Below are 72,089 nucleotides of genomic sequence, written 5' to 3'. Positions count from 1 at the left end.
AGCAGTGGCTTCTTCCTTGCTGAGCGACCTTTCAGGTTATGTCGATATAGGACTCGTTTTACTGTGGATATAGATACTTTTGTACATGTTTTCTCCAGCATCTTCACAAGGTCCTTTGCTGCTCTTCTGGGATTGATTTGCACTTTTCACACCAAAGTACAGTACGTTCATCTGTAAGAGACAGCACGCGTCTCCTTCCTGAGCGGTATCATGGCGGCGCTGTTCCATGGTGTTTATACTTGCATACTATTGTTTGTACAGATGAACGTGGTACCTTCAGGCGTTTTGGAAATTGCTCCCAAGGATGAACCAGACTTCTGGGGGTCTACATTTTTTTTCTGAGGTCTTGGCTGATTTCTTTTGATTTTCCCATGATGTCAAGCAAAGAGGTACTGAGTTTAAAGGTAGGCTTTGAAACATAATCACAGGTACACCTCCAATTGACTCAAATGATGCCAAATTATGTCAATTAGCTTATCAGAAGCTTCTAAAGCCATGACATAATTTTCTGGAGCTCTGGCCCACTGGAATTGTGATACAGTGAATTATAAGTGAAATAATCTGTCTGTAAACAATTGTTGGAAAAATTACTTGTGTGATTTTGCACAAAGTAGCTGTTCTAACCGACCTGCCAAAACTATAGTTTGTTAACAAGAAATTTGTGAAGTGGTTGAAAACGAGTTTTAATGACTCCAACCTAGTGTATGGAAATTTACGACACCATTCTATATACTTCCGGCCCGTCCTTGGACACTGTGCTATCTAACCTCCAAACGAGCTTCAATGCCATACAACAACACTCCTTCCGTGGCCTCCAACTGCTAACTAGTAAACTAGTAAAACCAAATGCATGCTTTTCAACCGTTCGCTGCCTGACCAGCATCACCACCCTGGATGGTTCCGACCTTGAATATGTGGACATCTATAAGTACCTAGGTGTCTGGCTAGACTGTAAACTATCCTTCCAGACTCATATCAAACATCTCCAATCGAAAATCAAATCAAGAGTCGGCTTTCTATTCCGCAACAAAGCCTCCTTCACTCACGCCGCCAAACTTACCCTAGTAAAACTGACTATCCTACCGATCCTCGACTTCGGCGATGTCATCTACAAAATTGCTTCCAACACTCTACTCAGCAAACTGGATGCAGTTTATCACAGTGCCATCCGTTTTGTCACTAAAGCACCTTATGCCACCCACCACTGCGACTTATATGCTCTAGTTGGCTGGCCCTCGCTACATATTCATCGCCAGACCCACTGGCTCCAGGTCATCTACAAGTCCATGCTAGGTAAAGCTCCGCCTTATCTCAGTTCACTGGTCACGATGGCAACACCCATCCATAGCACGCGCTCCAGCAGGTGTATCTCACTGATCATCCCTAAAGCCAACACCTCATTTGGCCGCCTTTCGTTCCAGTTCTCTGCTGCCTGTGACTGGAACGAATTGCAAAAAATCGCTGAAGTTGGAGACTTTTATCTCCCTCACCAACTTCAAACATCTGCTATCTGAGCAGCTAACCGATCGCTGCAGCTGTACATATTGGTAAATAGCCCACCCATTTTTACCTACCTCATCCCCATACTGTTTTTATTTATTTACTTTTCTGCTCTTTTGCACACCAATATCTCTACCTGTACATGACCATCTGATCATTTATCACTCTAGTGTTAATCTGCAAAATTGTAATTATTCGCCTACCTCCTCATGCCTTTTGCACACAATGTATATAGACTCCCCTTTGTTCCTTTTTTTTCTACTGTGTTATTGACTTGTTAATTGTTTACTCCATGTGTAACTCTGTTGTCTGTTCACACTGCTATGCTTTATCTTGTCCAGGTCGCAGTTGCAAATGAGAACTTGTTCTCAACTAGCCTACCTGGTTAAATAAAGGTGAAATAAAAAATTAAAAAATACAATTGTAGGTATTTGCAGTTGTCCACATATTCTAAGTCAGAACCGCCCTTAGTAGTGACGCGGAAGGAGTGTTGTGTGGCATTGAAACTCGTTTGGAGGTTTGTTAGCACAGTGTCCAAAAAAGGGCCAGATGTCTACAGAATGGTGTCGTCTGCATCGAGTTGGATCAGAGAATCACCAACAGCAAGAGAGACATCATTGATATATACAGAGAAAAGAGTTGGCCCGAGAATTGAACACTGTGGCACCCCCATAGAGACTGCAAGAGGTCCGGACAACAGGCCCTTCAATTTGACACACTGATCTCTATCTGAGAAGTAGTTGGTGAGTAAGGTGAGGCAGTCATTTGAGAAGCCAAGGCTATTGAGTCTGCCGATAAGAATGCTGTGATTGACAGAGTCGAAAGCCTTGGCCAGGTCGATGAAGATGGCTGCACAGTACTGTCTTTTATCGATGGCGGTTATGATATCGTTTAGGACCTTGAGCGTGGCTGTGACCAGCTCGGAAACCAGATTGCAAAGTGGAGAAGGTACGGTGGGATTCGAAATGGTCGGTGATCTATTTGTTCACTTGACTTTCAAAGATTTTAGAAAGGCAGGGCAGGATGGATATAGGTCTATAACAGTTTGGGTCTAGAGTGTCTCCTCCTTTGAAGAGGAGGATGACCGCGGCATCTTTCCAATCTTTGGGTATCTCAGACGATTCGAAAGAGAGGTTGAATAAGCTAGTAATATGGGTTGCAACAATTTCGGCGGATAATTTTAGAAAGAGAGGGTCCAGAATGTCTAGCCCAGCTGATTTGTAGCGATCCAGATTTTGCAGCTCTTTCAGAACATCAGCTGTCTGGATTTGGGTGAAGGAGAAGCGGTGGGGGGGCTTGGTCAAGTTGCTACAGGGGTTGCTGAGATGTTGGACAGGGTAGTGGTAGCCAGGTGAAAAGCATGGCCAGCCTTAGAAAAATGCTTTTTGAAATGATTGATTATCGTAGATTTATCAGCGGTGACAATGTTTCCTATCCTGCAGTGGTCAGCTGGAAGGAGGTGCTCTTATTCTCCATGGACTTTATAGTGTCCCAAAACTTTTTGGAATTAGTGCTACAGGATGCAAATTTCTGTTGAAATGCTAGCCTTATCTTTCCTAACTGACTGAGTATATTGGTTCCTGACTTCCCTGAAAATTCATAAAGGATGTTTGTGAGAAAAAAAATATTTGACACTTCTGTTTTCTCAATGACATTCAAATCAGCATTGAAAAAAGGTGCAAGTTTAAGTTTGTTCCACCTGAGCAAGTCTGACCACAAGTCAGAGACCACTATGATGACACGCAAAATGTGTTTGATGGATCACGGGAAAAGAGCAGGAATAGGCTTTTGTGGGCTATTATTTGTAAACATTTCAACTGGCAATCAAATGGCTACTTTTTTTCAATTCCACCAAAAATGTACACCCATCAACATAAAGTTATCTTTCTTATCTTTCTTGTGATGTAAATGTCCAGATGATGTGTTTAATCCCAGATGCAGCTTTAGCATTCTTATAGATGCAGCGCAAAGACAATGTATTCAATTGAGCCAATTTCAGTCATTACCGGGTGTGTTTGATAGGGCATTACAACCATTTCCACCGTCCTATTCGTTAACAGGAAAAACGGCAGGCACTAGCAAGAGTATGATAGAGTCACAGGAGTCAAATGAAACCATCAATCTAGTGAGATGTAAGTGACAAGTGGATTTTGCATCCCTCAAACACAGGAAATAGATTTCTGAAAATGACAGATCCTCAGGTGGGAGGGGAATGCAGGTTGCATGTACAATACATACAATATATTAACTGACAGACAAACCCTTTGATTACTGATCCAGGTAATTATGCAGGAAGGCGTATTGTAAAGACGGCCAGACATGCTCGCAGTTTGTCCTTTGCGAGGCGTAGTCTCTACCAAAGGCCAAACAAATGGATGATTGGATTGACTTCTTGTTTACATTACCCAAAGCCATCGATCAATGTTTTTTTAATTAGCCGCACATATAGAGACCAATCAGACAATTTTACTACTTCAAGCAGCGAAGGTGAATCAAGATGGCAATTATGTTTTTGGTAACACTTCATTTGGATAGTCCGGATAGTCCATCTGTAGATGCTCTGCAGATGGTCTGTTGATAAGCAACTGCTTGCTAAGGTTACGGTTAAGGTTAAGTTTAGAATAAGGGTAAGGGGTATAGTTAGAACCAAATAAGCATCTTGAGAGCGATGCCATAGGGGAAACATTTTAGGGTCTCTGAAGACCAATTAATGGAATGGTTCTTTGAAGAACCACACAAAAATCCTAAACCAGAAAAATGTTGGCCCTCCAGGACCAGAATTCCAATCAAATCAAATTATATGGTCGAATACACATATTTAGCAGATGTTACTGCGGGTGTAGCGAAATGCTTCCTAGTGCCAACAGTGCAGTAGTATCTAACAATTCACAACAACACACAATCTAAAAGGAAAATAAATATATAAATATTTGGATGAGCATTGACTAGAATACAGTATAATACAGTATAGACATATGGAATGAATTGAGTAAAACAGTATGCAAACATTGTTAAAGTGACCAGTGATTCCATGTCTATGTACATAGGGCAGCAGCCTCTAAGGTGCAGGTTTAAGTGGCCGGGTGGTAGCTGGCTAGTGAGAGTGAATAAGTTCAGGGCAGGGTACTGGGTGAAAGCCGGCAAGTGAATTGAATAGTCCTGCTGTAGGGTGTGGAGCCTTATTAGCATATTATTCCGGGTTCCTTTCGAGTGATTTTTAGAGTTACCAGTACCACCCATGACTGTTTGCTAGTGACAGAGACAAGGTTGTTGCATTCATTTTCAATCGTGTGGTCTTCCCCATTAGATTCTAAGTGAATGTGTTGTCATAAAATGTTTCATCTTTAACACAATACATATTTCACAAGGCCTTATTTTGAGGACCTAGTTTTATCCTAATACAGTGGACTAAAACTCGTAGTTTACAGGCCACATCAGGCCTGCAAATCACATAATGCTGGCTTGCAAAGTGATGCGTATTTCCAATTGGAATCTGGCCAAAGTGAGGATATCCAACATTTGGAATTTCTATTCAACAGCAACTTGCATTCAGAATGAAAGCCAGGGTTGGGAAGACTAAGAAATGAGACTACCTAAACCGTCTAAACCAGAACAACCATTTCAGTAATGGGTGCAATAAGTCCAAGAAACATATTGTAATAGTTTAGAAAAATGTATGTTATTTATATTTGAGCAGCATAATATTAATCAATCAATGTACATGCAAAAAATAAATATTGAAACAAACAATTATAAACATTAACCTGCAATAAAGCATGCTGGAAAATATGAAAATGATGGGCTTGGTTTTGGTGTCATACTGGGGTTCTTGTACACCACTGAATATTAATTTCACTATTTACAGTGTTAATTTAACTCCTGAATAAACAATAGATATGTTACGCTAAAAATCAACACTCGTTAACACTGGCCAATTTGCTGTGTACTATGAAAGGGACACATCTGCAGGCTTCCATACTGTACATTTCAAGAACCTTTTCGAATTCGCAAGAACTGTAGACGCCACATTAAGAACCCCTCACTTAATTCAAAGGTTCTTTATCGGGGAAGAGCCAAGGAAGAACCAGTTAAAAACTGCATTTTTTTTCCCCGTGTAGGGTTGTAAAGGAGGTGGTGGGGGTGTCATAGCAACCACTGTCACTATTTCTAATTACTGTATGCCATGGCCTGTGAGTAATCCTCAAATGAGATGCAAAAGCAACACAAAAGCAACATAGAAGTGGAATGATAAACCACATACAGTATAATGTACTCTAATGTAATGGTTGCAAATACAACAAAATGTCATGGTTATTATGCATGCACAAAACGTTCTGAATTCAAGTTAATTATTTCACACCTTTTCTACTGATTTTATCAAACCTATATCCTCACAACTGTATTTTTAGTCACCATGAAGTTGGCAAAATGAGGATTTATACAGAAGTTCAGCATACATATTATGCTTACAGAGGGTAATGCTTACACTGGGTAATCCAGAAGTTTGCTTTCCAGTGTGGATTCTAATACAAAAAAAATGATATGAACCTATTAAATCTGATGATGCCTCTTCTTTTAAACCACTGAGGGTCATTTCCCTCAATGCCATATCCAGTTTATCCAATATTATTTAATAATTATTGCCTCAATGGACAAATCAATGGAGACACTGCACTACGTTAATTGTTATTTAGCCTAGCTAAAATAACCTTGGTATTAGAGTTGCAATACAGGCGGTAAGGTTCTCTTCTATCAACTACATGACCTTAATATCAAAAGAACTGTGTGGTGATGTTTTCAGCACACAAGCGAGACACAGAAGAGAGAAAATAAAATAGATGAGGAAAAGAGAGAAAGAGGCTATGTCCCAATTATCTCTCCTTCCTCCCAAAGTGTGCACATGTTTACTTCCCTCCACCAATGCAATGCTTTTAGATTTGTGGGAGGTAGTGAACGAGTATAGGAGAAAGGAGCTATTATTGGAACACACCCAGAGAACAAGGTGAGCGAGACAGACAGGGACGCTAACCCACTTTTGACACTTTGGAAAACACCATATCAAAGGGCAACACGCCTCACTGGAAAATGGCAGAGATAAGAAGGGTGTCAGGTAATCGATAGTGTGTTTTGGGGGAGAGCAACATGGAGGCTCTGAGGTCTTGAGTCCATTACTATCATGTCAAGAAGACAGTGTTTAATAAGATGTGGTCCCCTCTCATCCCTTTCACCATCATCAAGTGCACTCTTAGAAAAAAAGATGCTCTCTAGAACCAAAAAGTGTTCTTCGGCTGTCCCCATAGGAGAACCCTTTGAAAATTCCTTTTGGAACCAAAAAGGGTTCTCCTATGGGGACAGCCGCAGAACCCTTTTGGAACCCTTTTTTCTAAGAGTTTGAGTTATTCCAGAAAGCAGGATTATTAAGTTAGCCAGCTAACTTTGATAAACAGATACATGTACCGTAACTCTTGATTTTGTGGTTGATTAAGACTTAGATTCAATCAGATCAAGCGTTGACTGTCAAAACGGTGAGCAGCTGCTTGATAATTGTCACAACGCCACACCCGTCCCACTTGCGTTAGAAGTTCAGTGTTCGAATTTGTAAACAAGGCTGCACAGGATTTCTCGTAGTACGACTCTATGCAGCTAATGGCAATGTCCACTTTATGTCTAATGCCAGGAACCGCCTTTGGATTTGACAACTCTAACACAGTTCCACCTCCGACACCGCCAAAACAACTGCTATGCGGATGTCGGCTAAAGTGGATCTTATTGAATAAATGTATAAAATGTTGGCATTTCCCTGGTATACTTGATCATGTAGCTTCCTCCTATGGGGAGGTGTGGGGTGGAGGGGTGTGTGAGTTGTACTAAGATTTTCCACTTGTAGGACAAAAAAAGTCCACAAGACACTATCCACTTTATATTGTAAACCGCACATTCATCATTTATAATGTATATCCTATTTCTTACATATCAGTTTTATTAATATGTAAACGACTTCTCTTCTACTTACTTATTTTTGTTTTATTTGACTTTTAATGATTATTGATATGGATATTTGTACTGCATTGTGCTATACTCCTGAAAGGGGGAAATGTAGAAATAAATCACACGGAGATATAGCTACGGCTTCAAGTCACTTGATTTTCATATACAATCATCAACCATTTACAGTACCAGTTAAAAGTTTGGACACACCTACTCATTCCAGGGTTTTTCTTTATTTGTACTATTTTCTACACTGTTGAATAATAGTGAAGACATCAAAACTATGAAATAACACATATGGAATCATGTAGTAACCAAAAAAGTGTTAAACAAATCAAAATATATTTTATGTTTGAGATTCTTTAAAGTAGCCACCCTTTGCCTTGATGACAGCTTTGCACACTCTTGACATTCTCTCAACCAGCTTCATGAGGTAGTCACCTGGAATGCATTTAAATTAAAAGGTGTGCCTTCTTAAAAGTTAATGTGTGGAATTTCTTTCCTTCTTAATGCATTTGAGGAAATCAGTTGTTTTATGACAAGGTAGTACAGAAGATAGGATTATTTGGTAAAATACCAAGTCCATAATATGGCAAGAAAAGCTCAAATATGCAAAGAGAAACAACAGTCCATCATTACTTTAAGTCAGTCTGAACATTTTAAGAACTTTGAAAGTTTCTTCAAATGCAGTCACAAAAACCATCAAGCGCTGTGATGAAACTGGCTCTCATGAGGACCGCCACAGGAAAGGAAGACCCAGAGTTACCTCTGCTGCAGAGGATAAGTTAATTAGAGTTACCAGCTTCAGAAATTGCAGCCCAAATAAAAGCTTCACAGACACATCTCAACATCAACTATTCAGAGGAGATTGTGTTAATCAGGCCTTCATGGCTGAATTGCTGCAAAGAAACCACTACTAAAGGACACCAATAAGAAGAAGAGACTTGCTTGGGCCAAGAAACACGAGCAATGGACATTAGACCAGTGGAAATCTGTTCTTTGGTCTGATGAGTCCAAATTTGAGATTTTTGGTTCCAACCGTCGTGTCTATATGAGACGCAGAGTAGGTGAACAGGTGATCTCCGCATGTGTGGTTGCCACCATGAAGCATGGAAGAGGAGGTGTGATGGTGTGGGGGTGCTTTCTGGTGACAATGCCTGTGATTTATTTAGAATTCAAGGCACACTTAACCAACACTGCTACCAAAGTTTCTGCAGCAATATGTCATCCCATCTGGTTGCGCTTAGTGGGACAATTGGATTTTTTATGAATTTATTTGCAAATTATGGTGGAAAATAAGTATTTGGTCAACAACAAAAGTTTATCTCAATACTTTGTTATATACCCGTTGTTGGCAATGACAGAGGTCAAACGTTTTCTGTAAGTCTTCACAAGGTATTCACACACTGTTGCTGGTATTTTGTCCCATTCCTCCATGCAGATCTCCTCTAGAGCAGTGATGTTTTGGGGCTGTTGCTGGGCAACACGGACTTTAAACTCCCTCCAAAGATGTTCTATGGGGTTGAGATCTGGAGACTGGCTAGGCCACTCCAGGACCTTGAAATGCTTCTTACAAAGCCACTCCTTCGTTGCCCGGGCGGTGTGTTTGGGATCATTGTCATGCTGAAAGACCCACGTTTCATCTTCAATGCCCTTGCTGATGGAAGGAGGTTTGCACTCAAAATCTCACGATACATGGCCCCATTCATTCTTTCCTTTACACGGATCAGTCGTCCTGGTCCCTTTGCAGAAAAACAGCCCCAAAGCATGATGTTTCCACCCCCATGCTTCACAGTAGGTATGGTGTTCTTTGGATGCAACTCAGCATTCTTTGTCCTCCAAACACGACGAGTTGAGTTTTTACCAAAAAGTTATATTTTGGTTTCATCTGACCATATGACATTCTCCCAATCTTCTTTTGGATCATCCAAATGCTCTCTAGCAAACTTCAGACGGGCCTGGACATGTACTGGCTTAAGCAGGGGGACACGTCTGGCACTGCAGGATTTGAGTCCCTGGCGGCGTAGTGTGTTACTGATGGTAGGCTTTGTTACATTGGTCCCAGTTCTCTGCAGGTCATTCACTAGGTCCCCCTGTGTGGTTCTGGGATTTTTGCTCACCGTTCTTGTGATCATTTTGACCCCACAAGGTGAGATCTTGAGTGGAGCCCCAGATCGAGGGAGATTATCAGTGGTCTTATATGTCTTCCATTTCCTAATAATTGCTCCCACAGTTGATTTCTTCAAACCAAGCTGCTTACCTATAGCAGATTCAGTCTTCCCAGCCTGGTGCAGGTCTACAATTGTGTTTCTGGTGTCCAAGGACAGCTCTTTGGTCTTGGCCATAGTGGAGTTTGGAGTGTGACTGTTTGAGGTTGTGGACAGGTGTCTTTTATACTGATAACCAGTTCAAATAGGTGCCATTAATACAGGTAACGAGTGGAGGACAGAGGAGCCTCTTAAAGAAGAAGTTACAGGTCTGTGAGAGCCAGAAATCTTGCTTGTTTGTAGGTGACCAAATACTTATTTTCCACCATAATTTGCAAATAAATTCATTAAAAATCCTACAATGTGATTTTCTGGATTTCTTTTCTAATTTTGTCTGTCATAGTTGAAGTGTACCTATGATGAAAATTACAGGCCTCTCTCATCTTTTTAAGTGGGAGAACTTGCACAATTGGTGGCTGACTAAATGCTTTTTTGCCCCACTGTATCACAAATATATTTTAGTTTATCAAATTCATTTTAATCTTTTTTTAAATATATATTTTTTCTTCCATTTTGACATTACAGAGTATTTTGAGTAGATTACTTTGTAACACAATGAAATGTGAAGAAATCCAAGGGGTATGAGTTTCATGGCAACGCCCTGTATTTGTCTTCCATCTCCCTCTTATATATAGAATATCTGAGATCTGAAAGTGAAACTCAAAGTTAATAAAAGATGTAATGCTACATTATATTCATTACCCCTCCTTATTATTTCCCTATCATTAGGGTGCAATCATTTTTTTAAGGTGCTTGAGAATTGCGGCCGGAGGATATTACTTTGGTTGCGTACTGCTTTTTACAGTCTCTGCTGGTAAAGCATTGAGTCTTCTTTACTAACCTAGTCAGAGAAAGAATCCCTGAAACCTGAGGGGATGTTTGCTGTTGTCATGTATTTCTACATACCTTTGATGTTTTTGCCCCTTCTCTTTTTATTCCCTTTTCCCTTTGAGAAGTGCTGGAGAGCAATGAATCTAACAAGCAAACCACAGCAGTGGTCCAATTACCCTCAAGATACCTGTCTGAGTTATTTTTGCTCCAAATGTAGGAAGAGAAGAGGGAAAAGGAGAATGGGAAAAAAACGAAGTGTCTAAAATGGCTGTCCATTTTGACAGTGCACCGCCAACTCATCACAGCAGGCCGAGCATCCCAAGGGTTGCCGCCCTTGACTGAGAGCCCAGTCCCGTTCATTACGGAGAGATGAGGAAGAACCTGGAACTCGGCGCTACTCATCTTCAGTCCTGAGAGGGCCTTCATCAGCTGGTTTCTCTGACTGCCCCCGATCCTTCCCTCCCCTCCCTCCCAAGCCACCATTTAGACTGTCTCTTAAGAGCTGAGATAGGAAGCCAAATTGGTTCAATCATGACAGATAATTTGCCGGAATCAGCCAGTGTCCCTGCCTGCAGAGTCACTTAGATCAAGGTTTCAGAAGCTCCCCTTCAGCTCTCTTCAGTCATCAGGAAACGTGGAAGTTCCCATGCGCTAGTCTTCTATGGAGAGTGCTATAATGGGAGAGTATATATAAGTTATACCCAGCGCGTGAAATTGGACAAAACTGGGTAAATTGGCACAGGTAGAGTTCTTGCAATAGCATCAATACAACTGCCCCCTTTCATTGAAGCATACAGTGCCTTGCGAAAGTATTCGGCCCCCTTGAACTTTGCGACCTTTTGCCATATTTCAGGCTTCAAACATAAAGATATAAAACTGTATTTTTTTGTGAAGAATCAACAACAAGTGGGACACAATCATGAAGTGGAACGACATTTATTGGATATTTCTAACTTTTTTAACAAATCAAAAACTGAAAAATTGGGCGTGCAAAATTATTCAGCCCCCTTAAGTCAATACTTTGTAGCGCCACCTTTTGCTGTGATTACAGCTGTAAGTCGCTTGGGGTATGTCTCTATCAGTTTTGCACATCGAGAGACTGACATTTTTTCCCATTCCTCCTTGCAAAACAGCTCGAGCTCAGTGAGGTTGGATGGAGAGCATTTGTGAACAGCAGTTTTCAGTTCTTTCCACAGATTCTCGATTGGATTCAGGTCTGGACTTTGACTTGGCCATTCTAACACCCGGATATGTTTATTTTTGAACCATTCCATTGTAGATTTTGCTTTATGTTTTGGATCATTGTCTTGTTGGAAGACAAATCTCCGTCCCAGTCTCAGGTCTTTTGCAGACTCCATCATTCTTCCAGAATGGTCCTGTATTTGGCTCCATCCATCTTCCCATCCCTGCTGAAGAAAAGCAGGCCCAAACCATGATGCTGCCACCACCATGTTTGACAGTGGGGATGGTGTGTTCAGGGTGATGAGCTGTGTTGCTTTTACGCCAAAAAGTTCAATTTTGGTTTCATCTGACCAGAGCACCTTCTTCCACATGTTTGGTGTGTCTCCCAGGTGGCTTGTGGCAAACTTTAAATGACACTTTTTATGGATATCTTTAAGAAATGGCTTTCTTCTTGCCACTCTTCCATAAAGGCCAGATTTGTGCAATATACGACTGATTGTTGTCCTATGGACAGAGTCTCCCACCTCAGCTGTAGATCTCTGCAGTTCATCCAGAGTGATCATGGGCCTCTTGGCTGCATCTCTGATCAGTCTTCTCCTTGTATGAGCTGAAAGGGACGGCCAGGTCTTGGTAGATTTGCAGTGGTCTGATACTCCTTCCATTTCAATATTATCGCTTGCACAGTGCTCCTTGGGATGTTTAAAGCTTGGGAAATCTTTTTGTATCCAAATCCGGCTTTGAACTTCTTCACAACAGTATCTCGGACCTGCCTGGTGTGTTCCTTGTTCTTCATGATGCTCTCTGCGCTTTTAACGGACCTCTGAGACTATCACAGTGCAGGTGCATTTATACGGAGACTTGATTACACACAGGTGGATTGTATTTATCATCATTAGTCATTTAGGTCAACATTGGATCATTCAGAGATCCTCACTGAACTTCTGGAGAGAGTTTGCTGCACTGAAAGTAAAGGGGCTGAATAATTTTGCACGCCCAACTTTTCAGTTTTTGATTTGTTAAAAAAGTTTGAAATATCCAATAAATGTCGTTCCACTTCATGATTGTGTCCCACTTGTTGTTCATTCTTCACAAAAAAATACAGTTTTATATCTTTATGTTTGAAGCCTGAAATATGGCAAAAGGTCGCAAAGTTCAAGGGGGCCGAATACTTTCGCAAGGCACTGTACCAATAACTGCTTCTATTACACCAAATGTACACTACCGTTCCAAAGGTTGGGGTCACTTAGAAATGTCCTTGTTTTTGAAAGAAAAGCTAATTGTTTGTCCATTAAAATAACATCAAATTGATCAGAAATACAGTGTAGACATTGTTAATGTTGTAAATGACTATTGTAGCTGGAAATTAGTTTTTTAAAGGAATATCTACACAGGCCTACAGTGGCCCATTATCAGCAACCATCACTCCTGTGTTCCAATGGCACATTGTGTTAACTAATCCAAGTTAATTGATCATTAGAAAAAAAACATTTTCCAATTACGTTAGCACAACTGAAAACTGTTGTTCTGATTAAAGAAGCAATGAAACTGGTTTTCTTTAGGCTAGTTGAGTATCTAGAGCATCAGCATTTGTGGGTACGATTACAGGCTCAAAATGGCCAGAAACAAAGCACTTTCTTCTGAAACTCGTCAGTCTATTCTTGTTCTGAGAAATTAAGGCTATTCCATGCGAGAAATTGTCAAGAAACTGAAGATCTCGAACAACACTGTGTACTAACAGAACAGCGCAAACTGGCTCTAACCAGAATAGAAAGAGGAGTGGGAGGCCCCGGTGCACAACTGAGCAAGAGGACAAGTACATTAGTGTGTCTAGTTTGAGAAACAGATGCCTCACAAGTCCTGATGCCTCACAACTGGCAGCTTCGTTAAATAGTATCTGCAAAACACCAGTCTCAACGTCAACAGTGAAGAGGCGACTCCGGGATGCTGGCCAGACATAGCGTTTTCCTTGATGGGCAAAAAGCTACATTTTAGTCTCATCTGACCAGAGTACCTTCTTCCATATGTTTGGGGAGTCTCCCACATGCCTTTTGGCGAACACCAAACATGCTTGCTTATTGTTTTCTTTAAGCAATGGCTTTTTTTCTGGCCTCTCTTCTGCAAAGCCCAGCTCTGTAGAGTGTACAGCTTAAAGTGATCCTATGAACAGATACTCCAATCTCCGCTGTGGAGCTTTGCAGCACCTTCAGGGTTATTTTTGGTCTCTTTGTTGCCTCTCTGATTAATGCCCTCGTTGCGTTTTGGTGGGTGTCCCTCTCTTGGCAGGTTTGTTGTGGTGCCATATTCTTTTTTTTTTATTAAAAGGAATTTAATTGTGGTCCATGGGATGTTCAAAGTTAATGATATTTTTTTTAGAACCCAAACCTGATATGTACTTCTCCACAACTTTGTCCCTGACCTGTTTGGAGAGCTCCTTGGTCTTCATGGTGCTGCTTGCTTGGTGGTGCCCCTTGCTTAGTGGTGTTGCAGACTCTGGGGCCTTTCAGAACAGGCCTATATATACTGAGATCATGTGACAGATCATGTAACACTTAGATTGCACACAGGTGGACATTATTTAACTAATTATGTGACTTCTGAAGGTAATTAGTAGCACCAGATCTTCTTTAGGGGCTTCATAGCAAAGGGGGTGAATACATATGCACGCACCGCTTTACCGTTTAAAAGGTATTTGTTTCATTTCACTACACCAATTTGGACTGTTTTGTGTATGTCCATTACATGAAATCCAAATAAAAATCCATTTAAATTACAGGTTGTAAATCAACAAAATAGAAAAACGCCAAGGGGGGTGAATACTTTTGCAAGGCATTCTATTAGGCATTTATTCAGTCATCTTTCTTCTTTATCTAATACATGTGTTTATTCATTCACAGTTAGGATGTTGCTGGGCCTAGCACAGGCAGCGTGGTCCCCTGGTCATCTGGTACCAGTGCTGTGGGAAAGGATGCTAGGCCTAGCAGAGACAGCTCAGAGGTGAGTGCAGTGAAGGTAGGAAGAAAACAGAGACACAGATGTACTGACAGTTCCTTAATATATTGGCTCTATACTGTATGTAATAGCAATTTACACAATTTACAGGAGTGACAGACAGAGTGACAGACCAACAGAGGAGCACAAGGAGAAGCAAAGACAGATTGACAATGGAGGAGAACAAAGAGAATCACAGACAGAAAGACAAACCGAGTGACAGGCGGAGAGACGAACAGACAGACCGAGACAGAGTGACAGCAGAGAAGATACAGAGACAGACTGTTCAACAGGGAGGCAACAGAAACACAGTTATAGTGGTAAGTTGTATCTCCAGTGGTGCTTTTACATGTTGGATGTAGTCCGCCCCTGGACAAGAAACTCATTGAATATCACTAGCTATCACTAGCTATCATAAGTCAAAGGTAAACGTGAACAACGACGAGAAAATTAGAATTAAGTTGGTGCCGTCTGGCACCGACGAGGATGACGTTTTGCGACTGGGGGCCAGTCGAACAGGCATAAACACCCATCTTGGGAGCTCGGAGGGAAGAGTCAAGCGACTTGAATGAGGGGAAAGGAGGAGGAGAAGGAGGGGTGAGCTTGGCTGCGCGGCTTGATGATGAAACGCTTTGTTTATTAGAGGAAACAGACATGAATCACTCCCAGCAACGGCCCAGGGGCCAATAATGCGAGGCGGCAACACAGGAGATTAGGAGGTGTGCGTATGTGGGGGGGAGGTGGGGATAGGATTCCTGTAAATGATTAGCATGCCGAAATTCTTATCAGCTAATTTAGAGGAATGACATGCGAGTGTCGAGTGACTTCCTCCTCAGAGACGGATTAGAGCATGTAGCTCATGGTAGAAGTAGACAACATCACACAAGGGGAAGATGAGTGGAGACGAGGGTGTTGATGTCACTTCCTGTGCCATGTCCCTCATGCGCGGGACACAGTTTCCCCTCTCTGAAGGTGTAGCCTATCTGGCTTGCTTAACTTACCACATTCTTCTGTTCTGTTATCATCTGCAAGGTTAAAGGAGGTAATTGAAATTTGGCCCCCTGGTAGGGAACGCTCTCAGAGATGCTGTGTTACGCTGGCTTAGAATAGAGGCCTGGATGTATCGACAAATTATCAAGAGACAAATCCCTAAACACCTGTATAGGAAGTAAAAAGTGACACTTTTATGATAAGAGCCCAGACATTTTTAATAACGCCCCAGGTGGGGGATTTATCAAAGTCCTGAGGCAATCGAGACGTGTCTTCATGAACAGCGAGAGAAATGGAGTGGATTTTCCAACACAAGCATCTCTATCCACTCCAAATCAAAAGGTGTGATCTGGCCCGAAAACTTGATGTTAGCCGTTTTAGCGGTATCATGCCAACCCTCAGACGGCTTAGATCAAGACACAGCTTTTCTTACTGAAAGGTTGGCTTCGGACCAAAGGTGAGAGGGAAATCAGAGGGAGGAGATGTTTGCTATCTCAGCACGACAGACTCTTTGATGTGAACCACAAGGTGTCTGTCTCTTACCAGAGACAGTAATGACGTTCCTTCTTCTTCTGTTGTTGTTGGTTTGTTCTGTGTTGCACAGGCCCACTGTGGCAAGCCATCGATGTAATGAGTACTCTGATTCTTCTTTTCGACATGAGGGGTTGACATTTGGCGGCAGCAGTGGGATCCAGTGAATAGAATGGTAGAAAAAACACAAGTGGGGATGGGTATGATATCGCGCCTCTTCAGCATCAAATAGACACTTTTGGACTCTGTGACCTGAAAACTCAATGGAAATGAGACATATGCAGAGGGCTAAATCATCTGTTTACATTTACCACTGTTGAGAGCAACACAGATCCCCAAGACAGATCCATCCAGCAACAAATTGTGTTTATTATGTCTGGAACATACCGGCAACACGAGTTGTGTTATTTCATGACAGAAAGACAGCAACCTGGTTACCCTGAAGCTAAAATATAGACTCGGCTAGAACACAAATAAGACCCCCGAATCGATGAGTCATCACTGTGTGTTCTCTCATTCTCACCCCCAACCTCTGCAATAATGTCAGTAACAGAGGGAGGAGGGGTAAGCTAACTGACTACACTATATACACAAAAGTATGTGGCCAACCCTTCAAATGAGTGAATTCTGCTATTTCAGCCACAACTGTTGCTGACAGGAGTATAAAATAGAGCACACAGATGTGCAACCTACATAGAAAAGCATTGGCAGTAGAATGGCCTTACTGAAGAGCTCTGTGTCATTCAACGTGGCACCATCATAGGATGCCACCTTTCCAACAAGTCAGTTCTTCAAATTTCTGCCCTGCTAGAGCTGTTATTGTGAAGTGGAAACTTCTAGGAGTAACAACGGCTCAGCCGCGAAGCGGTAGGCCACACAAACTCAGTGCTTAGCGCGTAAAAAATCATCTGTCCTCAGGTTGCAACACTCACTACCGAGCACAAGAACAGTTTGCCGCCATTGGACTCTGGAGCAGTGGGAACGCATTCTCTGAAGTGATGAATCATGCTTCGCGGATGCCAGGCGAACGCTACCTGCCAGAATGTACAGTTCCAACTGTAAAGTTTGGTGTACGAGGAATAATGGTCTGGGGATGTTTTTCATGGTTCAGGCTAGGACCCTTAGTTCCAGTGAAGGGAAGTCTTAACACAACAGCATACAATGACATTCTAGACGATTCTGTGCTTCCAACTTTGTGGAAACAGTTTGGGGAAGACCCTTTCCTGTTTCAACATGACAATGCCCCCGTTTCAGCAGGACGATACCAATGTGCACAGAGATAATGCGGTACATAAAAAGTGTGTCAATAATCGGTGTGATAGAAGTTGACTGGTCTGCATAGAGCCCTGACCTCAACCCCATCGAACACCTTTGGCATGAATTGGAATGCCGACTGCAAGACAGGCCTAATCGCCCAACATCAGTGCCCGACGTCACTAATACACTTGTGGCTGAATGGAAGCAAGTCCCCGCAGCAATGTTCCAACATCTAGTGGAAAGCCTTCCCAGAAGAGTGGAGGCTGTTATAGCAACAAACTCCATATTAATGACCATGATTTTGGAATCAGATGTTCGATGAGCAGGTGTCCACATACATTTGGTCATGTAGTGTAACTCCTCCGGGGGGGACGCCTTAAATCGCAGCAGTAAATCCTGTCAGAACCATCCAGGGTAAACACATTAGAATTAATTTCAGTCCATAAAAGAAATGTCACACTCTCATTTTACTACGATTGAAATGCATTGGGAGCTCATTTAAATATTGTTGTAGTACAAAAAGTATAAATGCTATCAAAAATATTTTCATGTTAATAGCTTAAATCGTGTAAGCAGTAGAGAGGGCTAAATAAATGGAGTTGTGCTTTGATTTCAGCAAGGCAGCAGGCTAGTCAGCATCCATGCACACATAATTCAAATAATAATAATAATATTTCATTTGTAGAGCACATTTCCCATGCTCAATACACAAAGTAGAAAACAAAAACAAAACAGAAAACACAATCAATACATCAATAAGTAGAAACAACAATCACAATACATCAAAACATAACATGTTAATGCAAAAGATAGACTAATGCAAAAGATACTAAATCTAGCAAATTCATTCTTAAAAGTCTAAGCTGTAGGGGGGGAGGGGCTGGGGGTTCTAAGCTGACATGTGGAATTGTTTTAAGATGGTCATACACCATGCATGGATAATTTAGCCATTTGATTTTGAATTTTAGGAGCCCTTTAGGTATCCCAAAATAATATTCAAAAATTATTTGATAAAATATTGAATTTGGTAATGCATTGAATAACACTTTCACAAATGGTAAAAAAGACAGTGAAACAATGTATCATAAGGAAGAGTCTGTCCTATATCTAGGGGATATAAGAAAGCACAGGACATATTTTTATCTATTCTGACACATATTTAACCACTTATTTGTATTGGCATAAAACTATCTCCATACTTCCATTCATTTGTATAGGTTACCTTTAGACGAGTCCTGTGACACTTGTGGGGGTTATATTAGTTTGTAGCATAAAAAGTTTGGACACTACAGACTAATGTTGGCATATCAGCTTTACCAACTTCAGACGAGTCCGTGGGGCTTGTGAGAGTCTCCCCTTTTTATAGAGTAGGTCATATTAGTTTGTAGGCCAAAGCATTCAGATGCTACATATGTTTTTGTGAGAAGACTGATATTCGAGATGTCTGCTGGTCTGACAAACAGCGCTGTAGCTCTGACACTTTCGACTGCAGATGCGGAAGGGTGACATATGTGGATGAGGTGGATTGAGACATAGCTCAGCCCAAAAAATAGCTCTAGCTTAAACTGCCGCATTTTTATTTGAATTTTATTTTATTATTTTACTTAGATTGACGCACCGTTGCATCAATGGACTCTGGAGGGTTATTAAGCGATCAAACATGAAAAGCTAGCTTGAATAGTATGTCTTAAGTAGTTTTTAAATGAAGAAATACGAGATACCTCTTTTACATGTACAGGTGAGTATTCCAGAGCTGAGGGGCCACATGTGAGAAGGCCCTGTCACCATAGCCACAGGAAGTAAGGTTCCTGATTAATCGAAAAATATATATACAGTACCAGTCAAAAGTTTGGACACACCTACTCATTCCAGGGTTTTTCGTTAATTTGACTATTTTCTACATTGTAGAATAATAGTGAAGAAATCAAAACTATGAAATAACACATATGGAATCATGTAGTAACCAAAAAAGTGTTAAACAAATCAAATATAAAGTAGCCACCCTTTGCCTTGATGACAGCTTTGCCATCGAATTCAACTCCAACTAGCGGAGGGACTCCTACCACGAGTCATCCCAGCGAGCCAGCCCCCCAGCCAACACAGCAGTCCACCCAGGGAGGCAATGCCCGACTGTCCCTCCCAGACAAGTATGACGGGACTCCATCCAAATGCTGTGGCTTCCTATCCAGCAGTCCCTCTATTTCGCCCATCAGACGGGAGCCCTCACTTTCCTCACCCTCACCTTCTGGATCGTGGCAGCCTCCAGTGGATGGAATGAACTGGCACTCTGCACCCTATTCCGTAGAGGACTGTGCGAGGAGGTGCAGATGGAGTTGGCGTGCCAGGATGACAACCTTTCCTTGGACATGCTCATCGCTGTGGCCATCCCTATGGACAACCTTCTTCAAGAGGCATCTTCCCCTCCCCTTACTCTTCTCCTTTGGCCGTCCTGAGGCAGAGCTTGAACCCATAGCGGTAGGTGCACACACCTCTCCGAGGCAAAGAGGCATCGCTGGAGACAGCTGGGACTGTGTTCCTATTGCAGCCTGGAGGGGCTCCAGCTTCAGCGGTGTCCGGTGCGTCCCAACCCGGGATCCACTGGGGCAGAGGGGCGGCCCTCTGATCATCCGTCTCCCAGGGTAGGCATGAGTATTCCGTCATCATCGTTTTCCTCCAGACCCTTCCTGGTTTCCATTTCACTGGTTGGTAGTCCTTCAGGTGTTGTCTCTACAGCTCTAGTAGACTCCCATGTCACAAGGAATTTCATCAACCAGGCTCTCGCCTCCTCCCTTAACATCACCTCGTACCCGCTGTCCTCTCCTTTTTTACAGTCCAAGCCCTGGATAATCAACAATTGTGATCCGGCACAATCACGCACATCACAGAACCACCAAGAAAACATTCCGTTCCACATCATCACCGCACCTGAACACAAAGTCATCCTCGGCCTCCCATGGCTCCAACGTAATAACCCCACCATCTCCTGGTCAAGGATGAAAATCACCACCTGGGCACCAGAAGACCTGCTTTCTCTTACCCTGTGGTTCCACATCGGTTTAGAGTCCTGTAGGTGCCCTCCAGCCTATCATTCCATCGTCCTGTATCGTTGGCCCCGTGTTTTGGGACATAGATGTGACATCAATCCAGGCTCTGGAGAGGAAACCCGCCTGCTACCTGCCCTCCTGAGAGCATATACAGTGGGGCAAAAAGTAGTCAGCCACCAATTGTGCAAGTTCTCCCACTTAAAAAGATGAGAGAGGCCTGTAATTTTCATCATAGGTACACTTCAACTATGACAGACAAAATGAGAAAAAAAGTCCAGAAAATCACATTGTAGGATTTTTTATGAATTTATTTGCAAATTATGGTGGAAAATAAGTTTTTGGTCACCTTCAAACAAGCAAAATTTCTGGCTCTCACAGACCTGTAACTTCTTCTTTAAGAGGCTCCTCTGTCCTCCACTCGTTACCTGTATTAATGGCACCTGTTTGAACTTGTTATCAGTATAAAAGACACCTGTCCACAACCTCAAACAGTCACACTACAAACTCCACTATGGCCAAGACCAAAGAGCTGACACCTGAAACACAATTGTAGACCTGCACCATAATGGTGAAGACTGAATCTGCAATAGGTAAGCAGCTTGGTTTGAAGAAATCAACTGTGGGAGCAATTATTAGGAAATGGAAGACATACAAGACCACTGATAATCTCCCTCGATCAGGGGCTCCACGCATGATCTCACCCCGTGGGGTCAAAATGATCACAAGAACTGTGAGCAAAAATCCCAGAACCACACGGGGGGACCTAGTGAATGACCTGCAGAGAGCTGGGATCAAGGTAACAATACCTACCATCAGTAACACACTACGCCGCCAGGGACTCAAATCCTGCAGTGCCAGACGTGTCCCCCTGCTTAAGCCAGTACATGTCCAGGCCCGTCTGAAGTTTGCTAGAGAGCATTTGGATGATCCAGAAGAAGATTGGGAGAATGTCATATGGTCAGATGAAACCAAAATATAACTTTTTGGTAAAAACTCAACTCGTCGTGTTTGGAGGACAAAGAATGCTGAGTTGCATCCAAAGAACACCATACCTACTGTGAAGCATGGGGGTGGAAACATCATGCTTTGTGGCTGTAAAGGGACCAGGACGACTGATCCGTGTAAAGGAAAGAATGAATGGGGCCATGTATCGTGAGATTTTGAGTGAAAACCTCCTTCCATCAGCAAGGGCATTGAAGATGAAACGTGGCTGGGTCTTTCAGCATGACAATGATCCCAAACACACCGCCCGGGCAACGAAGGAGTGGCTTCGTAAGAAGCATTTCAAGGTCCTGGAGTGGCCTAGCCAGTCTCCAGATCTAAACCCCATAGAAAATCTTTGGAGGAAGTTGAAATGCCATGTTGCCCATCAACAGCCCCAAAACATCACTGCTCTAGAGGAGATCTGCATGGAGGAATGGGCCAAAATACCAGCAACAGTGTGTGAAAACCTTGTGAAGACTTACAGAAAACGTTTGACCTCTGTCATTGCCAACAATAACAAAGTATTGAGATAAACTTTTGTTATTGACCAAATACTTATTTTCCACCATAATTTGCAAATAAATCATTAAAAATCCTACAATGTGATTTTCTGGACTTTTTTTCTAATTTTGTCTGTCATAGATGAAGTGTACCTATGATGAAAATTACAGGTCTCTCTCATCTTTTTAAGTGGGAGAACTTGCACAATTGGTGGCTGACTAAATATTTTTTTGCCCCACTGTAAATGGTAGAGCTGCCGCTTTCAAGGTGCGGGACTCTATTCCGGAAGCTTACAAGAAATCCTGCTCTGCCCTGCGACGAACCATCAAACAGGCAAAGCGTCAATACAGGGATAAGATTGAATCAAACTACACCGGCTCCGATGCTCGTCTTATGTGGCAGGGCTTGCAAACTATTACAGACTACAAAGGGAAGCCCAGCTGCGAGCTGCACAGTGACACGAGCTTACCAGACGAGCTAAATCACTTCTATGCTCGCTTCGAGGCAAGCAACACTGAGGCACGCATGAGAGCATCAGCTGTTCTGGACGACTGTGTGATCACGCTCTCTGTAGCAGGCGTGAGTAAGACCTTTAAACAGGTCAACATACACAAGGCTGCGGGGCCAGACAGATTACCAGGATGTGTGCTCCGGGCATGTGCTGACCAACTGGCAGGTGTCTTCACTGACATTTTCAACATGTCCCTGATTGAGTCTGTAATACCAACATGTTTCAAGCAGACCACCATAGTCCCTGTGCCCAAGAACACAAAGGCAACCTGCCTAAATGACTACAGACTCATAGCACTCACGTCCGTAGCCATGAAGTGCTTTGAAAGGTTGGTAATGGCTCACATCAACACCATTATCCCAGAAACCCTAGACCCACTCCAATTTGTATACCGCCCAAACAGATCCACAGATGATGCACTCCACACTGCCCTTCCCCACCTGGACAAAAGGAACACTTATGTGAGAATGCTATTCATTGACTACAGCACAGCGTTCAACACCATAGTACCCTCAAAGCTCATCACTAAGCTAAGGATCCTGGGACTAAACACCTCCCTCTGCAACTGGATCCTGGACTTCCTGACGGGCCACCCCCAGGTGGTGACGGTAGGTAGCAACACATCTGCCATGCTGATCGTCGACACTGGAGCTCCACAGGGGTGTGTGCTCAGTCCCCTCCTGTACTCCCTGTTCACCCACGACTGCATGGCCAGGCACGACTCCAACACCATCATTAAGTTTGCCATAGACACAACAGTGGTAGGCCTGATCACAGACAACGATGAGACAGCCTATAGGGAAGAGGTCAGAGGCCTGGCCGTGTGGTGCCAGAATAACAACCTATCCCTAAACGTAACCAAGACTAAGGAGATGATTGTGGACTACAGGAAAAGGCGGACCAAGCACGCCCCCATTTTCATCGACGGAGCTGTAGTGGAGCAGGTTGAGAGCTTCAAGTTCCTCGGTGTCCACATCAACAACAAACTAGAATGATCCAAACACACCAAAACAGACGTGAAGAGGGCACGACAAAGCCTATTCCCCCTCAGGAAACTAAAAATATTTGGCATGGGTCCTGAGATCTTCAAAAAGGTTCTACAGCTGCAACATCGAGACTGGTTCCATCACTGCCTGGTACGGCAATTGCTCTGCCTCTGACCACAAGGCACTACAGAGGGTAGTGTGTACGGCCCAGTACATCACTGGGGCTAAGCTGCCTGCCATCCAGGACCTCTACACCAGGCGGTGTCAGAAGAAGGCCCTAAAAATTGTCAATGACCCCAGCCATACTACCGCATGGCAAGCGGTACCAGAGTGCCAAGTCTAGGACAAAAAGGATTCTCGACAGTTTTTCCCCCAAGCCATAAGACTTCTGAACAGGTAATCAAATGGCTACCCAGACTATTTGCATTGTGTGCCCCCCCCAACCCTCTTTTTATGTTGCTGCTACTCCCTGTTTATCATATATGCCTAGTCACTTTAACTATACATTCATGTACATACTACCTCAATTGGGCCGACCAACCAGTGCTCCCGCACATTGGCTAACCGGGCTATCTGCATTGTGTCCTGCCACCCGCCAACCCCTCTTTTACGCTACTGCTACTCTCTGTTCATTATATATGCATAGTCACTTTAACCATATCTACATGTACATACTACCTCAATCAGCCTGACTAACCGGTGTCTGTATGTAGCCTCACTACTTTTATAGCCTCGCTACTGTATATAGCCTGTCTTTTTACTGTTGTTTTATTTCTTTACTTACCTATTGTTCACCTAATACTTTTTTTGCGCTATTGGTTAGAGCCTGTAAGTAAGCATTTCACTGTAAGGTCTACACCTGTTGTATTCGGTGCACTTGACAAATAAACTTTGATTTGATTTGAGCTGACGGTGCCCCCGATATGGTGGGGAAACATAAAGGTTTCGCAAAGTTGATTGAAGATAAGATTGGCCACCCCATGGTTAAATGTCACTATCATTTGCCAAGAGAATCTGTGTTCCAAGACCAAGCCAGACAACTTTGAGGAGAGCGACTTGAATCTGTCTGTTTCAGTGGATGGGTATCGATGACTTTGAAATGCAGCTGATCGCCTCCATTATCCACGGTTGGGAGAGCCTGTCAGTGAAATTTGACAGTCTGAAGAATGTTGCATGTACAATGCTTCAGCATTTGGATCCACATATCTATGTGAACAGATCTTTTCACACACGAAGTCAATCATGAGCCCCTCACGCAGCCAGTTGACAACAGGCCACTCGGAGGCCTGTGAGCAGCTCAGTGTCCAAATATAGCCCAGATATTAGGCGGCTCAGCAATGGAAAGCAGGGACAAGGACCTCACTAAATCGGTAAGATGTGATTTTCAATACAGAATGATATAACCTTGTGATGTTCCTGCCAGTACATTTCAGCAAGTAGTAATGTGAACGTGTGTGTATATTTGTGTGTTGCAGGGGATTTGGAATAAGACGGGAGAGACAGGAGACGGAGATTCTCAGCAGCAGATACGGAGATATGGAATGGATAATTAAATAAGACTTTTTTTCTTACATTTAGTTATGTCTAGGGCTGTTGGTAGGCCTAACAGTCGTCTCAGTCGTTTTTTTATTTATTGAACCTTGTATTTTTCAATAAATAATGTTATTTTTTTAATCACATGTTTAATCTATGTTCATGTTTGCATTAGATTGCTATAATAATAGCTCCAGGACATAGATTTCCATTAGTTACATAACTTGACCTTCATCATATTAAGGTAATTCTTCCTTGTGGGAGAATCAATTAAGCTTACCTTAAATCCCTTACATTATCAGAGTAAATTTGTTTAAGTAATACTATAGATTTGTGCAAGTTGCAAAGGGATCAGTCTCTTCGTTTAAAAAATGAAACAACATTGACACCCAGTGGCTGTTGTCGAAAACAACCATCCAAAATGCAACATCTCTGTACTGTAGGCTACTTATTTGCTATTGTATTTGCCCTTGGCCTCTTTGGAAATGGATAGGACCCTTCATCTCAATTTCCGCCTAAAATTACATACCCAAATCTAACTGCCTAAGGACCTGAAGCGAGGACATGTATATTCTTGATACTATTCGAAAGGAAACACTTTGAAGTTTGTGGAGATGTGAAATTAATGTAGGAGAATATATAGATCTGGTAAAAGATAAACAAAAAACATGGGGTTTCTATTTGACATTTTTCCATCATCTTTGAAATGCAAAAGGTCATACATTGAGATAGGAACCTGGGATAGATGTTGTCCACAACAGGGCAGAATGAGAGAGCTACATAATATTTAGTATGAAGTCTCCCAGGTGTCCTTCACGATTTGCCCAAATGTACCCAAGGGGCCTCCAAGTGGCCGAATTGGTCAATTGATACATTTTCAAGTACATAACTATAAGAGAACATAAAAATGTTCACACACTCCCAGGAATGTCATACATGATGGATCATTAGCTTCCCTTCATAAATGGTACTAATAGGAGACCAGATCCAATACTTCCCAACACAGAAGTGAACTATTTAAGATAAGGGCCAAGTTAGTAGCCAACATTAATCAAATTTCATAAGTACACACACCACACACAAAGTGAAAAAAAAACTATTTAGACACTATTTACAATTCGAGTTGATGCCAAGTCCCATAGAAGAAACTTTCTGCTGTGAAGCAGAGGATAACAGCACAAGTAGTGCAGGTGATGGAAGATTTCTTGTGGCACAGAGTACATCAACACCTCCCTGCTGTGCTCTTTTGGCCATGAGGCACATTCAGGTCTGCAATTAAGCATAGAATGCCAGAATGGGGTGGGTGTGGAGCCCACGCCAGAATGGGGTGGGTGTGGATCCAGAGAAGGCAGCAGGGATCAGACTCGAGGAACCAGTTCCTACGTTTGTGTTTTAGGTTATTGTCCCACTGAAAGCTGAATTCATCTCGCAGTGTCTGGTGGAAAGCAGACAACCTGTGCTTCTCGGATTTTGCCTATGCGTAGCTCCATTCCGTTTATTTTTTATCCTGAAAAACTCCCAAGTCCTTAACGATTATAAGCATACACATAACATGATGCAGCCACCATTATGTTTGAAAATATGGAGAGTGGTACTCAGTAATGTGTTGTATTGGATTTGCCCCAAACATAACACTTTGTATTCAGGAAAAAACATGTAATGCTTTGCCCAATTTTCTGCAGTATTACTTTAGTGCCTTGTTTGCAAACAGGATGCATTCTTTTATTTACCAATAGGGGCCCTTCTTTGCGAGGCATTTGAAAACCTCCATGGTCTTTGTGGTTGAATCTGTGTTTAACATTCACTGGTTGACTGAGGGACCTTATAGAAAATAATATGTGTGGGGTACAGAGATGAAGTAGTCATTCAAAAATCATGTTAAACACTATTATTGCACACAGTGGATCCATTCGCTTTATTACGTGACTTAAGAAAATGTTTGCTCCTGAGTTTATTTAGGCTTGCCAGAACAAAGGTGTTGAATACTTATTGACTCAAGACATTTAAGCGTTTAATTTTTATTAATTTGTAAACATTTCAAAAAACAATTCCACATTGACATTATGGGGTGTTGTGTGTAGGCCAGTGACAAACAAAATCTCATGTTAATCTATCTTAAATTCAGGCTGTAACACAAGAAAATGTGAAAAAAGTCAAAGTGTGTGAATGCTTTTTGAAGGCACTGTAAGTCAATAAAGTGAAAACACACAATTATTAAATACATTGCTATATGGGCCTGAGGGTTGCCTTGCATTTAAGGTCGCCACCCTCGGCAAATATACAAAGTAAGTACACATCATAAAAAGCAAGTCCACCAGCTGAGCAAGTGGGGAATTTAATCCATGAGCAATGCGACGTCATGGTGTCATGCCCTGAACATAGAGAGCCCTCGGGGTTCTGGTGTTTAGGTCAGGGCATGGCTAGGGGGTTTCTAGCTATTATATTTCTATGTTGGTGTGTGTGTGTGTAGGGTTCCCAATTGGAGGCAGCTGATAATCGTTACCTCTAATTGGGGATCATTCTTAGTGTGTCCTTTTTCCCACCTGCGATGTGGGCTATTGTTTTGTACGAGTGCCTATGTGCGCTACGTATTTCACGATCGTTATATCGCTGTTGTTTTGAAATTTTCACAATCATAAAAATGTGGAACTCTACTCACGCTGCGCCTTGGTCTACTTATTCATACGACGGTCGTGACACATGGGCAACACACCCATGCTGGGAAAGTCTAATCATTCATACGACGGTCGTGACACATGGGCAACACACCCATGCTGGGAAAGACTAATCATTCATACGAAGGTCGTGACACATGGGCAACACACCCATGCTGGGAAAGTCTAATCATTCATACGACGGTCGTGGCACATGGGCAATACACCCATGCTGGGAAAGACTAATCATTCATACAAAGGTCGTGACACATGGGCAACACACCCATGCTGGGAAAGACTAATCATTCATACGACGGTCGTGACACATGGGCAACACACCCATGCAGGGAAAGACTAATCATTCATACGACGGTCGTGACACATGGGCAACACACCCATGCTGGGAAAGACTAATCATTCATACGACGGTCGTGACACATGGGCAACACACCCATGCTGGGAAAGACTAATCATTCATACGACGGTTGTGACACATGGGCAACACACCCATGCTGGGAAAGACTAATAATTCATACGACGGTTGTGACACAAGGGCAACACACCCATGCTGGGAAAGACTAATCATTCATACGACGGTCGTGACACATGGGCAACACACCCATGCAGGGAAAGACTAATCATTCATATGACGGTCGTGACACGTGGGCAACACACCCATGCTGGGAAAGACTAATCATTCATACGACGGTCGTGACACATGGGCAACACACACATGCTGGGAAAGACTGCACTGTACATCCAAACAATAACATCCAGGAATTAGGAAAACAAGAACTACATGGACATTTTGGGTTTATTTATTTTTTTAAGCATATTTTTAAAAGTCCACCATCGCATATGGAGACATTTTTTTTGTGGAAGTTTGCTAATACGTTCCCAATGTAGGTTTCCTGTGCGCACTAAGAGTGCATTAGCCCGCTATGCCAAACTAAGCATTACCTTTCGGATTCAATGTAATTGTTCAGCTCTTAGGCATACAAAGTTACTCATCACACAAGCATGGTAACTGATTACCACCTTGTTACACTTCATTCCCCTTTGACCTCTTCACACTCATCCTCGCTGAAACCCATTAAGGTCAAGGCACCAATGTGACCAACCTCTGTTACACTAATAACTTTACCTGGAAAGCGGTTTCACAGCAATCTGAGCATGTAATGGGGTGTAGGTAGAATGCTAATTGTGTTCTGTTTACCCAAAGTCAAGATACTGTACAAAGATTACATTTAGCACACTCAGTCCATACAGTAGAAATATCAATGGTGAACAGCATCCACAGGATATTAAGACAATAGGTAAACACCCCCAACAATGGTAACCAGTAGGCCTATATCAATGGTCAACACCCCCAAGATATTAAGATAACAGGCCTATATCAAAGGTAAACACCCCCAAGATAGTAACACAGTAGGCCTATATCAATGGTCAACACCCCCAAGATATTAAGATAACAGGCCTATATCAAAGGTAAACACCCCCAAGATAGTAACACAGTAGGCCTATATCAATGGTCAACACCCCCAAGATATTAAGATAACAGGCCTATATCAAAGGTAAACACCCCCCAAGATAGTAACACAGTAGGCCTATATCAATGGTCAACACCCCCAAGATATTAAGATAACAGGCCTATATCAAGGGTCAACAACCCCAACATATTAGGACAGTAGGTCCATTTCAATGGTCAACACCTCCAAGATATTAAGATAACAGGCCTATATCAATGGTCAACACCCCCAGTAATTAAGACAGTAGTCCTATATCAATGGTAAACACCCCCAAGATAGTAACACAGTAGGCCTATATCAATGGTCAACACCCCCAAGATATTAAGATAACAAGTCTATATCAATGGTAAACACCCCCAAGATAGTAACACAGCAGGTCCATATCAATGGTCAACACCCCCAATATATTAAAACAGTAGGCCTATATCAATGGTCAACATCCCCAATATATTAAAACAGTAGGCCTATATCAATGGGTAACATCCCCAAGATATTAAGATAGTAGGCCTATATCAATGGTCAACACCCCAAGATAGTAACACAGTAGACCTATATTATAGGTCAACATCCCCAAGATATTAAGATAGCAGGCCTATATCAATGGTCAACATCCCCAAGATATTAAGACAGTAGGCCTATGTCAATGGTCAACACCCCCAATATATTAAAACAGTAGGCCTATATCACCCCCAATATACACTGCTCAAAAAAATTAAGGTAACACTAAAATAACACATCCTAGATCTGAATGAATGAAATTTTGTTATTAAATACTTTTTTCTTTACATAGTTGAATGTGCTGACAACAAAATCACAAAAATTATCAATAGAAATCAAATTTATCAAGCCATGGAGGTCTGGATTTGGAGTCACACTCAAAATTAAAGTGGAAAACCACACTACAGGCTGATCCAACTTTGATGTAATGTCCTTAAAACAAGTCAAAATGAGGCTCAGTAGTGTGTGTGGCCTCCACGTGCCTGTATGACCTCCCTACAACGCCTGGGCATGCTCCTGATGAGGTGGCGGATGGTCTCCTGAGGGATCTCCTCCCAGACCTGGACTAAAGCATCCGCCAACTCCTGGACAGTCTGTGGTGCAACGTGGCGTTGGTGGATGGAGCGAGACATGATGTCCCAGATGTGCTCAATTGGATTCAGGTCTGGGGAACGGGCGGGCCAGTCCATAGCATCAATGCCTTCCTCTTGCAGGAACTGCTGACACACTCCAGCCACATGAGGTCTAGCATTGTCTTGCATTAGGAGGAACCCAGGGCCAACCGCACCAGCATATGGTCTCACAAGGGGTCTGAGGATCTCATCTCGGTACCTAATGGCAGTCAGGCTACCTCTGGCAAGCACATGGAGGGCTGTGCAGCCCCCCAAAGAAATGCCACCCCACACCATGACTGACCCACCACCAAACCGGTCATGCTGGAGGATGTTGCAGGCAGCAGAACATTCTCCACGACGTCTCCAGACTCTGTCACGTGCTCAGTGTGAACCTGTGAAGAGCACAGGGCGCCAGTGGCGAATTTGCCAATCTTGGTGTTCTCTGGCAAATGCCAAACGTCCTGCACGGTGTTGGGCTGTAAGCACAACCCCCACCTGTGGACGTCGGGCCATCATACCACCCTCATGGAGTCTGTTTCTGACCGTTTGAGCAGACACATGCACATTTGTGGCCTGCTGGAGGTCATTTTGCAGGGCTCTGGCAGTGCACCTCCTGCTCCTCCTTGCACAAAGGCAGAGGTCCTGCTGCTGGGTTGTTGCCCTCCTCCATGTCTCCTGATGTATTGGCCTGTCTCCTGGTAGCGCCTCCATGCTCTGGACACTACGCTGACAGACACAGTAAACCTTCTTGCCACAGCTCGCATTGATGTGCCATCCTGGATGAACTGCACTACCTGAGCCACTTGTGTGGGTTGTAGACTCCGTCTCATGCTACCACTAGAGTGAAAGCACCACCAGCATTCAAAAGTGTCCAAAACATCAGCCAGGAAGCATAGGAACTGAGAAGTGGTCTGTGGTACCACCTGCAGGACCACTCCTTTATTGGGGGTGTCTTGCTAATTGCCTATAAATTTCCAACTGTTGTCTATTCCATTTGCACAACAGCATGTGAAATTTATTGTCAATCAGTATTGCTTCCTAAGTGGACAGTTTGATTTCACAGAAGTGTGATTGACTTGGAGTTACATAGCATTATTTAAGTGTTCCCTTTATTTTTTTTGAGCAGTGTATATAGTCATTATAAAGGTTTAATATTGTTCCAGTCTTTTCTCATCTCTGCCTCATAAAGACAATGTGAGAAATGTGACTGAGACAAAACTCTGCAGGGGAGTGTAAGAGAAGAGAATAGTCAGACATTCCACTATAATTCAACTTGAGTGGACATTTACTGCTGAGCTTTTAGATAACAAACTCTTGTTTATATAGCTGTGTAGGTATGGTTTTGGTCTCATGAGTAGAAGGTAATGTAGGCAGTGACATCACTAAGATATGACTGTAGGAATAATAAAACTCTGACCCTTTTCTAGTTCTTGTTGTCAACTTGTCTGCAATTGCATTAAAGGTTGAATGACTTAATTAAAAGATAAGTCTGAATGGTAATTTCACCAGTGAGCCAATGATTGACAAGGAACAATATCCTGCCTGGTTGGCTCTGTCCGAAGGTATTTTCGAAAGGGGCCAGAGTCCCCATCCCGTTTTCGACCTGCTCTTGATTTGGATACTAGTTTACTTGAGGGAAATCACAGTGTGAATGTTAAACTAAATCAAGGAACAGTCAGAGTCAGTTTATTCAAGTAAACTAGCATCCAAAACAGCATTGTTAAAAAAATAAACAGTGCCCTTAAATCACGTTCCTTGCATTTAGACAGCCACAATTTAACCAGCCATTTATACACCTAAATCGAGCCAAGTTAACATCTTTTCTCCAGTCCCCAATCCAGCTATGATTAAAAGGCAGTGGACACTGACTGCCAAGCCCCACCCCCCAAAAAAGCATTGCACAAGGAGTTAAGGACACCAAAAACAGATGAAGAAAATACAAAGTTTCAGTTGTAGACTTTACAGAAGAATATTTAATACCAAGAAACCTGGGGGAGGGGTGGGTAGCTCAGGAAAGAGGGGGACTCAAACACTACTGTTCATACTGATTTACATTGAGTGGGGACATGACCCATTAGTCATGGTTACATCCCAAATGGCACCCTATATAGTTAAATACTTAGAAGGGCACATAGCGAGCTACTTTTGACCAGTCCTATGCAGGAAATATGCAGCCCATGTCTGGCAACAAGCCCACCTTTTCTCTGGAACAAGCAGTGCGGACGATGGTCACATACACATGGTTTACACCCAGAACCACAGATCAAGTGGAAAAAAGGCGGCGATTAGAGAAGCATGGCGCTTGAGCCTCGTACAGCTTCAAAATATGGGGCTTTCAGGTTGGTAGTGGGGCGGGTATTTAACACCACCTCCATAGTGGAGGTCCCTGGTTGTGGCACGATGGTGGCCTCACTCACCGCCATATACCAACCACTGCCTGCCCTTTTTTTTTCAATAAAACCATTTTGTTCTGATAAGAAAATCAAAAGGATAAAAATAAATGAAAGTACATATAAATCTTTCAGGTCCATTTGTAGTTTATTTTGTTAAATTGGTTTCCTTCGCTTGTCACTCCTCCTCGCTCTCGTTCCCCGGTTCTATGTCAGAATCGCCAGTCACTTTTGATTCCATCCTCATGCCTTCCTCCACCTTGTCTTCCTTAGTCTCATCCTCCTCCCAGTTCTGCACAGAACAGAAAATGCACAAGACAGTGAGACGCTTCACTCTTCATCATACTTCAACCTTCCAATAAACGCAATGTCAGTGAGAATGTGTTGGTTCAAGACCAAAAGTGCACTTTACGACACCTCATTGTATAATCTTTATTGTATTCCTTTCCACCTAAACACAGCACTAGTCCTATGGACCCATAGGGGTGCACATTGTTTTTTTACCAACTGTTTCCAACTTAATCAAAGGCTTGGTGAAGAGTTGAATCGAGTGTTAGTGTAAGGGTTATATTGATGATTCCCCTTGCCACTTTATTGTTGAGCCAATGGGTTTTTGGTTTTATCTTGCCTTGCCTTCACCTACTAAACACGGCATCTTTTTGGCTGGTTTGCGTAGCTTGCTTACGAGGGAGGATGTTTCAGTTAAAATCATCCCAGTGAACACGCGCCAAACCAGCAGTAAGTTTTTGGTTGCAAAGCACTACTGTAAAAGTGATTTTTATACTCCCAAGTGATGATTTAAATGTACAATTTATATCAATTTGTTTGTAAATGTTATTTGAACATCACATAAGATGCAGCGTTTGTGAATATTTATTTATTGTGCATTTTGTTGTAGAGAAGTCCCACTAATACTAGCTAGCAACTTACTGTGTCTGGGGGGGGGGGGGGGGGCTTCGTATATTTTGTACAGTGCGTGAGTGCAGAGTTGGACGTGCAATTTTGTGCTGTACCTATCAGAATAAATCTCCATGACTGGTGCCACAAGTTGGAGTTGGTGTCTATGATTGATTGTACACTAGAGTACCGTTACATTAGTGCTAGGGTAAAAAACATGCACCCATTTGGGATTGGGAAACCCCTTCCCATTTACTTGATAAAGCATTTAACAATCCATCTGTATTCCATCCCACCCACAGCCCCTTTGTGCCATCTTAACCACCTACATCAGAATCCTCATCTGGAAGACCTTCGTCACCTGAAGCATTGTCTTCATCAGAGGACTCTAAAGTGGAGAAGACAAAACTGGTCAGTCATAAAGCCACAGTCTAGACACTTTACAGAACCAATACACAGATGTTTATATTGAACAAAAATATGATCCATTTCAAAGACATTACTGAGTTACAGTTCAAAAGAAACGCAGTCATAAAAAAAAAACATTAGGCTCTAATCTATGGATCTCCTGACTGGACAGGGGTGCAGCCATGGGTGGGCATAAGCCCACCCACTTGACAGCCAAGCCTAACCAATCAGAATGAGATTATCCAACAGAAATGGTTTTATTACAGACAGAAATACACCCCCCCATCTCAGATGATTATGCAGGTAAAGAAGCTGTGGTGAGTCCAGTTGGAGGTACTGACAAATCTAAAATGTTGGTAGCGAAATGAACAATCAATTCTGGCAACAGCTCTTTTGGACATTCTTGCAGTCAGCATGTCAATTGCACACACCCTCAACTTGGTCTGTGGTATTGTGGTGAAAAACACCACACAAGGTGCACCTGTGTAATGTTCATGCTGTTTAATCAGCTTCTTGATTTGTAACACCTGTCAGGTGGAACGATTATCTTGGCAAAGGAGAAATGTTCACTAACAGGATGTAAACAAATTTGTGCACAAAATGAAATAAACTATGGAAAACTGATGGGATTTTTTGTTGCTCATAAAACATGGGACCAACATGTTGCATTTCAATTGATTAGTCAGAACAGAGAAAGAGACTGCCAGAGAGAGACTGAGAACACACTGAAAATGGAAAATAATAGTTACGTGAGGAGAATAAACTGTTGAACAAAGCCCTGTGTTAAGTGGACACATCCCTTCGAATGCTGTTGGGGAAACATCCTTATTTGCATTTGAATTCTTAAAAATAAAATAAAAACACAGCTATGACACGGGGGTCTTGACTGATTGCTTGATGTCATTCGTAGCGAAAGCAAATGCATACAGTAAGTCAGCTATATTGTGTAGAGTAGCATTATTTACACAGTTATCACTAGTCATGGTAAAGAGAAATACAGAGGGAGGACGGTGTGTGTGTGGCGGCGAAGTTCAGGGTTTGTTTGACAGCTAAGCAGAGCATTGTGTTTGAATACAAAACAGATTTATTATTTAGACTCCTACATAACCACAAATGGAGAGGTGCAGCTGCAAACACCAAACCCTCTGGAGACTTAAACAGAAGGGCCATCGTGAGGGTGTAAACCTTTAGGGCGTCTTCAAAGTAATTCTGCATGATCAGATTTAGAATTTGATAAAATCGGAGGTACATGTGACCTCAAAGAAATGAAGTGACAAGTTAAGAATGACAGGAACGTCCATACAGCATCTGCGTTAGGGCTGTCCCGACTAAAAATCTTGGTTGATCGAACGGTGTCTGTTCTTTTGACCAATACATTTTTGAAATGGTATATTTCTCCATATATACACACACACACGTTTTTATAAAATCAACTACATGTGTCGAGCTTGTCCGATGCTTTAAGTGTACGGTTTGGTGAATAAAATGCCAAGAGTGCACCAGAGGTCTAGATGAACAGAAAATGTAAAAAATAAATACATAAAGTAAACTTGACCTGAGTAAATCACCTCGTCCTGCTGGTTTTAGCAGATTCTGCCATGCCTCTGAAGATGCAGCTACCTTTCATGTGGAATGTCAATTTACCTTTACAATCTTTACCAATCTGCATGGCAGTTATGGTTCTTATATGCACATTTATGAAAGTTATTTAATTTATAGTAACCTCCTCAAAATCAGTCATGTGGTTACATCACAACTCTACCCAAAAGAAAATAAATGAAAGTTAATTCTATTGACACGGCCAGCCATGTAAAAAATAGCCTACATAAAGCCAACAAATAAAAGAGGGCAGGTAGAAAATATCCTGATAAAAACACATTTGCTATACATGACATGCCTGCAACATTGTATAAAATAGTCGGGGACCTCAGGAGTTTTCCGAGCCAGTAAGCTTGGGACAAACAGCTGTAGGATATTTGCTTAGGGATAAGCAGCTAAGCTTGACATGGTCAAGAGCTTAACGGCGCGCAGAGTACCAGCATCTCAAATGTTCTACTTGAGCTCCTGTTCCTCTTGTAGAATGTTACCTCAAAAGTATTGTGGAGCGCTTGCACCTACAGTGCATTCTGAAAGTATTCAGACCACTTCACCCTTTGCAGTTACGTTACCTCCTTATTCTAAGATAGACAAACTATTTAATCTACATACAATACCACATAATGACAAAGCAAAAACAGATTGACATTTCTTCAAAAGTATAATTTCTAAAACTGACATATCACATTTAAATAAGTATACAGACCCTTCACTCAGTACTTTGTTAACCTTGTGACTAGGGGGCAGTATTCTCATTTTTGGGGGAAAAAAGTTCCCGTAGTAAAACGGGATATTTTGTCAGGACAAGATGCTATAATATGAATATAATTGACAGCGTAGGACAGAAAACAAAGTTTCCAAAACTGTAAAAATATTGTCTGTGGGTATAACAGAACTGATGTTGCAGGCAAAAGCCTGAGAAATACAATCATGTTTTGAAAGCGCTGCATTCCAATGTGTCCCTATTGAGCAGTGAATGGGCTATCACCCAGATTACTCTTTCTCCGTATTCCCGAAGATGTCTACAGCATTGTGACGTAGTTTTACGCATTTGTAGAAGAATACCCGTAGGCGTCTACATTGCGCAGGTGGTCACCTGATGCTCCCAGAGATTCTCGCGTAAAATACAGGTGGCCATTACTCCAATCGGTCCTACTGGAAAACGAATTGTCCCAATGGATAGATTATCGAATAGATATTTGAAAAACACCTTGAGGATTGATTATAAACAACGTTTGTCTTGTTTGTCGATATTATGGAGCTAATTTGGAATATTTTTAGCCGTTTTCGTGACTGCAATTCAGGCGATTTCTCAGCCAAACATGAACAAACGGAGCTATTTCGCCTACAAAAATAATATTTTTGGAAAAAGGAACATTGGCTAACCGGGAGTCTCGTGAGTGAAAACAGCTGAAGCTCAAAGGTAAACGATTTAATTTGGATTGCTTTTCTGATTTCCATGACCAAGTTACCTGCTGCTAGCTGGACAAAATGCTATGCTAGGCTATCGATAAACTTACACAAATGCTTGTCTAGCTTTGGCTGTAAAGCATATTTTGAAAATCGGAGATGACAGGGTGATTAACAAAAGGCTAAGCTGTGTCAATATATTTCACTTGTGATTATCATGAATAGGAATATTTTCTAGTAATATTTATGTCCGTTGTGTTATGCTAATTAGTGTCAGATGATGACAACGGTCCCGTTCACGGGATGGGGTGTCACTAGAGGTTAAAGCACCTTTGGCAGCGATTACAGCCTTGCGCCATCTTCAGTGTGACACAAGCTTGACACCTGTATTTGGAGAGTTTCTCCCATTCTCTGCAGATCCTCTCAAGCTCTGTAAGGTTGGATGGGGAGCGTTGCAGCGCAGCTATTTTCAGGTCTTTCCAGATATGTTCGATCGGGTTCAAGAACAGTTCCACCGCTGTAACTACTACACTTTATTTTGGGACTTAAGAGCCCCAATGCAGCAATTGTTTGCCTGCCAATGATTATAAGCTTGTGGCTTCCTTGATCACGCAGGTTGCCAGCCTATGTAAGAAAGTTGGAAAACAGTGGGGCAGTTGCTTTTCTACGCTGGTGGCTGGATGGCGTTCGTGCATTATAAAGCTGTGTTTGAGTCAATGACCCAAGTCCAGCTCAGCTAATCGCTACCATTGTGACTCCATAACGCTTTAGCACATGTACATAAGACAACGTAAGGAACCTAATTTATGCCCCTCTAACAACCCCCTGAATGCCTCTCCTGAGCCTACAGCTATTGCACGCAGCAATCACACTCCTATGAACCATATTTATGCTGTCAGCACTGAGGCGGTGTGCCCTAGTAGGAAGTCCACTGTGCTGCTCACCCAACACTAACATAAATAACATGAGAAAATATTCTGCTTAGCTTCCCAGTAAAGCAATGAACACAAGCGAGCATCCCAGGAGTGCTCAAAATACCCCACGTTAACACAAGGTTCATGAAATTATTGATGTGCTAGTAGCAGATCATTTTCTGACTACCTCCGAAACACAATTAGACAAAACCTTTGATGATAGTGGTAGCAATACAAGGTTATAACATTTACAGAAGACAGAAACAAGTGGAGGTGTTGCAGTTAATATTCAGAACCACATTCCTAGAAGGCTTAGAGGATTTCATGTTAAGTACTGTTGAAGTAACACAGCTACAGGTTAATCTGCCGCACATAAAGCCCCTTCTTGTCAGACGCTACTATAGACCACCAAGTGCAAACAGTCAGTATCCGAATAACGTGAAATTCTTGATAAATGAATGTGATCGACATTTTCTGGGTGACTTAAATACGGACTTTCATCAAGCTTCCCACTCAAAGCTTCAAACTAACTAGTGGCTGCAACCTACTAGGGTTGTTAGAAACAGAACAGGAATGAAAACGTGTGTTATATCATATCTTTACTAATGCTGCAGAAATGTTCTGGAAAGCAGTATCCACATCCATCGGATGTAGTGATGACTATAGTATCATATCTAGGAAAACCAAAGATCCAAAGGCTGGACCTAACAGTGTATAAGATGTCACACAATAAGATGTAGTCATTGCTACGTTGTTAAAAATAATATTTCTTGGTCCATGGGAAGGGGACCAAACAGACGCTGCACATTTCTGAAATGGCTTAACCCAGTTAATAAGCATGGGCCCATTAAGAAAATGACTGTCAATACCCTGTGGACTGATGAGGAATTAAACAAATAAAATGGTATGGTTGAGAGGGATGAGGCAAAAGGGAATGGCAAATTAGTCTGGATGCATAACCAATTGGCAAATGTATTGCAAATTGAAAAATCATGTGACTAGACTGAATAAAAACGACACTGAAACATAGTAAAGCGCTTTAGAGCACCTACAATGACATTTAGGGAATGAAGGCAAACTCCGCTCCATCATTCATCGAATGATGGCTCATTCATCGCAAAACCGACTGATCTTGCCAAAGAAACATGCATTCAAGTATTTGGCAATATTAGCAAAATGACACGTGACATGCCAGCAACAAACACTGACACAACACATCTAAGTATAAGTATATCTGACCAAATTATTAAAGACAAGCAATATAATTTTAATTTCCATAAAGTGATTGTTGATAGACAATGACAAGCCATCGGGATCTGACAACTAGGATGGAAAATTACTGAGGATAATAGCGAACGATATTGCCACTCCTATTTGCCATATCTTCAATTTAAGCCTACCAGAAAATGTGTGCACTCAGGCCTGGGGGGGAAGAAAGTAATTCCACTACCTAAGAATGCTTATAGGGAAGGACATTCAACAAGCATGGCACTTAGCCAATAATCAGTTATTTGTGTAAGAGAAATGTATGATAAAAAAAAAAACATGGCTTTACATTCCCTGCTATATTGTGGATAAAAAGTGATCTGTCTTACACTGTTCTTTAATGGAAGCCTCTCCAACCCAGTCCAGGTAGAATCAGGAATTCCCCAGGGCAGCTTTCTTTGCCCCTTTTTTCAATCTCTACTAACATACCACTGGCTTTGAGTAAAGTCAGTGTATATGTATGCGGATGACTCAACACGTCAGCTACTACAGTGACTGAAACACTTAGAGCTGCAAGTAGTTTCAGAATGGGTGGCAAGGAATAAATTAGACCTAAATAATTCATAAACTAAGAGCATTGTATTTGGGACAAATCCTTCACTGAACCTAGTAATAAATACATGTGGAAATTAAGCAAACAGGTGACTAAACTGCTTGGAGTACCCAGTATTGTTAACTTGCCATGGTCAAAACATTGATACCACAGCAGCTAAGAGGGCGAGAAGCATGTCCATAATAAAGCCCTACCACCTTAACAGCACTATCAACAAGGTAGGGCCAAGCGGCTCTAGTTGTGTCGCACCTGGGCTACTGTTCAGTCGTGGTCAGGTGCCACAAAAAAGGGAATTTAGACAATTGCAAATGGCTCAGAACAGCACATCTAGCCCTTGGATGTACACAGAGATTTAACAATAATATGCATGCGAATCTCTGTCTCAAAGTGGAGGAGAGACTTAATCACGACTTGTATTTGTGTCTGTTTGAACGAATAGCACAGAGCTCAGGCATCCATGCACACCCCACCAGAGGTCTCTTCACAGTCCAGAACAGACTGAGGTGCACAGTAGTACTTGGCAGTCTATTCCACATCAGGTAACTATTGCAAGCAGTAGAATCAGTAGAAACATGAAATCATTTGTGCCTACGCACTACACACGTATTTTGTCATGTATATAAGTCGTAGTGGAGTAGGGGCACACACTGTGCGTTGTTAATGTATTGAAGAGTAGGCACTGCCTTGGCAGCAGCTAATGGGGATCCATAAACACAATACAGCAGAGAATTCATTTCAAGCTCTTTGACACATTTTGCCATGGGGCGGAGAAAAATGTTTGAAATGTTTTATAATATCCGAGTGAGACCGACTAACAAAATCAACGGGGGACCCCAGCCGGTAATTTGATCAGGATAACAAGTTTAGATGCCAAGTTAGTTTACCAGATCTCAAAAATAATCTTAGCTGACATGGGATAATTGACTGGCAATCAGTGAGACATGAGGAAAAACTGCTGATGCACAACCTAAAATTTCAAAATGGCATCTCAAAGTAGCCACCCTTTGCCTTGAAAGCTTTGCACACTCGGCATTCTCTCAACCAGCTTCACCTACCCCTTTCCTTCTTAGTCAAATAGCCATAACACAGCCTGAAGGTGTTTTGGGTCATTGTCCTGTGAAAATAAAAAAAGATGGTGGAACTATGTGCAAACCAGACCCGATGGCGTATCGCAGCCTTGAATTTTACTTTTTTTAAATATATATATATATACACGTTTTTTTAAATCCCTGACAGTATCCCCAGAAAGCACCCCTAAACAAACACCTCCATGCTTCAGTGGAAACCACAGATGCAGAGATCAACCGCTCACCTACTCTGCATCTCACAAAGACACGGCAGTTGGAAACAAATATCTCAAATGGACTCAAACAAAAACGAGTTTTCCACCGGTCTAATGTCCATTGCTTGTGCTTCTTGGCCCAAGCAAGTCTGTTATTGGTGTCCTTTAGTAGTGGCTTATTTGAAGTAACTCGACTATGAAGGCCTGATTCATGCAGTCTCATGAAACAGTTTCATCATAGCGCTTGATGGTTTTTGCGACTGCACTTGGAACTGTCAAAAGTTCTTGACATTTTACAGATTGACCTTAACGGTTTAAAGTAAGACTAATTTGCTCATTTGAGCTTTTCTTGCCATAATATGGACTGTCTTTTACCAAATAGTGCCATCTTCTGTATACCACCCCTACCTTGTCACAACACAACTAATTGGCTGAAACGCAGTAGGGAGGAAAGAAATTTCACAAATATACTTTCAACCTCTGGGGTGTGGGACGCTATTTTTCAGAATACAAGCCTGAAACAATATCTAAAGACTGTTGGCATCTAGTGGAAGCAAGAGGAAGTGCAATTAGAGTCCTAAGTCATGGGATACTGTATAGGCAGTCAGTGGAAAACTACAAACATGAAAAAAAACAAAAAAACAATCCCACTTCCTGGATGGATTTCTCTCAGATTCTCACCTGCCATATCAGTTCTGTTACGCAGACATTATTTTAACAGTTTTGGAAACATGTTGGTCACGTTATTCATGGAAACATGCATTTAGATCTAGAGTTTGTTTTGAATTATGTACAGTAAGCAAATTTGTCAGCAGATTGTGTTAACTGTAGCATATAGCCAGCTCCCCTGTGCTTTGTTTCAACTAATGCATATTTTGCCTAGTGGCGCGTGCCAATGAGTTTGCCACGAGACAAATGTAACCAGTCACACAATCCTAAAAAAGGTACAGTTTGTCTTAAAGTAACGTTATACTATTAGGGTTGTAACGATTCACTGATAAGCATTTGTCCCAGGTTCAAATGTTAAAGATGATTGCACCGGTTAGCGGGAGCGAAAACTCATACAAAAAGGTTCATATACAATTTTACTGAACTTTTAATATAAAAAAAAAAAACCTTACCTGTTGTGACAATTGATGAGCCCTCTCCTTCAGTTCAGTAGCCTTACAAACTGTCAAGCATGTAACTGCGTATTACTGTTCCCCCAGTGCGGGAGACAGCTGCTCAGGGGTAGCCAAGTCCTGCTCAAATAGGCTATTCATACTGCCACATGGCACAGTGGGCATTCATTCAGATTTTATTTAGATTATTCCCCTAATAAATAGTTGGTAGTTTTGCTTTAAACAGTCAGTGTCATTTAACATGGACATGGTAATTTCATAAAGAACAGCTATCATTTTGACGAGCGGCACATGGTCTAAACCATGTGCTTTTGAAAAAGGCTGACAAAAGTTAGAGGGTAGTGCGTACGGCCCAGTACATCACTGGTGCCAAGCTTCCTGCCTTCAAGGACCTCTATACCAGGGCATTCAAAATTGTCAAAGACTCAAGCCACCCTTGTCAGACTGTTCTAAGACCACGTGGCAAGCGGTACCGGAGGGCCAAGTCCAGATCCAAAAGCCTTAAAACCTTTTACCCCAACGCCATAAGACTCCTGAATATCTAATCAAAATGCAGATAATTTCTATAGACAAATATTGCACAGTACTCACTCAAAACACTTAATCAACTGAGAAGTGGGTGATGATTTCAGACAAAAAGCATAAATTGTCCCTACCCCATAAGGAGACTAGGCATCTACCACATTAGAGGGGGCAATGTAGCAGTTTGTCTACCCCACTTGTGCTGAATTTGTAAACCATCACCCACCAATTAACATTTTTTGCAGATTAAGTTTGAGCTAGTAATATATTAATACAAGGCCTTCAGAAAGTATTGACACTATCACTTGTTAAACTAAATTTAAAAATAGATTACATTTAGATTGTCACTGGCTCTCACACAATATACCATAATGTAAAAGGGGAATTATGTTAACAGATTACAAATGAAATACAAAGTCAATCAACCCCTTCGTTATGGCAAGCCTAAATAAATTCATGAGTAAGTGTTATCGTAAAAAAAAAAAATCACAAGTTGCATGGACTCGGTGTACAATAGTATTTAACATGATTTGAATGACTACCTCATCTCTGTACCTCAAAATGATCTGTAAGATCCCTCAGTGAAGCAGGGAATTTTACACAATTTCACTACAACCACAAAATCCAGGGAGGTTTTCCAATGCCTTGCAAAGGGCATCTATTGGTAGACGGGCAAAAAAAAAAAATCGGACACTGAATAACCCTTTGAGCATGGTTAAGTTACTAATTCCACTTGGATGGTGGGTCAATAAACCAAGTCACTAAAGATACAGGCATCTTTCCTAACTCAGTTGACAGAGAGGAAGGAAAGCACTAAGGGATTTTACCATGAGGCCAAATTGGACTTTAAAACAGTAATGGCTGTGATAGGAGAACTGAAGATGGATCAACATGTCTACTACCTTCTTGCCCTCTGTGCTGTTGTCTGTGCCCAATAATGTTTGTACCATGTTTTGTGCTGCTACCATGCTGTGTTGTCATGTGTTGCTGCATTGCTATGGTGTCGTCTTAGATCTCTTTATGTAGTGTTGTCTCATCGTGGTGCGTTACATCCAATATTTACATTTTAATCCCAGCCACCGTAGGAGGCCCTTTTGCTGTCATTGTAATTAACACTGTTCTTAACTTCTTGATGCACAGGACGCATGTTTTGGAATATTTGGATTCTGTTTAGGCTTCCTTCTCACTCTGTCAATTTAAGTTGGCAATATAATTTATTTTTAAATTTAACTTGGCAAGTTGGTTAAGTCGGTAATGCACGTTGAGTTGTGGCTCTAGAAGGTTCAGGCCAACAGCCAGCCTCATCCATTTGCAATTACTTGAATTCATTTTGAAAATTGCAAAAATGACAACACTTTCAAAAGTCCCAGAGTCACAAGACTAGGTGCATTGAAATCACCTCGGCCCATAGAGAGACCCTAAAGTTTGTCTGATAGCTCATTAAGGGACCACATAGCAACACCTGGAAAAAATGCATTTTCAGCATTAATTAAGGTCGCTGCTCCAAATGAGCGATCGAGCCAAAACTCAGGATACAGGGCCACCTCATCTAGGCCTGCACATGTCAGAACTGGACGCGCAGCTAGAATGTAACGCGTTTTACGTTATTATGGTTTAAACAGAAGGCGCTGTGAATTTTGGGCCCGCTCTAAAATGTGATACTTGGCTTCTAAAAGACGTGGACCAAGTAGGTTTGATGTCAGTATGTAACAGTTTGGTGTCAGAATGATGTCTTATTGAATGATGGACGCTGGCTCTATAATATATTGACATTGCCCATTGTCAATATAAAATGTACAGTGTGCATTTCCAATGTATTTAAAAAAATGGGGGATTTGCCGTCGCCAAATGGACAGGCTGAAATCAACATCAAAGAGCGATGGAGAGGACCCACTATAACTGCTCGGCCATCCCGAGTTCAACGAGCTAGTCAATTGGTCATTTCTACAGTATATTAGAGCATGTCCAATTTGTGTTGGTAAATACCCATTGGAAGACATTGCACATTTCCAATGTATTTAATGAGGTATTTTCCATCACCAAATGGACAGGCTGGAATCAGTGTCCAGTACACATATGCTATATTGTCAGTTGTGAACATGCTCTTCTGCAAGTTGACTGTGTCCATTGCATATCCATAAGGACAACCAACTATAAATTAGACATGCTGATTCAGAGAAATTCTTACTTCTTATGATCAAACATGAAATAGACCTAGGTAGATTGAGGGCTTAACATAGTGATATATGATTTGGTCAGTATATGCGCCAGTTGGAAATGTTCACTGACTTTTTGGTTTGGAAGCAGTCTTCCTATGATCATATATGGCAAATGGACAAAGTCAATAAAATAAGACAAATGTCCATACGGTTACAACATATGTATAGAAAATTTCACCCGTGGGCCTTGACTGAGACCATTTTCCATACTATAATCTACAGAAGCGCGCTCACCAAAATATTATAGTGACTTTGCTCAAATTGGAAGCGTTGTTTCTCCTCTGAATTTTCTAGTTCTTACTTCTGCCACGAGAAGGCCATCTGTTTAGTGTTTGCCAGTTAGCTAGTAGTTCTGCGAACAGCTGAGAACTACTAGCTAACTGGCAAATAGTAAACTTCGGGAGAACCGACTCCAAGAAATTGGCAGATGGCCTTCTCGTGGCAGAAGTAAGAACTAGAAAATTCAGAGGAGAAACAACGCTTCCAATTTGAGCAAAGTCACTATAAAACATCTTTAAAGTTACCTGTAAACTTTGCCAAAATATTTCAAACTACTTTTGTAATACAACTAATTATTTTTAAACGTTAATAATCGATCAAATTAAAGACTGGTCTATCTGTTTTCAATAGAGGACGAGAGGAAACTAATGCTACTTTTCAAGTCTTGGCCAACTCAACAGCGTTACCCTTTTCCAGGATGGCCGTACTTTATTGCACAAAGGAATAACCTCAACCAAATTCCAAAGACTGGTGACATCCAGTGGAAGCGGTAGGAACTGCAAACAAGTGCCTAAGAAATATCGTTTCCCCGTGAGAACCCATTGAACAGACAGCAACCTCAAAAATAAATTATTCTGAATGGTTAGTCCTCAGGTTTTGCCCGCTACAAGTTCTGTTATACTCAGACATGATTCAAACAGTTTTAGAAACTTCAGAATGTTTTCTATCCAAATCTACTAATAATATGCATGTCTTCTATTCTTGGCATGAGTAGCAGGAAGTTGAAATTGGGCACGCTATTTATCCAAAAGTGAAAATGCTGCCCCCTGTCCCAAAGAGTTTAGAAAGGAAAAGATGCTGTCTCAAATAGAAGCCTGTCTCTAACCACCTGTTTCCAGTGTTTTAAGCAAATAAACGCTGGGGCTATTAATGGAAGGTTTACGGTAATGGATTGACGCCGATGGTAGAGATATTGTATTTGATATACGCAAAGGATCTCATCTGAATAAGATGGCTCTTTTACAGTACAATGATGCATTGTTATTCCTAGCTCATTATCTACTCAAATTGCTGGTTAGGATTTGCATTCCAGGACATTTGTATATCCTTAGTCAGACTTGCTAATACACAGCAGGGCACACAACTACGATTACTCCTGATACCGGGTGACCGACGCCACAGTGGTGGCGTTCAATTCAAAGCCCCACACATTTTTAATATAAGTTAGGGTATATTAGTTGTGAGACAAATCTAATTAGACTAGAGCTCCTACAGATAAATGGTGCATTCATTTCTTAATTTGCACTAAGATTAAATTGCTCTCCTGCGCTTTCAAATCAGTGTCAATGAAGTGAAGGATAAAGGGAACACCACTTAAGGGAGCTGAAATGCACATAGTGAATGTGTGAAGAGAAAATGGAAAAGTGGGCAGTGTGGCCATTACCCTCTTCATAGACAAGCTTGGCCGTGTGGTCCACGTCTTTGACTTCGTTGCTGCTTGTCGCCACCTGGTGGAGGGAAGAAATTATTTAAAGGCAGCGGTTAACACAAGTGGGGAACACCTAGCAGCAACAGCGGCTCAACCACAAACTGGTAGGCCATACGAGCTCACCAGAACGGGACCAACGAGTACTGATGCGAATAAAAATCTGTCCTTGGTTGCAACAACCACTACTTAGTAACAAACTGCCTCGAAGCAACATATGTACAAAAACGGTTCTTCGAGGGCTCCATTAAAAGGGTTTCATGGCTGAGCAGCCACACAAGCCAGGAACACTACAAAATACAATGATATTCTAGACAATTCTGTGCTTCCAACTTGGTAGCAACAGTTTGGGGAAGGCCCTTTTTGGTTTCAGCATGACAACGCCCTCATGCACAAAGCTACGTCAACGAGATCGGTGTACCATTTGCCATGACCTCAACCCCATTCGAACAGCTTTTGTAGAAATTGGAACGCCAACTGCGAACCAAGCCTAATCTCCCCACATCAGTGCACCACCTCACTAATGCTTGTGGCTTAATGGAAGCAAGTCCCCACAACAATGTCCAAACGGTGCATTCAGACCCCTTGACTTTCTACACATTGTTACATTACTGCCATGTTATAAAATTGATAAAAACATTTTTCCCCCCACCTCAATTCACACACACAATACGCCATAACAAAGCTAAAAACAGGTTCAGAAATGTTAACTGTAGTAACTGAAATATTTCCGTAAGTACTACTTTGTTGAAGCGCCATTGGCAGTGACTACAGCTTTGCATCTTGGGTATGACACCACAAACTCGGCACACCTGTATTTGGGAGAGTTTCTCTCATTCTTCTCTGCAGACCCTCTCAAGTTCTGTCAGTTTGGATGGGGAGCATTGCTGCGCAACTATTTTCAGGTCTACCCAGATGTTCGATCAGGCCCAAGTCCAGGACACAGACTTCTCAGAAGTGTGTGCTTAGGGTTGTTGTCCTGTTGAAAGATGAATCACCACGCTTCACCATCGGGATGGTGCCAGGCTTCCTTCAGACGTGGCGCTTGACATCCAGGAGAGTTCAATCTGGGATTCAGACTAGAGAATTGTGTTTCTCACGGTCAGAATACTTTAGGTGCCTTCCGGCAAACTCAGAGCAGGCTGTCATGTGCTTTTTACTGAGGAGTGGCTTCAGTCTGGCCACTACCATAAAGGACTGAATGTAGGAGTGCTACAAAGATGGTCGTCTTTCTGGAACGTTCTCCAATCTCCAGAGGAACTCTGGAGCTTAGTCAGAGTGACCATCTGGTTCTTGGTCACCTCCCTGATCTTGTCCGTTAACCCGATCGCGCAGTTTGGCCGGGCCACCAGTTCTAGCTAGAGTTTTGGTGGCTTCAAACTTCCATTTAAAAATTATGAGACCACTGATCTTGGGGACCTTGCAAGCTGCATACATTTTTTGGTACCCTTCCACAATCCTGTCTCGGAGCTTTACGGGCATTTCCTTACACCTCAGCATGTTTTTTTTCTCTTTGACAAGCACTGTCAACTGAAGCAGGTGTTAATTGGAACTACCCATTCCGGATCTGGGAGAATTGTCAACTACACTAATTAGCATAAGTCAAAATATTACTAGAAAATATTCATATTCATGAAATCACAAGTGAAATATAGTGAAAGAAAGCTTAGCATTTTGTTAATCACCCTGTCATCTCAGATTTTGAAATTATGCTTTACAGCCAAAGCAAGACAAGCGTTTGTGTAAGTTTATCGATAGCCTAGCATAGCATTATGTCCAGCTAGCAGCAGGAAGCTTGGTCACGAAAATCAGAAAAGCAATCAAATGAACCGTTTACCTTTTGATGTTTTCACTCACGAGACTCCCAGTTAGACAGCAAATGTAAGAGATATTTGAAAAACACTTAGGATTGATTATAAAAAAATGTTTGCCATGTTTGTCGACATTATGGATATAATTTGGAATTTGTCTGCGTTGTCGTGACCGCTATTTCCGGTGGATTCCTGGGCATAACGCACCAAACTAACGGAGGTTATTGGATATAAAAAATATCTTTATGGAACATTTGCTGTCTAACTGGGAGTCTCGTGAGTGAAAACATCAAAAGGTAAACGGTTCATTTGATTGCTTTTCTGATTTGTGACCAAGCTTCCTGATGCTAAGTGTACATCATCTTATGCTATCGATGAACGTAGACGCCTGTATTGCTTCCGCTGTAAAGCATAATTTCTAAATCTGAGACAGGGTGATTAATGCGAGTGCAGTGAAATGCTTGCACTTCTAGTTCAGACCATGAAGTAATATCTAACAAGTAATCTAACAAATTCACAACCACTACCTAATACACAGAAATGTAAGGGATGAATAAGAATATGTGCATATAAATATGGATGAGCGATGGCCGTGTGGCATAGGCAAGTAGATGGTACAGAGCAGTATATACACATGAGAAATGTAGGATATGTAAACATTAAAGTGGCGTTATTGAAAGTGATACCTTTATTTAAGTGGCCAGAGATCAGAGTCTGTTAGTGATGGCGTTTAACAGTCTCATGGCCTAAAAGCTTTTTCCAGTCTCTCGATCCCAGCTGTGATGCACCTGTACTGACCACCCCTTCTGGATGAACAGACAGTGGCTCGGGTGGTTGTTGTCCTTGATTCTTTTGACCTTCCTGTGACATCTTGTGCTGAAGGTGTCCTGGAAGGCAGGTAGTTTGCCCCCGGTGATACATTTTGCAGACCACACCACCCTCTGGAGAGCCTTGCGGTTGAGGGCGGTGCAGTTGCCGTACCAGGCGGTGATACAGCCCGACAGGATGCTCTTGATTGTGCATCTGTATAAGTTGGCAAGTGTTTCTGGTGACGTCGATGTGGATAGGGGGGTGTGCTCCCTCTGCTGTTTCCTGAAATCCACGATCATCTCATTTGTTGATGTTGAGTGAGGTTATTTTCCTGACACCACACTGAGGGCCCTCACCTCCTCCCTGTAGACCGTCTTGTCATTGTTGGTAATCAAGCCTACCACTGTGGTGTCTATAAACTTGATGATTTGAGTTGGAAGCGTGCATGGCCACGCAGTCATGGGTGAAGAGTGAGTACAGCAGAGGGCTGAGAACGCACCCTTGTGGGGCCCCAGTGTTGAGGATCAGCGGGGTGGAGATGTTGTTTCCTAACTTCACCACCTGTGAGGGTGCCCGTCAGAAAGTCCAGGACCCAGTTGCACAGGGCGGGTTCGAGACCCAGGGTCTCAAGCTTAATGAAGATTTGACGGTACTATGGTGTTAAAAGCTGAGCTGTAGTCAATGAATAGCACTCTTACATAGGTATTCCTCATGTCCAGATGGGATAGGGCAGAGTGCAGTGTGATGGTGATTGTATCATCTGTTGACTTATTGGGGCGATAAGTAAATTGGAGTGGGTCTAGGGTATCAGGTAGGGTGGAGGTGATCTGCTCCTTGACAAGTCTCTCAAAGCACTTCATGATGACAGGTGTGCAATGGGGTTAGTCAGTTCAGTTACCTTAGCTTTCTTGGGAAAAGGAACAATGGTGGCCACCTTAAAGCATGGAGGGACAACAGAATGGGATAGGAATTGATTGAATATGTCCATAAACACACCAGCTAGCTGGTCTGCACATGCTCTGAGGAACACGGCTGGGGATGCCATCTGCGCTGGCAGCCTTGCGAGGGTTAACAAGTTTAAATGTTTTATTCACGTCGGCCACGTAGGAGCCCACAGGCTTTGGTAGCGGACTGTGTCAGTGGCACTATTGTCCTCAATGCGAGCAAAGTGGTTTAATATGTCTGGGAGCAATACGATGTCGGCGACGGGGCTGGTTTTCTTTTTGTAATCCGCGATTGATTGTAGACCCTGCCTAATACGTCTCGTGTTTGAGCAGTTGAATTGCTACTCCACTTCGTCTACACTGACGCTTTGCTTGTCCGATTGCCTTGCGGAGAGGACAGCTACACTGTATTTCGGTCATGTTTCCAGTCATCTTGCCATGATTAAAAGCAGTGGTTCGCACTTTCACATGTGGCCATCATTCCACAGTTTCTGGTAAGGGAAGATTAATGGTCACAGAAGGAACAACATCTCCGATGCACTTGCTAATAAACCCGCTCACCGAGTCAGCGTATGCGTCAATGTTGTCTCAGGCTATCCGGAACACATTCCAGCCCACGTGACCGTGGCTGTACCAGCTCTAACATATCCCGAGTGAGCCATGTTTCCGTGAAACAATGTTACTATCTCTGATGTCTCTCTAGAAGGCAACTCTTGCCCTAATTTCATCCACCTTGTTATCTAGAGTTTGGCCCTTGGCGAGTAATATGCTCTGGATTAGGGGGTCTGAGTCTGACAAGTAGGCTGCTAAGTCTGCCTCTCCTGCAGTAGGCAGGTGGAGGTCCGAATAAAGTATTTCCTTCGGGAAAGACATGTTGGTAAGTTGTCATCGCTTTTATATCCAGTATCGCATCCCGGCTGTATGTAATAAAACTTGAAATTTCCTGAAAACCAGGGTTTGGTAGGGACAAAGGGCACATCAAACAGGGAAAGGCTCTCTTTTCACTGTTGCTGCACTATCAATGACCTGGCCATCAAAGGGTCAGTCACTTTTGATACAGGGTAGTAGTGGCTTCACTGTCTAATCATCTATCTCAAACAGTTTCACCAAACCCCTCCTCGAGTACCCCCAACCATTTCCACTTATTTGGGTTATTCCAGCATTAACGCACCTGAATGAACTGGTCAATCACAGCCCTTGAATAAGTGGGCCTAGTTTCGGGACCCATCTGTGTGTAGAGTAATGGGAATGGCACTGGCATTCAAATAATACATTTGTGAAAGATTAACTATTTTGCTACAACTGCTGAGACGTACCTGTGTCATGAGCAGATAGAGCTTGCCGTGCAGCTTGGTCAGCTTGTGGAACATCTTGACTCTACTCTCAATCATGTGGTACAGTACTCCCAGCTGAAACATCAGGTCTGGCAACTGGTACAGAGGATGTGAACACACATAAATGAGTATGCATGATGGCATTATTCCTTGGATTTGTTTAAATGAAGATTAAATGTTGGCCTGGTCATTCTGTCAATAACACTGAGTTCAACTAATTTCTCAAGAGCAAGGAATTCAAAGCTTAAAACTCAAGACTCAACTACCATATGCTTTGAGGGCTACTGGGATCTACCGGGGAACAGTGGGTTAACTGCCTTGCTCAAGGGCAGAAAGACAGATTGTACATTGTCGGCTCAAGTATTTGATCCAGCAACCTTTGTTACTGGCCCAACGCTGTAACCACTAGGCTACCTGCAGAGTGTAAGTGTATTGCTGCTATTCATTCTGCTGGTCAAGCCATGTTGTAGACCTGAAGCTTTAAGGCACTACACAAAGACACTCATAGATAAACTCACAGAGGCTAAGTAGGAGGTGTGCTGCATGAGAACCGCCTTGAGCCATCGCACCATCAGCACTGCCCTGTAGTACAAAGGGGAAGGGGAGTTAAGGGTGCAGATAGGTTCACTTTAGGCAACAAGATCTGGGGATTTAGAAATGACACCAATTGATTTGACTAAAACGGCTCAAAAGGTAATATTGATGTAAAGCTAAAGATAGTGAACAAAATGGGTATTACAGATTAATTCCTGACAACAACAAAAACATTTCTCAGCAAAAAATTGATACTCTTAATTTTAGCATCAATGTAGAGAAATATTAAAATTCATCATGCGAATGCTGATACTGAAATCTGACCATATCTGATAACAGATTCGACGGTGTTCACTTACGTGTATGGATGCCCTTGCATTCTCTTGGTGATCTCCTCCACCAATGGCAAGACGGCAGGGAGGGGTACCCGCGCAACTGTTTTCTTTATCAACATGTCCTTCCGGGTCTGAAACACTTTCTGTGGGGCGGAGGAGAGACCAATGACAGAAGAGACAAAGACTAATAGTTAGAAGTGTTAAGAATGTCAATTCTAAATTGATGTCACCTACAATAAAAGAGGCAGAGATGTCTTGGATCTTACTGTCCAGTAAACTATTAGGGTTTAAGGAATTGTTTTACAGTCAAACAAAGGATCATGTTACTTGATAAGGAATTTTAAAACATATACACATTTGAAAAAAAATGTGTGTTTGGCCTTACTGCGAAAAGCATTGAACAGACAGCACCCCCTCAATTTTTTGCCAATATCTGAGGGATAAGTCAGGACACCTTGGACATGTATTTAACCACTTATTTTGGTCACTAAACAGTGTCCATATACTGTATACTCCCATTAATGTTTGACTGGTACTGGGGGGCCTTCATAGCAGTCTTGTGGGAGTCCAAGAGGGTGTCTAATACCCAACTCCTCCGACCTCAGCTTAGTCTTCATGCTGCGTTAATTTGGGTGTCAGGGTGCTAGGGTCAGTCTGTATCTGGAGTATTTCTCCTGTCTTATCAGGTGTGAATTTAAGTATGCCCTGTAAATATTTTTATCTTGAGGAATTTTTCCTAGCCACCGTGCTTCTACGCCTGCATTGCTTGCGGTTTGTGGTTTTAGGCTGGGTTTCTGTACAGCACTGTGTGACATCAACTGATGTAAGAAAAGCTTTATAAATACATTTGATTGATTGAGCAGAACCACCAACATGTAGAGTAAAGGCCAAAAGCTTAAAACACTCATTCAAGGGTTCTTTCATTTTACTATGTTCTACATTGTAGAATAATCGTGAAGACATCAAAACTATGAAAACGCATACGGAATCATGTAGCTACCAAAAAAAGTTAAATAAAAATAAATGTTATATTTGAGATTCTTCATAGTAGACACCCTTTGCCTTGACAGCTTTGCACGGTTGGCATTCTCTCAACCAGCAACATGAGTGAGTCACCTGGATTGCATTTTAATTTACAGGTGTGCCTTCTTAAAAAGTTAATTTGTGGAATTTGACTTCTTAATGCGTTTGAGCCAATCAGTTGTGTTGTGACAAGGTAGGGGTGGTATACAGAAGATAGGGCAATTTGGTAAACGACCAAGTCCATATTATGTCAATAAAAGCTCATAAGCAAAGAGAAAACAGTCCATCATTACTTTAAGACATGAAGGTCAGCCAATTCGGGAAACAGTATGAATTTTGGTTTAGGTGCAGACACAAATACCATCAAGCGCTATGATGAAACTGGCTCTCATAAGGACTGCAACAGGAAAGACCCAGATACCTCTGCTGCAGACAAGTTCATTAGATATCAGCCTCAGAAATTGCAGCTCAAATAAATGCTTCAGTTAGTGAAATTGAAACTTTTGAAACTAAGTGGGTTAACTGCCTTGTTCATCTAGTTTGCACTTAGTGGGACTATCATTTTTTTTTTTAAACAGGACAATCACCCAACGTTAACACAACTGAGATGGTTTGGGATGTGATGGACCCCAGAGTGAAGGAAAAGCAGCTAACAAGTACTCAGCATGTGAGAACTGCTTCAAGACCATTGGAAAACATTCCAGGTGAAGCTGGTTGAGAGAAAACCAAGTGTGTGCTTCCGTTCGGAAGCTATAAACTCAGATCACTAGCTGACAGATGTATGGGAATTTAGTATTATGCTAATTAGACTTCCAATGACCCCAATCATACGTCCAAAGTTGTGTCAAAATGGCTTAAGGACAACAAAGTCAAGGTATTCAAGCGGCCATCAACAAGCCCTGACCTCAACCTACAGAAAAGTTGTGGGATGAAGTAAAAAAGCGTGTGAGCAAGAAGGCCTTACAAACCTGACTCAGTTACACCAGCTGTCAGGAGGAATGGGACAAAATTCACCCAACTTATTGTGGGAAGCTTGTGGAAGGCTACCCAAAACCCCGTTTGACCCAATGCTACCAAATACTAATTGAGTCTATGTAAACTTCTGACTCACTGGGAATGCGATGAAAGACATAAGCTGAAATAAATCACTATTATTCTGACATTTCACATCAGTAAAATAAAGTGGTGATCCTAACCGACCTGAGACTAAGATTAAATGTCAGGAACTGTGAAAAACTGAGTTTAAATGTAATTGGCTACGGTGTATGTAAACTTCGACTTCAACTGTATACAAAAAAAGGGAACACTCACATTGAGGATGTTGGCGTCCTTGCTCTCCAGGCCCTGCACCAGCAGCACCGCAAAGTTGTCGGTCTGTAGAGAAGGGGCCCCCTTGACAGCCTTTTCAGATGACATTTCAATCTTGCCCAGTCGCTCCTCTATAGACATCTGAAGAAGAAAAGGATGAGTAGCAGTGATGAGTTAACGTAGTTAAATGAGGGTGGCAACTTGGCAGCTGACAGATGAGGGAAGAGCAATACAGTATTGTTTTTGCTGTGCTACAATGTATTCACTCCCTTGACTGGATAAGGCACAGGACGGCGCTCAACCTTAAGCGAGTGGACAGAAACTTTAGCATGGTGTCGGATTGCATTTACTACTGAGAGTGTAACAATTCTACCATGCATGATGAAAGAAACTGGTCCTCAGTAGTGCAGTTGGTAGAGCATGGTGCTTGCAATGCTCTACCAACTGCACTACTGAGGACCAGTTTTATTAACTGGTCCTCAGAATTAACTGAAGTCTCATTCATTGACATTTTTACCAAGGAGATCATAGTGGCGCAATTAAAACATTTACAGTATTTTTCAATGCAGAAATTAGCATTGAAACGAGTCTTGTTGAATGATGACTTTATTAAGGATCCGCTCCTCAGTAAAGAGCACATGACAGCCTGCTTGGAGTTTGCCAGAAGACACTTAAAGGTGCAGATTCTCTGGTCTGATAAAACCAAGATTGAACTTGTTGGGCTGTGATGCTTGGCATTCTAGAGGAAATCTGGCACCATCCCTATGGTGAAGCATGGTGGCAGCATCATGCTGTGGGGGATGTTTTTCAGCAGAAGGGACTGGGAGATTAGTCGGGATCGAGGGGAAAAGATGAAGAGCAAAGTACCGAGATCCTTGATGAAAACCTGCTCAGGACCTCAGACTGGGGAAAAGGTTCACCTTCCAACAGGACAACGACCTGAAGCACACAGCCAAGACAATGCAGAAGTGGCTGTCTCGAAGTCTCCAGGAAGTGAGCCCGAGCAAACATCTCTGGAGAGACCAGCAAACAGTGCAGCAGCGCTCCCCATCCAACCTGACAGAGCTTGAGGGTCTGCAGAGAAGAATGGGAGAAACTCTCCAAATACAGGTGAGCCAAGCTTGTAGCGTCATACTCTTTGGCTGTAATCACTGCCAAAGGTGCTTCAACAAATTACTGAGTAAAGTGTCCGAATACTTTCCGAATGCACTGTATGTACGGCAGGACTAAATCTGAGAGATGGGTAGGAGCAAGTCCATGTAATGGTTTGTAGTATAACCTTAAATCAGCCCTATCCTGAACAGGAAGCAATCCCCGATCTCTTTCCAGGTGTTCTAACACATTTTTGTGTCTTTGAATCCCTACACCTGGTGTCATGAAGATGTTTTTTTTATATTTTTTTTACGGGGCCTTGTTTTGATAACCTTTAGTCAATGTTCTTCATGTTGTCAGTGAGTATTGTTTAGACAGGATGAACCGCCCCCACCTACCGTCAACCAATCATGTCAATACGGACCTATGCGGAGCCCTCCGCATGTGTACCCTCCTGCCTACGCCACTTCTATTTCTTAGGGCCCAAATACTGTTCATAACTTTTCAGACCTCTTGTTCGAGAGAATTTGCCGTTTTAACTTATGGATGGAATCTGTGGAATGTGCCCCGCAGATGTGTGAGCTCTGGAACAGGCATCCTATGTTAGGCAGTGTGCGACGCTGGGCTACTGATATTCCCTGGGGTTGTTTGGCAGGTAAAATATACTTGTAAGCGCAATGGCTGTCAACAGATGCATTCTTATTTGACAGTTAAGGACAGGACGCATCAGTTGTCACAAGATATTTTCGGAAGGTAGAAATGAATATGGAGAAAAAAATGATTGTGAATAAGCGATTCGTCATTTGAGTATTTTTCTGACCTCTGCATTTCGATTGGTTTGAGTATCTTAACCATTTGAATCGGCAACCGATACGTATCGGTGAATAGTTGCATCCTTAACATATTCCCTTAGACTGTTTTTATCCAAAGGGTCTTAGTAATGCGTGCATACATTTTACGCATGAATGATCCCATCAATTTAACCAACAAATGTTTTAACGAGGAACTGCTGTCAGGTGCAGATTTATCCTCGGTGATTAGTACAAATCACAATTCCTCAGGTGTTTGCATCTTTAGAATTTCTGAAAGTGAGGGTACATTTGGCACATAAACTTGCAAAGAGAAGCGATGGAGCTACTGTCCTGCTTCCGCTTCTCATTCTAGTACCTTCAACAGACGCCTACCCCCAAAACTTTATAGAGCATCTGACAATTACACAAGATTTAAGTTCTGGGTTTTTAGAGATGACTTCAAATATTCATCTTTAGTCAAGGTTTTTATTGCTATCGCCAACAAAGTTGAGGGGCAAGTTGGAGTGAGGTATTTTTGAGCAAGAAACACTCAGTGTTCAACCTTGAAAGGCCAAGTTGGTCTTGGTTGAGGTGTATGCAAGACAATATACCTCTTTGGCATCTGTGCCCTTTCTCTTCTCGGATCCCAGGGCTCCTTTGACCGGCGCTTGGTGACCGGGAAGCCCAGGGACGACAACTTTGCTCTTGGCATTAACTACTGGGGTTTTCACCTGTAACAAGAGAGTATGTCACCGTTTCCATTTTTACCAAACAAACCACTCAACTTCAATGACCCATTTCCCAATCAACATATACATTTTTTGAAAACAACAATGCAAGCTTTCAGGGATCAGGGGTGTGTTTAAACTCATGCTCTGATATTGTCACTCAATTGAGCAACGCAACAGTAACGTGCCATACCACTGGTTCAGTTGCTCAGAACAGTAAATAAAACTAAATTGCTGCCGCTGGGAATTACCTTGGAGACTGTGGTTTCCATGGTGAGGGAGAGGGTGGTGTGGACATCACGGGTCAGGCAAACATGTCTCTCTGCCGTGTTCACCTCCTTAAGGAGGGACAGTCAGTTACGGTAAAAATAATTTAAATATAAAGCACTATACATTTCTATAATTATATCTGCTGTGTTAAGTATTCACTCCTCCGTTGACTGGGTGAGGAACAGGACAGCACTTGCCGTGAGGAAGGAGTGAAACGATACTTCATTCTACTGACCGAGTAAGACAGAATGTCTGTGCGTAATGGCAGGAAGGGACAGGGGGATACCTAATTGTTGAACTGAACACATTCAATTGAAATCTGTCATCTGCATTTAACCCCACCACTCTGAACAGGAAGCATTTTGCAGAATATTCCGTAAGGTCTACCTACTCACATTTCGCCTCTAACCTAAATATTTGTGGCGAAGTGTACAAGCCAAATAAAAAACATTCCTTAAGTGTTAGCTGTATATTGAAAAGCCAATATGACGCTCAAGTCAGGGACATTGCTAGAGTTTTGTCATCAGCCTAGATTTAAAACCATTTATTAGCTAGAACATTTAACTGTGACAGTCATTTTTGAAAGGTTAGGATAATTGCACACTGGAGTAGACAACACATGTATGAATTCAACTCACCACTCTCTCCATGACAGGCTGCAAGTGGTTGCCGTAGGCCAGCAGCAAGCTGTGTGTGTCTGTAGTGAGGGCCGCAGCCAACAGGGGAACGGGAATGGGGCTGTCCTCCACCCCAGTCATCTGCACTGTACACAACGGGGACAGGGGCTTCTTACAGGGCCTACAGAGGAAACAATAATATTCATTAATGAACATGACATAGGTATCAAAGAAGTGTGCCATGTAATGTGTACCAATACTATAATTACAGAAGAGAAATGTATCAGTTGTCAGTACTATATAATATTTTATAAACACTGCACTGAAAATGTTAAATTAAGCTCGATCAATGAAAAACTCCCGCTGTGTGAATAATGTGGGCTCCCAAGTGGCGCAGCGGTCTAAGGCACTGCATCTCAGTGATAGAGGCTTCGCTACAGACACCCTGGTTCGAATCCAGGCTGCATCACAACCGGCCGTGATTGTGAATAGGGTGGCACACAAATGGCCCAGCGTTGTCGGGGTTTGGCGGTCATTGTAAATAAGAATTTGTTCTTAACTTCTTATGGCTGGGGGTGCTGTTTTCACATTCAGATGAAAAGCGTGCCCAGAAGCTAAGATCTATTATTAGCATATTTGGATAGAAAACACAGATTCTTAAACTGTTTGAATGTCTGTGAGTATAACAGAAATCATATGGCAGGCGAAAACCTGAGAAAAATCCAACCAGGAAGTGGGAAATCTGAGGTTTGTAGTTTTTCAAGTGATTGCCTTCCCAATATGAAGTGTAAATGGGGTCATATTGCACTTCCTAAGGCTTCCACTAGATGTCAAGTCTTTAGAAGCTTTCAGGCTTCTACTATGAAGGGGGAGCAAATAAGAGCTGTTTGAATCAGGTCTGGCAGAAAGCCATTAGTTTAGTCACTGAGCACGAGCTCTGTTCCTTTTCATTTCTAAAATGAAAGGAATTGTCCAGTTGAAACTTGAAGATTTATGATAAAAACATTCTAAAGATTGATTCTATACATCGTTTGACATGTTTCTACGAACTGTAATAGAACTCGTTTGACTTTGTCTCGACTTAGTGCTTAGTGACATAAATGGACTTAATCGAAACAAAACAAACATTTATTGTGGAACTGGGATTCCTGGGAGTGCATTCCAATGACCATCACAGGTGAGTGAATATTTAAAATGCTATTTCTGACTTTGGTTGACTCCAGAACATGGCGGATATCTGTTTGGTGGCTGAGCACTGTACTCAGATTATCGCATGGTGTGCTTTTGCCATATAGCTTCTTTGAAATCTGGCACAGCAGTTGTAGTAACCTCTTGAAAATAGGAGGCACTATTTTTATTTTGGGGAAAAATAACGTTCCCAAAGTAAATCGCCTATTTCTCAGGACCAGATGTTAGAAAATGCATATAATTGACAGCTTAGGATAGAAAACACTGAAGTTTCCAAAACTGTAAAAATATTGTCTGTGAGTATAACAGAACTGATATTGCAGGCGAAAGCCTAAGAAAAAAAATCCAATCAATCCGATAAATTTACATGATTGTCTTGCTTTGGCTGTAACACATAATTTCAAAATCTGAGATGACAGGGAGATTAACAAAAGGCTAAGCTGTGTTTGAATATATTTCACTTGTGATTTCATGAATATTTTCTAGTAATATTTTTGTCCGTTGCGTTATGCTAATTAGTGTCAGTTGATGACAATTCTCCCGGATCCGGGAGCGGTAGTTCCAAGACGTTATTAACTGACTTGCCTAGTTATAGGTTCAATTTAAAAAAAAAGTGTATTTAAATAAAGGTTTGGTCGCCACTTGATGGGATTCAAGAGTGATAGATTGTTCCCTTCACCCTACATCACTACTAAAATTGCCAATTGTTCCTCACTGAATAGAGATGACTGGGATGAACATGGACTCGTTCACTCTTCCCGTGCCATAAGACAGCGCCTTGCCCAGTGACAGGGTAATATTATGTGTTTGTAAATCAACTTGAACACGAGGATGAGGGTTTTTAAACTCACCCGTTCAAAAAATGCTCAAAGAGATGAAGCTGGCCGTCTTTACACACCACTGCTAGCCTCAACGCCTAAGAGAAGGAGAAATTGGATTAGGCATGCGTCTCAGCGGTCCAGTCCCAAATCAGCCCCCACAACATTAGCTTGGACAACCTGCACATCCAGTTATTAAGGAATGTCTTGAACCAAGGGAGGCACAAGAGACCAAGCTTGGTCAACCCCCCCCCCCCTCTAACAAATGACCGGGTCAATGGTCCCCTTAGATATCATCTTAGTCATTTGGCAAGGTCACACCGTGCTGACAATGGGAGAGATTCAGACAGCGAGACAAAACGAGAGCCTTCCACAACTAGTGCTCCTAAGCGCGACACTGTTTTTCCACTGGGGAATGTTTGGCTAACTTCAGCTGGCACTTGTTTAGGCAAAACTGGCACCCTACTCCAAATAACCTCCAGTGAAGCACAGCCATCTCACCTCTTCCTTGCTGTTGGAGGTGAAGAGGTCTATGTGGTGAGGCTCGTCAGTCAGGTTGAAGGACACCACTGAGTTCTTGTCCTTGCCGTCCTCCCGGACTTGCCTAAGGGGTGGACAGACATGAATATGTAGCGTATACACAGCACAAGAGTCAGCCCAAAGACAAGCCAGTTGGCTTTGCTTCGTTCATTTAACTTTGAGTTCTTGATAGCAAGTGAACACTAGATATCAAAACACTTGTTCTTTATTCAATCAGGCTGTCAAGACAAATGACAAGTCTGCTTATTTTTTTTGTAAGGGAGTATTTTGTAAGAAACTGACATGACACTTCATATCACATGCAACACAAAACAACCCCTGTGTATTGTGGGTCTATTGGGAGAAGCGCTGTGGCGTTCATTACTAACCACACGCTGAGGAGTCTGTCGTGGGCTGCGCCGGAGAGGAAGTAGAGGCCGTCACTATCCGGGGGGCGTGTGGTGGCGAAGCGCAGGGTCGTCACCGCTGTGGAGTGACCTGTGAACTTCTGATGTAGGAGGGAGAAAACAGGCAGGAGGTGTAAGTTTGGAGAAAACATCTTGATCCAAAGACAGGGGAATCTGAGGTAATCACTGAACTGGCTCATGTTCATTAGGGCACACAATGAAAAAGGCGAGGAAGAGGTGGTCCTCTTGTTGGCAGTGTCCAGGTACTACACCTGAGCCGCTTCCTTTTTTCATCCATTTGGTGACAACTTAACACGACCCAATTACTTATGCTGGTGGATCTGTTTGAATTTGACTGTTACGAGGGTGTAAATGCATCTGCTACATGGAAATATAAGTGTAAGGACCTTAGGCCTGTCAGCTATCCTGCATAATAGCGTGACGAATTCATGTGAGTGTCTGCCACGTAACTGCTGCATATGCGGTCTGGGCAAGGCCCACTTACTAAAAGCAAAATGTATGCTTGATCATAAAATGTGTTCCGAGGCTTTGTATGGAGGGTGTGAGGTCAAATCAAGCTCATAACCCCACGGCTGAGTGCCTCAAATTTTGTAACAATGCAGAGGGCTCCATATTGACATGATTGGTTGACACTAAGTGTGGACGGGAGGTCCTGTATAAACACGCTTCCTTGACAAGTGGTGGTAGGAACGCCCTGACATCTGCAGAGGCCGTATGACCGTAAATGATGCATGGCCAATGCAGACATCAGATTGACCAAGCAGTGCCTTTTACCCGGTACACCTCCTTGGTCTCGAGGTCCCACATCTTGATGGTATGTCCCGCTGAGAGCAGCAGCTTGCCATCCGGACTCACACACAGACTGGTCACTGGGGCACGATCAGCCTTCCACTTACTGTGGGGAAGAAAAAATTATGGGCCTTCTGTAAAATAGAGGAAGAAATCCAAAATTCCAATTCCACTTTCACTCATGTCCAAACATTTTCTTAAACATTTTTACAGTGCGGGGGGAAAATATCCGATGAATGAAACTTGGGCCAATCTCAGATCGATTGTCTGGGGCCAAGTTGACCTACCCTTTCATGCAAGAATGTCAACACCATTTTGCTTTGCGGGAAAGAGGATCATATGTACATTTAACAGAGTTAATCCAATTACAATCCCCTTGCTTAAGGGGTCTGGGGTCCTCCCCAGGATCTGAGCTCAGTTCTGGTGACTTTTTAGAGGGACATTCATTCTACTCCCAACTGAATGAAAATGTAACACTGACACCATGTAAAATACAATTTCCACCCCCCCAAAAATGACTAATAACAATGACTTTCAACATATTGGACCATGCATATAGCCTATAAAGTCTATATCAGGGGTATTTAACACTTACCCTACGAGGCCCGGAACCTTCTGATTTTGGGTTCTACCTGATTTTTAGATGAACTAACTTCTTAGTAATGACTCGGGACGTCGGTTTTGATACGAAAGCTTATTTTAGTAAGAATACTTGTTTACGTTACATTTAACAACAATTGTTTTGGTACAGAGCAATGCAGGTAAGATGCTGTCGGAAAGTCAGCCACAATCACTCAACACCTGCACATAATTGCCGCGTTATCACTCATTCCTCTCGAATGGCATTCTGGGACTTGCAGACAAAAAGCGTAATTCAACACAACCCAACACAATTACATAAGCAAATAAATCTAAAGAAATATCTCAAATATCTCAGCTCAAAGAATAAACTTAACCATTAACTCTAACACATTAAAGTTACAACACTAATAATTAATTGACCTGGTATCCCAGATCTAAAATCAGTCCCTGATTAAAGAGTTGGGATGAAAAAAAAGCTGTGGAACTGGCTTCAGGGCCCAGAGTTGAATATGAGGGTCGAAAGCAGGGCTCTCCCACAGTTACTGGAGAGCTACCCTCGTGTGGCTTCACTCCAACCATAGTTGTAACTAACCCGATTCATCTTATAGACCAGCTAATTAATAGAACCACGTGCACTAGATTAGGGTTGGAATGAAAACCCACAGGATAGTAGTGCTCCAGGAACAGTTGGAGAGCACTGGTCTATATTAATAAATGTCCTATAAGCAATAAGAATCATCAACTGTAACCCAACTGATGCAGAATAGTGGCTATAAAATATACTGCATTTTCCCATTGACACAACATCCCGATTGTTATTACTATACATTAATAATTATATACTTATTTTGATCTAATACATGTTTCCCTCCCTATGGCTCTTGAAACTTGAATGCACCCCGAGAAGAATATTTCTCACAGAACACACAATAAGGCAAATAGTTAAATTGGTAAACTATTTTGCTATGGGGTTGTCGGATTTGGTTAACATTACATGGCAAAGAAAGGCAACACTAGGCATTGAATTACTTTGCAAGTTGCTAGAGTAGGCTACACACAGTTGAGCGAAGCGGTGGTGGGCATTTTAATTCCCTTCATCTGAACATTGGCGTGTCAGCAACAATTGTGCATGTCAGTTCAGCGCACACAACAATACACAAAAACAAGAATTCATTTGGGAATATATTTAGAACAGACATGCTTCTGTTTTAGGATGCATGTAATTACAACACACACACACACCCCCCCCCCCCCCAGAGATTTGTATTGCAGATATACACTGACCTCTATACTTTCCACCAAATTCCATCTGACAAGTGTGTGAGCATGAGTAGGACCTCATCTGCCAAAAGACACTATATAGCAATGAGTGGCCTAATTGGTCAACAATAATTAATCCTGACAATACTGCTGAGACCATGTAAGCTTATGCACTACAAGACTTCAATCAGCAACCAGTGAAGTTAAGTTTTAACCGGGTCAAAAAGCTTGTGTGGTAGGACCACCATTTTCTATCGAAATTATCCTGCGCCTGAGCAGTTATGCCAAGGCTCATGCAAGCCTGGCTACCTACTTAAATGTAAATCAGGTTGAAGCGCCAGACTTGAAATGTACATTGGATTGTGAATGTAACACATTCCTACAGCGAGACAAATCCGGAGTAAAACCGACCTTTCATCACCACAAAAGGGGTTACTTCTGAGCCATGGAGGACTGTCGCAGAGACAACCCTTTTTTTGGTTTAAACCAGTTTTATTTGATTTCCCCACCACCGGTACCCACCAGCGCGCCTTGCCCGTCTGTAGGTCCCACTCTACGATGTGTGTGTCGTCTGAGCCACTGTACAGCAGGCAGTCCTCAGGGTGCCACTGCACACAGTTCACCACACCACTGTGACTTCCATCCTGGGAAAGAGCAGATAAACAATATTCTTTGATAGTGTGATAGAACATTGAGAAAAATTATTCATAGGGTTCACAATTGGAATAAAAACAGTACCAGATGTTACACAAACTTCATGGTATCCGATATGCACGATTGAGGATAAGAATATTGTGAAATGACATGTCACTGCAGCATATTATAGAACATAGAATAAAGTACTAGGCTTGGGTAGCATACCATATATCGGGCATTTAGAAAAAGCCACAGGATGGTTTAACCTCTAGTGACTCCCCATCCCGCATGAGGGAGCGTAATCATCGACTGACACTAATTAGCATAACGCAACGGACAAATATTCCTAGAAAATATTCCTATGGTTTAAGTTTAATAAATGTGAATATTTGTAGTTAATTTTTAGGTAAATACCTGCAGTGCAATATGTTAGGAGATAAACACAATGTTCTTCATTTCACCTGTCACATTATGAAGATTACAGTCAAGGGGTGTTTGTTTACAATCACAACTAGAGTCGGGAGCCTTGTGAGTCACTCACTGTTGAACAGCAACAGGTGATCTAATTACAGCATGGAATTCACAACTAAATGTTTGCAAGCTACATAGTTCACAAATACTAAGTTAAGTGTCTAAAATGTGCTAAATGCTCTGCAGTTGTGCATTTGGTTAGCCAATTTTGTAGATCGTTACCTAGCTATGGGGTTAGCTTCTCCCAAAATGAAGCATTCACTCGGTAACAGCAGAGAAAACCTTGCTGGATTAAGATCCCTACCAGCTAATATTTGTTATGTGCATTCAGGAAACTAGCATTTTTGTTACTTTTAGTTTAGGTCAGAAACCGTACAAAATGTTAGCAATGCGTTCATTGGCATTTAACATTCTCTATGGGATTTTAGCATTGCTAACATGTCAGATTACAGAGTATAAGTATGGATTGAAAACAGCACCCCTTGTGTTCAGTGGCGGTGTTACCAAATATCCCAGTGTGGAACAAGGTCAATAAGGTCAGTATGAAGTTATGACAATCTGGTCACTGCCCAAACCTATAAAGTAACACTTCCAACCATAAGGAAAACAGTCTTCTATTATGCAGGCAACATGTTTTATTTTACTAGTCAATTTGGTCTAATAGAAGTTCTCAATTGTATGATTTTTGGTACATCCCCAAATGGTCAGAGACAGTGGCGCCACATCCCACTCCTTACCAGTGTACAGTGCAGTGCTCCTTTCACTGTGCTGTAGATGATAACGCTGCCCGCAGCCGTGCCCAGAGCCAACAGGTCCACCTGATTCTCCACCTGTCCTGCCTCAGATTTCCTTTTCTTCCGCTGAGGTCCCTCCTGTAGTACAAATACTCAGTCAATATTAACTATTAAATTCACTTTTTTAACAAACTGATAAAACTAGGGACACCGTTCATTTTCCTTTGTGCAACACCTGAGCTGTTTTGCTAGTCATGTAACCAGAGGCATTTAGATTGTTGAGTGACTTTGGGTAGAAACTACCCCCGTATCTGCGCATTAGAAATGTTGATGAGTATACGAGAAGCTCTGGTTCTAAGTCCCATTAAAAAAAATACATTTGTTATTTACAAAATAGGCAATTTAGCAGAGCAACCACCTAAATGTACTCCTTTTATTAAAGTACATACAGGTACAAATATAAATGTGCACGCAACTAAGAAAATAAAAAGCTTTCGGTGCTTCCAATGTATTGAGCCATTGTAGATTCTGACCAACCTCTCACTCAACGTCAACAAAACAAAGGAGATGATCGTGGACGTCAGGAAACAGCAGAGGGAGCACACCCCTATCCACATCAAAGGTGGAAAGTTAAGTTCCTCGGCGTACACATCACGGACAAACTGAAAAGGTCCACCCACACAGACATTCTCGTAAAGAAGGCGCAACATCGCCTCAACCTCGGGACACTGAAGGAATTTGGCAGCAGGTAGCCTAATGGTTATATTGTTGGGCCAGTAACCGAAAGGTTGCGAGATCAAATCCCCGAGCTGACAACGTAAGCCAATATAGTTCTGCCCTTGAACAAGGCAGTTAACAACCTTCATTGTAAATAAGAATTTGTTCTTAACTGACTTGCCAAGTTAAATAAAAGGTTGAATAAAAAAATGCAACATTTAAAAACCCTGACAAACTTCCTGTATCACAGCCTGGTATGGCAACTGCACCACCCTCAATCGCAAAGCTCTCCAGCGGGTGGTGCGGTCTGCACAACACATCACCAGGGTCAAACTACCTGCCCTCCATGACACCCACAGCACCTGATGTCACAGGAAGGCCAAAAAGATCAAGGACAACAACCACCCAAGCCACTGCCTGTTCACCCCGCTCCCATCCAGATGGCCAGGCCAGTACAGGTGCATCAAAGCTGGGAACAGCGAGACTGAAAAAAAGCTTCTATAGCAGGGAAATGAGCCATCACTAACTGCTGCCTACTTTGAAACCTAATCACTACTCACTTTAATAAATGTATCACAAATCACTTTAAAACAAAGCCGCATTAATAATGTTTACATATCGTGTATTACATGTATATACTGTATTTTATACCATCTACTGCACTATGCCTATGCAGCTCAGCCATCGCTCATCCATATACTTATACGTACATTTTCTCATTCACCCCTTTATATTTGTCTGTATTAGATAGTTGTTAGGGTGCCGAAACGTCCTTTTTCGGTTGCTTGTAAATTTGTATCTATACCTTTTTTTTAAGTACATGTCAGTTGTAACAGGAGTAAATGATGATAGTTGCTCAGGGAAATTCCATATATGGTGAGTATCAAACTTATTTTGACATTGAAGGCTTGCGGAGCTGTCAAATGGAAGTTTGAGTCGGAGCTTCCTGGGTGTTGGGAGCCATGAAATACTCATCGTCGACAATGCTTACAGGTAACCCTTGCATTGACAGGAAGCCGAAATCATATTAACTAGACCACAAAAGGCAACTGCAAAATCACTAAGTTCTCAAAACGGTTTCTTATTGTGACACTAAATACCATGTCACTTGAATAGCCACCCCCCTACTTAACACCTGTTTTACTTTAAACGTGTAGCTGTCTAGATTCATACTAAAGGGAGTAAGGATAAATAGATTGTCGTGGAAAGTGTCCCTTGTCAGAACGCCTCGATTTAAAGTGATTTCCGTAGCAGGTAAGGCGAGAGTTTTCGATAACCCTACCCCTTTTCCTAACTTCAACCGGTTTCCTAACCTGCCACGTTATTTATCCTAACCTGGTGCTTAAATTATCCTAACCTACTACGAAAAAGCACTTCGGCATCGAAGTGGCGTGAAGTGTTTCCCATCTGACACGTATATGAAACGATAGCTAAAAAGTTAAAGGTGGGTAAACGTGGTCGAGACAAAACGCATTACTGTGGTCAAATTCAATGACATAAAAAATATGACAAAGCAAATAACTCCGCAGTCGTGCATTGTTGTTATACGTTAGAGGGGTACGAAAAATAACGTTACAAAATTGGATTTGGAAATCCAAATCTGCGTCACATGGTGAATAGGTAGCTAACGTTAGCTAGCTGTTCAAAATTAGCTAGCTAACCCTTTACGGTTGGCTATTTACATTTGTATTAGTATTCGAAAAGCAACTGTCCTTATTATCTGTATTTTTTTGACTTATTAGTCGTTCTTAGTCTGAATTAAGACACATTCAAAGAACTCGTGGCAATTTGGGGCTACCACCATGTGCAACTAACATGTGCGTCCTGCAGGACAGGAGCTAACGTTAGTTTCAACAAGCTAAGCGTGGCAAATACAATACAACACACCACACAACAGCATTGTAAACGACTTAAGATATAATTCCATCACAAGTAGATATAATAACGTAAGTCTAAATGCATTTGATTAAAGTTATCAGAAAGTTGTTTTACTAGCAGGAACGCCTGGGCCTACGCCTCCCCCGACACATACCTTGGCCTTTCGGCATGGTCCCCAAGATATGCAGGTACAAGTGGCACTCAAGTGTGCTGAAGGCACGTACTCTTGATTAAGTGTTTTAATATCTGTGTTCCAAATACGAAGTCTGCCATCCTGAGCACATAAAGCAAGGTATTGACGTGACTTTGGAGAGAAAACACAGGGTAGCCCCAAAGAAGAACTACCTCCAACAGCCGCCATTATTGAACCAATGTCTGCGTGGATTGCCAAGAACCACGTGTTTATTGCCCACAGAGCAGGCGCGTTGGTGCATCAGTTGGAGACTTTTCATTGGTTAGTGTGAGATTTTTGGGGCGTGGTTAGAATTATGTGTGAAAATGGGAGGAGATGTAATTCAATGACGAAGAAAGAGTACAAGCTGTGTTCGAATACCCACACTAATATACTGTATACGACATACTTAATGAGTTCATTTTAGTAAAATAACGGTATCCTTTCAGTTGAGCATACTAGCGCCTACGCCTTTCTACCGGAAATGGATGCTGTTGCTATGCAACCTCTTACCGTCATAACAAATTACTAGCTAGATATTTTACGTATGTTCGTAAATTCAATCTGGGGTGCCAGAGTGCGCTCTGGGCGTTCATAAATTCAGAGCGTTTCCCCCCTGGAGCGTTCAGAGCGCACACTGGACGCTCTGGCGGAGGAGTAGGAGGGATCCGAGCATTCTGACCATCACAACAAGCTAAATGGTTAGCTACGTCGACACAAATGATTGAGATGTTCTATGACAATTTTACTGGTCCTATCAGAGCTGGATAGGCTGTTTTCATGTTATCCAGAGCGTTGGTGACTGTAACTGTGCTGCGGGCAAAAATGTAATTCGTTTTTTCCCCCTAAATTTACTGACACCGGACATATTCAACTGGTGTTGAGCATTCGTAAATTCGTCAGTTATGCTGCGTTCTGGCACACAGAGATTTATGTCCATTGAGAACGCACTTTACCTTTTAGATATAATTTTTTACATATGTAAGAGTGACTTGAATAATAAAGCTAAACGTTGGGTAGTTCGTTAGAAATCATACAGTTAATATACTGGCAAGTTCGATGTATTAGTAACCAGCTAACGTTAGGTAACTATGTTACGTAGCTAGCTAACATACCGGTACCTAGTACTGCTGTAATGATGATCTATGTGGTGTGTAAGGTTAGCGAAATCAAAAAAATTGTCAGCCAGTGTAGCTAAAGTCTCTGAAAAATCATTACTTTATTACATTGCTCAACATGTCATAATTAGTTAAAGCAATGAATTTGTATCCGCTCTCGTTGGTCACACTTCGGCTACATGTTTTCCGACATTTTCTACAAATCTGAAAACGTTGAAGCCACGCCCATTTTCTGAAGAACTGCTTATTGGGCCCAAAAAGAACGGAAATAGTGTCCACTACTTAGTATACTTCGGTAGCATTCCAAACACTTAGGACACCCGCTCCCCTCGGACCTCAAATTAAGTCGACACTTCTGATGACGTACCATGACGTCTGACGAGCATACACTTGCAGGACAAGTGTGGAACACCGTGTGCTTTATGTATTGATTTGTTGTTAATTTAAAAAAAATAAAAAAATAAAAATAAATAAAAAAAAGTGTGGAACACCGTTTGGATTTTTGCATGTCAAAAGAGATACGTCAAATCGTGTTATTTGACCTACCAAATAAGCTTGTTGACCAATCAGGACCTGAATATGACTGTACGTCACATACATTTAACGCATTCATAAATGTTTTACGTAGTTATTACTCATTGATTACACTTTCACTCATATTTCATATGTCACAACGATTCATCAATATGTATGCTATGATGCTGGTAAACGCGCACCTACAGCGCTGGTCATAAAAAAAAGCTAGCTAGTTCATGATGCAAACCATGTTCTACCGCAAAAAACATAGCACGACAATCTGTTTCAGTAGCTATAGCTACCTAGGTGTCATCTAAAATAACTCTAATATTCTTATTTGATCACTGGTGGTCAGACCCATCTATGTGAAGCTAGCCACAATAAGGATTAGCCACAACAATGGACTTTGCGGCTAGCCGTCAAAATAAGTGTCATTGACAGTGATGCAAATTAATACAAATTGTAGAATTATGACATAATTGATCATGCTGAACGAGGTTGAATTGTTATATAAAATCAACAAGACAATTTGTTAATTTGACAAAAATCTGTTGAAATCACACTGGATGTATTAGACTTTAGAATTGCATGAGGGGCATACTTATTTCACTGTACAGTATTTGTATTCATTAAGAAAAAAATATATATATATATATATACAGTGCCTTGAGAAAGTATTCGGCCCTCTTGAACTTTGCGACCTTTTGCCACATTTCAGGCTTCAAACATAAAGATATAAAACTGTATTTTTTTGTGAAGAATCAACAACAAGTGGGACACAATCATGAAGTGGAACGACATTTATTGGATATTTCAAACTTTTTTAACAAATTAAAAACTGAAAATTGGGCGTGCAAAATTATTCGGCCCCTTTACTTTCAGTGCAGCAAACTCTCTCCAGAAGTTCAGTGAGGATCTCTGAATGATCCAATGTTGACCTAAATGACTAATGATGATAAATACAATCCACCAATCCATCAAGTCTTCGTATAAATGCACCTGCACTGTGATAGTCTCAGAGGTCCATTAAAAGCGCAGAGAGCATCATGAAGAACAAGGAACACACCAGGCAGGTCCGAGATACTGTTGTGAAGAAGTTTAAAGCCGGATTTGGATACAAAAAGATTTCCCAAGCTTTAAACATCCCAAGGAGCACTGTGCAAGCGATAATATTGAAATGGAAGGAGTATCAGACCACTGCAAATCTACCAAGACCTGGCCGTCCCTCTAAACCTTCAGCTCATACAAGGAGAAGACTGATCAGAGATGCAGCCAAGAGGCCCATGATCACTCTGGATGAACTGCAGAGATCTACAGCTGAGGTGGGAGACTCTGTCCATAGGACAACAATCAGTCGTATATTGCACAAATCTGGCCTTTATGGAAGAGTGGCAAGAAGAAAGCCATTTCTTAAAGATATCCATAAAAAGTGTCGTTTAAAGTTTGCCACAAGCCACCTGGGAGACACACCAAACATGTGGAAGAAGGTGCTCTGGTCAGATGAAACCAAAATTGAACTTTTTGGCAACAATGCAAAACGTTATGTTTGGCGTAAAAGCAACACAGCTCATCACCCTGAACACACCATCCCCACTGTCAAACATGGTGGTGGCAGCATCATGGTTTGGGCCTGCTTTTCTTCAGCAGGGACAGGGAAGATGGTTAAAATTGATGGGAAGATGGATGGAGCCAAATACAGGACCATTCTGGAAGAAAACCTGATGGAGTCTGCAAAAGACCTGAGACTGGGACGGAGATTTGTCTTCCAACAAGACAATGATCCAAAACATAAAGCAAAATCTACAATGGAATGGTTCAAAAATAAACATATCCAGGTGTTAGAATGGCCAAGTCAAAGTCCAGACCTGAATCCAATCGAGAATCTGTGGAATGAACTGAAAACTGCTGTTCACAAATGCTCTCCATCCAACCTCACTGAGCTCGAGCTGTTTTGCAAGGAGGAATGGGAAAAAAATTCAGTCTCTCGATGTGCAA

General features: G+C 42.1%; 1 protein-coding gene across 1 annotated transcript; it reads right to left on the bottom strand.

Annotated features, from left to right (window-relative positions):
* Positions 1-32,334: 32,334 nt before the first annotated feature.
* On the bottom strand, positions 32,335-68,687 carry wdr43 (WD repeat domain 43). Its single transcript, XM_020489348.2, has 17 exons — positions 68,443-68,687; positions 65,697-65,831; positions 64,375-64,496; positions 61,996-62,116; positions 61,183-61,301; positions 60,776-60,878; positions 60,308-60,372; positions 58,290-58,449; positions 57,633-57,719; positions 57,265-57,384; positions 54,774-54,911; positions 52,464-52,582; positions 52,089-52,152; positions 51,553-51,666; positions 46,630-46,693; positions 34,005-34,063; positions 32,335-33,070 (listed from the first exon to the last, which is right to left on the bottom strand). Exons 1-17 carry the CDS (start codon positions 68,647-68,649, stop codon positions 32,957-32,959), a joined length of 1,911 nt encoding a protein of 636 aa, XP_020344937.1. The 5' UTR covers positions 68,650-68,687; the 3' UTR covers positions 32,335-32,956.
* Between the last annotated feature and the right edge of the window lie 3,402 nt (positions 68,688-72,089).

This window comes from Oncorhynchus kisutch, linkage group LG8, assembly GCF_002021735.2.
Source record: "Oncorhynchus kisutch isolate 150728-3 linkage group LG8, Okis_V2, whole genome shotgun sequence".
Classification (NCBI taxonomy): domain Eukaryota; kingdom Metazoa; phylum Chordata; class Actinopteri; order Salmoniformes; family Salmonidae; genus Oncorhynchus; species Oncorhynchus kisutch.
The sequence above is the reverse complement of the archived record's forward strand: the minus strand, read 5'-3'. Positions and strand labels throughout refer to the sequence as shown.

Bases quoted from the DNA above. Each gene is read 5' to 3' on its own strand.
- wdr43 (XM_020489348.2), bottom strand. From the start codon at position 68,649: ATGGCGGCTGTTGGAGGTAGTTCTTCTTTGGGGCTACCCTGTGTTTTC. The intron at 65,832-68,442 runs GTATGTGTCGGG...TTTGTACTACAG, and splicing joins GACCATGCCGAAAGGCCAAG to GAGGGACCTCAGCGGAAGAA. The intron at 33,071-34,004 runs GTAGGTGGTTAA...TGTTCTGTGCAG, and splicing joins TTCCAGATGAGGATTCTGAT to AACTGGGAGGAGGATGAGAC.